The following is a 72,089-nucleotide window of genomic DNA, read 5'->3' on the forward strand; positions in this document are numbered from 1 at the left end:
AACCCCAGGGACATCTACTGATCCAGGAGCCCCCACCCCCTACCGGACAACAGATGGCAATCTGGACGGAAGACACTACCACCCACAACGGAGGCACCGATCCATTCCAAGACGTCCACCGTTGAGGTGAAATTCAAAGGGGAGCCAACACGCTTGGGGTTTTTCCTAACCCAAGTACTCAGCTACATGGAGGAATATGGGCAGGACATTCCCAGCGACAAAGCCCACATCCGGATCGTGCAATCTGCCCTGGATGGACCAGCTGCGGATTGGGTAGTGAACTTGCATGACTCCAATGCCCCAGAACTCAGTACCTTCAACCGTTTCATGTCCTCTTTGAGAAGACGATTTGAAGACCCCCTGGCTGATCGCAAAGCCCGTGAAAGAATAACAACGATGAGGCAAGGCAAACGCCCAGTGGCCGAGTATACACAAGAATTCCGGGCCATTGCCAGCAAACTGAATTGGCCAGAAGACATCCTCCTTGTCCATTTCAAACACGGACTAAACTATGATCTATATGATGCTTGCCTGCCCTGAGGGGACCCACATCGACTTGAGGAATGGTACGTCTTGGCAGAGGAAGCAGAGATCGACATATTGAAGAGGCACCGCCGAAGAAAACAATGGAGCCGCCCCCCGCCTGAGCTGACACACCAACCGGTGAAATCATCAGATACAGCCAAGAAGCAAATTGGGTGTTTCAAGTGCTGAAGAGAAGGGCATCGAATGCCGCTCAAGGGCCCCTCAGCACAACCCAGACAGATCCCCAATCAACAAACCCGGAAAGTTTTCAGCTAAGCCAAAAGAAACGGCCATGAGAATGATGTAAATTGCAGAAACCCCCACCTCATAGCGTCACAAAGGAGGAAGAAATCCAGCCTACACCACAGGGACGGTGGAAGTGCCTCAGATGACAGCTCGGCAGGGCGGAACCCCTGGTAAGTGGATGCATCACAGAACCCATGCTTCCAAAACAGTTACTATATTATCCCTCCCCATTGCCCGGTAGCTTGTAAGAGGTTGAGTAAGCCTTAATAGAACTCTGGCTGCACCCGCTGCCATTTGGGTCATTGTTAGCCCAACACTAGTGGGGGATTCTTGGCATCCCATCCAGGAGACTGGAACAACCAATCTCATTTGGCCAGCTAGATGGATCCATAGCAGGGGGGCTGCCAGCTACCCTAGCCACTCTGCCAATACACCTCTCCCTGGGCAACTATGAAGAGGACTTAACGTTTGTGGTGACCCCAGGTATGGAATACCCAATGATTCTAGGGATGGAATGGTTGAAAAAATGGAACCCCTGGGTAAATTGGAGGACGACAGAAATCAAATTCCCGAAGGGGGACCCTATGGACTTAAAACCCCAAGGGAGGCTACCAGAATCAAGAATAGAAAAAGCATCCATAGGAGAGGAAAAAAGATTAACAGAAATACCAGAGGAATATAGGGACCTTTCTGAAGTCATTCAGTGCGGAGGAGGGCGAATGAGCTCCCCCCACCGACCCACAGACTTGTACCATTGAATTCAAGCCTGGGGCAAAACTCCCGAAGCCCAGATTATACTCCATGAGCCCAAAGAAGAGGAAGGGAAATGGAAAGATTTATAAAAAAAAACCTGGAGAGAGGTTTCATTGAACCAGCTAAGCCTAAAGTGGCTGCCCCGGTCCTTTTTAGAGAGAAGAAGGATGGCTCTTTACGTTTATGCGTGGATTATAGGGCCCTGAACACAATCAGTGAAAGCAACCTATACCCGCTGCCCCTCATGAAAGACATGCTGTCACACCTATCGAAAGGGAAAATTTTTTCTAAACTAGACCTAAGGGAAGCTTACTATCGCGTGAGAATCAAGGAAGGGGACGAATGGAAGACTGCATTTAACTGCCCCATGGGGTGCTATCAATTCAAAGTCTTGCCATTTGGATTACAAGGGGGCCCTGCAGTCTTTATGCAATTAATCAATGACGTTCTAAGGGAGCACCTGTTTAAGGGGGTCCTTGTGACTTGGACGACATTCTTATCTTTACCGAAACAAAAGAAGAACACGTCAAACTTGTCAGAGCGGTTTTAAAGAAAGCTGCGAGCCGCTCACTATATGCCAAACTCTCAAAATGCGAATCCACCAGGAAAGGATAGACTACCTAGGCTATCGCATATCCCCACAGGGCATTGAAATGGACCCAGAGAAGGTCAGAGCAGTATTAGAATGGGCACCACCCCGCACAAGAAAGCAACTACAAAGTTTCCTGGGCTTTGCAAATTTTTACCGCCAATTCATCCCCTCATTTGCACAGATAGCCTTGCCCCTCACCAACTTACTAAAAACGAAGGGAACATCCTCAGTAAAACCTAGCCAGCCACTAACATGGACAATGGAGTGCCAAGCAGCGTTTGAGAGACTAAAGAGACTTTTTTCTGCCGAACCAGTACTAAGGCACCCAGATATGGACAAGCCCTTCATAATACAGGCAGATGCAAGTGATGTGGCAGTGGGGGCTGTGCTATTACAAGAAAATGATGATGCAGTATTGCAACCCTGTGCATATACATCTAAGAAACTCACGGAAACAGAACAGCGCTGGCCCGTATGGGAGAAGGAGGCTTATGGGATACGTTGGGCATTACTCACGTGGCGACAGTTCCTGGAAGGCAACAAAATCCCCTTCCAGGTATGGACTGATCACAAAAATTTAGAAGCCCTGAAAACTTCCAGGAAACTCAATCCCAAACAAGCCCGCTGGTCCCAGCATTTTCACCAATTCCAATTTAAGCTCAAACATTTACCAGGAAGAAAGAACTTCCTGGCAGATGCACTATCTCGCATGCCCCAATATAACAGCGCACGAACCACAGACTCTAGACCAATAATGGCAGAGTCACAACTGGCAGCGCCAGTAACCACAAGAACCCAAGCCAAAATAAAACCACAACTGGACAGCCAAACTGGGATTGAATTCAGAAAAAGTTTGGAAACAGATGATGGTTCCAGAAAAACAAACATGTGTGCACAATGAGAGACGGATTGCCTTGGGTAGGGGAAAAGTTATATATACCAACAACTCAAAGACTAACTTTCATGCAACTTTGCCATGACACAAAATCAGCAGGGCATTTTGGATTTGTAAAAACTTTACACTTAATTAAACGGCAATTTTGGTGGCCATCAATAAAAAAGGACATAGAAAGTTATGTTGCCAGCTGCCCAACCTGTGCATCAGCAAAGAGGTTGCAAGGGAAATCGCCAGGGCTATTACAACCAGTGGCAAGTCCCTCAGCCCCCTGGAGGGAAATAGCCATGGATTTTATAGTGGAATTGCCTGAAAGCAATGGGAATACTGTTATCTGGACAGTCACGGACCTATTTTCCAAACAGGTGCACTTTATCCCTTGCCAAAAAATTCCCACTGCAAAGGCCTTAGCAAAACTTTTTATCCAGCACATTTACAGATTGCACGGGGCACCCCAACGCATCATCTCTGATAGGGGAGTGCAATTTACGTCTACATTTTGGAAGGAATTTTTATCCCTCTTAGGGACCACTCAGGGACTGACATCTAGCCATCACCCTCAGACAGATGGACAAGCGGAACGCTGCAAGTCGGTACTTGAGCAATATTTGAGATGTTTTTTAAATTTCCAACAGAGTGATTGGACGGACTTACTTCCTTTTGCAGAAGTTGCCTACAATAATGCAGTCCAATCCAGCACAGGCTACACTCCTTTTCAAATAGCCAACGGCCAAAGTTTCAACCCTATGCCAGAGTTAACCCCAAAAGAACCAACGATCCCTTCACTGAAAGAATGGATGGAAAACCTACAAAACACCTGGCAAATAGTCAGAAAATCACTAGATGAAGCTAGGCGGGCATACAAAGCACAAGCCGATAAAAAAAGGGTTGAGCCTACACCATTCATTATAGGAGAAATGGTGTACTTATCTACAAAATACCTAAAGTCCCTACAGCCCTGTAAAAAACTTGGACCAAAATATATAGGACCTTTTCCAATTAAAAGGATCATAAATCCAGTAACAGTAGAATTAGAATTACCAAAAAACCTCAGGCAAATACACCCAATTTTTCATTGCAGCTTGCTGAAAAGAGAGCATCAGTCACCTCTACGGCCAAAAATCCCCCCCCCACCACCTCCAATCATGGTGGAGGGGGAACAACACTTCGAAATAAAAGAGATCCTTGACTCTAGGAGATATCGTGGAACAACTCAGTACCTAGTTGCCTGGAAACACCTCCCTGCCTCACAAAATGAGTGGGTCCATAAACGTCACGTCAGAGCCCCGAAGCTATTGAAGAAGTTTCACACAGAGTATCCTAACAAGCCTAACTAAATTTTTTACTTGTGTTTTCTTTCAGGTGGATCTCTCTTATTGTTAAGAGGGGCCGGATGTCAGAATCCAATTATATTTCATCTTTAATTATCAAACATAGAAACTCCCAATTCTGCCTTCTCTGGATTCTGCCATAAGAGGGAGAAAAGGGGGAGAGCAAAGGGGCTTTATGGCCCTCACTTCCTTCAGCACACTTCAAAGGACTGAATGTGTGTTTATTGTGGCCTCTAAGCTTTAACATATCAAAGAAGAGTAATTGCCTTTCATGTAGTTATCTGAAGTCTCCATCCAGACGGAAGAAGAAAGGGGATGGAATTGTGATACTTGAAACTATCACTGGAAGGGGGGTTGATTGGGTGGGACTACTGGGGAACCCCTTAAAACCTTGAATGGGAGAGCTTGAACCCCAAGTCCTGTCTAGCATGCCTGCAACCATTTTCTCTTAATAAAGGATTCCTGTTGGAAGAGCTATTCCAAGAGTTCTGTCTTCTTAAGATGCAAAGTGGGGTGGGTCCTTACATCCATGTAGGTTGCTGGTGAGGAGGGGGTCATGGGGGGAGGCAAGGTTGGGGCAACAGAATGTGTGCCCACAGAGAGGGCTCCGAGTACTGCCTCTGGCACCCGTGCCATAGGTTTGCCACCACTGGAATAGGGTTTCCTGCCTGAGCAGGGGGCTGGACTAGAAGACCTCCAAGGTCCCTTCCAGCTCTGTTATTCCCGATTAGGGAACCGAACGTGTTAATGTGAAAGACCCCTAACAATTCTCCCTTTTCTTCCTCCAGCTCAGTGCTCCATTGCCCTCTTCATCCTCCTCCTCTTCACACGCTTCTGGCTGATCAGCGCCCTCTATGCTGTCTGGTGGGCGTTCGACTGGGACACCCCGAGCAAAGGTGGGCGGCGCTCCCACCGGGTGCGGAATTCGGTCGTCTGGCGATACATGAAAGATTATTTCCCGATCACGGTACGTGTCCCCCTAGAGGGAAGGAGTATAATGGCATGGGAGAAAGACCTTGGGAGACGGGACGAAGAGATGCTGCTTAGGGAACGAGCGGATAAGAGGCAGCAGAGCCTCCAGCTGCATAATGGGTGGAGAAAGAGGCTGTCAAGGAGATGACGGGAGATTTATACAAGCCGTCCTTGACTTACAACCATTCAGTTAGTGACCGTTTGAGGTTACAGCGGACCTGAAAAAAGTGACTGATGAGCGCTTTTCACAGAGGTTGCAGCATCCCCGAGCTGATCAGATTGAAATTCAGATGCTTGGCAACTGGCATGTACTTAGGACGGTTGCAGTGTTTCCTTTTGCAACCTTCTGATAAGCAACGTCCACGGGGGAGCCAGATTCACTTAACAACCGCGTTACTAACTTAACAACTGCAGGGATTCACCTAAGCACTGTGGCAAGAAAGGTCACAAAATGGGGTAAAACTCACTGAATGACTGTCATTTAATGGATAAATGATGATTGTATTTTATGATTATGATCATGATTTATCACTTGTTGCTTGCATGTGCACTGAGAGATGATGCAGCAGAGACAAATTCCTTGTGTTTCCCATCACGCTTGGCCAATAAAGAATTCTCTTCTCTTCTCTTCTCTTCTCTTCTCGTCTTGTCTCTTCTCTTCTCCTTCTCCATCTCCTCTTCCCTTCCCTTTGCTCTCATGCCATGCTATGCCATTCCATTCCATTCTTTCCCATTATTCTGTATTCTATTCTCTTCCGTTCTGTTCTGTTCCAACACTGGAAGTTTTAAGAAGAGACTGGACAGCCATTTGTCTGAAATGGTATAGGGTTTCCTCCCTGAGCAGGGGGTTGGACTAGATGTCCCCCAAAGTTCCTTCCAGCTCTATTATTTTATTCTCTTTTGTTCTGTTTTATTCTATTCTGTTCTATTTCTATTCCATTCCATATTTTCTATTCTATTCCATTCCATTCCATATTTTCTATTCTATTCTATTCTATTCTATTCTATTCTATTCTATTCTATTCTATTCCTTATTCTTGCTTAGAATAAGGCTGAGGAATTCTGGGAGTTGAAGTCCACAAGTCATAAAAGGAAGTAGTTGGTGATAGCAGCCTTGACCTTAATTAGCTTTTCAGTACAGGCAAAGCAGCCAAGTGCTTCCCCCTGGTGGCACAGTATGAAAAAAGAATCAGGAGTCTGGATCAGGGGTAGGCAACCCAAAACGCTTAAAGAGCCACTTGGACCCGTTTCCCACCAAAAACAAAACACTGGGAGCCACAAAACCATTTTGATATCTAAAATGAAGATAACACTGCATATATCCTTTTTTACCTTTATTATAGGTGTGTGTGTGTGTGTGTTTGTGTGTGTATGTATGTGTGTGTGTATATATATATATGTATATGTATGTATGTATATATATATACACACACACACACACACACACACACACACACACATACACACAGGTAAAAAAGGATATATGCAGTGTTATCTTCATTTTAGATGTCAAAAGGGTCTCTCTCTCTCTCTCTCTCTCTCTCTCTCTCTCTATCTGCCCTTGGTCTGCCACTCCTCTTCCCCCACTCTCTTTCTTTCTCTCTCTCTCTCTTTCCTCTCTCTCTCTCTCTCTCTCTTTCTCTCTCTCTCTTTCTCCCCCCCCCCTCTCCTATCTGCTGCTCACCTGACAAGCTTCAGGCTGTTGTCCAACAAGCTCAGGGGTAGAAAACCTTGTCTCATTTATGACTCATGGACTTCAACTCCCAGAATTCCTGAGTCAGCCTAGCTGGGCTAGCTAGCTCTCTCCTGCCCTTCCTACTTCCTGCAGAGACGCAGCGAAGGGAGGAGTTCCGCCCAGTAAGCTTTTCAGCTCCTCGGAGAACACTGTGAGTGCACTCTCTTTTACACACACACACACACAGAGAGAGAGAGACACACACAGACACACACAAAAACACAAAAACACAAACACAAAAACACACACAGAGAGAGAGAGAGAGAGAGAGAGAAGCAGGGAAGCGCAATTCCTCTCTCTGTCTCTGTCTCTCTCTGCAAAGGCAGAGGAGGCTGGGAGCCGCAGGGAAAGGCTCAAAGAGCCGCATGCGGCTCCGGAGCCGCAGGTTGCCGACCTGTGGTCTGGATGTCGTTTTCCCAGACTAGGAAATTGTACAAATCAACAAAACAAGCAACAGCTGCAAGGACCAATCCAGGCAGTTGTGAAGAGCCGAGACTGACCTGGAGTGACAAATCAATAAACGGGAAAGTTATGCTCATGAAAAGTTTTGCTGTTGGATACAGTAAATCTTCAAACTTGGCAACTTCATGACTCGTGGACTTCAACTCCCAGAATTCCTCAGCCAGTATGGGGGAACTATGGCCCCTTCATGACTGGTGGACTTCAACTCCCAGAATTCCTCAGCCAGCATGCCTGGCTGAGGAATTCTGGGAGTTGAAGTCCACAAGTCTTAAAGTTGCCAAGTTTGACGACCCCTGCAGTAAATCTTTAATTTCTTATGCTTGCAATAGAGCTAGAGGTGGTACTTTGCTCAACAGTAGCAACTGTGAGAGGGATCTCAGAGTCCTAGTGGATAATCATTAACCAAAAAGAGAAGCAACCTAGAACTAAGAAGAAATTCCCTGACAGAACAATTAATCAATAGAAAATTTTTTTTCCAGAAGTTGTGAATGCTCCAACACTGAATGTTTTTAAGAAAAGACTGGACAGCCATTTGTCTGAAATGGTATCGGATTTCCTGCCTGAGCAGGGGGACTAGATGACCTCCAAGGTCCCTTCCAACTTCTTCTTCTTCTTCTTCTTCTTCTTCTTCTTCTTCTTCTTCTTCTTCTTCTTCTTCTTCTTCTTCTTCTTCTTCTTCTTCTTTCTCTTCTTCTTCTTCTTCTTCTTCTTCTTCTTCTTCTTCTTCTTCTTCTTCTTCTTCTTCTTCTTCTTCTTCTTCTTCTTCTTCTTCTTCTTCTTCTTCCTATGGATCATCGCACAGTCAGCCAGATGTTCAGACTGGATTTGGCATTTTGTCTACCTATCGAATCCTTACCCAGGACCGGGGATAGGCAGATGTGGATGTTTGATGATATTACAGATATCATTGCAGGATGGAAGCAGTTCCTAGTAAGGCCGCCTTTTGCAATTGACTAATGGCAAATTTGTCAATGCCGATGATGGTGTTCAAGTGGTGCTCCAGTTGTTTTGGGATTACACCCAAGGTGCCTATTACTATTGGTACTACCCTTGCTTGCTTTTGCCACAGTCTTTTTATTTCTATTTGTAGGTCTTTGTATTTTGTTATCTTCTCCAGTTCTTTCTCGTCTATTCTGCTGTCTCCAGGCACTGCCACGTCCACTATCCAGACTTTTTTGTCTTTCTTATCGACAATTGTTAAGTCCGGGGTGTTATGTTGCAGGTACTTGTCTGTTTGAATTCTAAAGTCCCAGAGCAGTTTAATTTTATCATTTTCTATGACTTTCTCTATTTTATGATCCCACCAATTCTTGCTTACAGGCAAATGATATTTCTTGCAGATCTTCCAATGCACCATTGTTGCTACTTTGTCATGCCGCTGCTTGTAGTCAGTCTGGGCGATCTTCTTGCAGCAGCTTACCAGGTGGTCCCCTGTTTCTTCAGTGTCTTTGCATAGGTGGCACTTACAGTCTGTTGCTGTCTTCTCAATTTTGACTTTATATGCATTTGTCCTTAAGGCTTGGTCTTGTGCAGCCAGAATTAGTCCCTCGGTCTCTTTCTTCAATTTTCCTGCTCTTAGCCATTGCCAGGTTTGTTATTATCTGCTTTCCCAGCTATTTTTTTAATGTATTGGCCATGTAGTGCTTTGTCTTCCCATGCCTCTATTCTGTTTTTCATTTGGTCTTTCTTGTAGGCCAGTTTGGTCTCTCCAGTAGTCAGTAAGCCTTCCTGATATACTAATTTCAGTGCATCTTCATCATTGTTCTTCAGATATTCTTTCAAAGCCATTTCTTCTTCTTCAACCATCTGATGTATTTGCAGCATTCCACGTTCACCTATTTGCCTTGGTAGATAAAGTCTGTCAATGTCACTGCATGGATGAAGGGCGTGATTCATTGTCATTATTTTCCTGGTCTTTCTATCCATTGCTTTTAGTTCTGCTTGAGTCCAGTCCACTATTCCAGCTGTGTATCTAATGACTGGAATTGCCCAGGTGTTGATTGCCTTTATGGTATTTCCTCCATTGAGTTTGGACTTTAAGATCTTCTTTACTCTCTTGATGTATTCACCTCTAATCTTTTTCTTGACTTCAGTGTGTTTGATGTTGTCAGCTTGAAGGATACCCAAGTATTTGTACCGTATATTCTGCTGTATAAGGTGACCCGGCGTATAAGACGACCCCTGTCTTCGGCGCTGAGTCGCATGCCTAGAAAGTCGTCTTATACGCCGGAAACTACCGTATAAGACGACCCTCGACTTCAGCGCTGATTTCAACGCTTTCAAAAGTTGTCTTATACACCGGAAAGTACGGTAGTAATCTTCCGCATCCAGACTCTTAATGTTATTTTTGTGGGGCATTTTGATTCCTTCAGTTTTCACTATTTTTCCTTTTTGGATAGTAAGTGTGGCACATCTGTCCAAGCCAAACTCCATTGCAATATCTTGGCTATATATACAGACAGTGTTGAGCAGCGATTCTATTTCAGATGATGTTTTTCCATACAGCTTCAGATCATCCATGTAAAGGAGGTGGGATAGTCTGGCAGATGTTTTTGATGTTTGATGTTTGTCCTGAGTTATTCAGTATTGTTGACAGAGGAAACAGTGCAATAACAAATGGTAATGGTGATAATGAATCTCCTTGAAATATTCCTCTCTTTTTTTATTAAAAAGTTTTACAAAAATTACAAAATATACTCCAACCCCCTACCCCCCTCCCCTGCCCCTCCCCCACTTTCCAGAGCTGAATACAGGGTAACAAATATAATAATCATAATCTAACTAACATTAACCAACTATATAGATAAACAAATATAATGCACTTTAACTCCCCTTTAACACAGAATAAACAATTTGCAAATAAACATGATCATATAAACAAATTAAAATCCTAATTCATAAACAATACAATAAAAATTTCACTATAATAAGCTATTAATAATAATAATAACAATAATAATATTCTAAAATTTATTCATAAAATAAATGGAACTTTTTAGTCCCATATTTATTCTGAATATAATCTATCCATCTTCTCCGAACCGAAATATATCTCTCTTGTGAATGATCCTTCAAATAAGCCAAAATTTTTGCCATTTCTGCTAAATTTGAGACCTTAAGGGTCCATCTTTCTTCCAATATTGCCCTACCAACAACCTTGCTGCTGTTATTAAATTCAACATCAAATTAGTTTCTTTAACATCAAAATCTACAATAATACCCAACAAAAATAGTTGAGGAGTAAACTTTATCTTTCTTTTAAAAATATTTTGAATGTTCCAAGCTTTTAGAAATATTCCTCTCTTTTTTTTTATTGAAAATTTTTAAAATTTTTACAAATAGGAAAAATAAAAAATAAAAAACAACCCTACCCAACCACCCCAACCCTCCCACTCCATCCCCCCAACCTTCCCAGAGCTGAATATAGGCTTAATTAAAATTTCTAAAAATCTTAGAAAGAAATTAAAAAAGTATAAACCATAAGTATATCTAAATACATTACATAAGCTTATAAGATAATTAACAATAATATATATGTAAAAAAGAAAAGCATAAATATTAAAAAAGAAAAATGCTTAAAAAAAGAAAAAGAATAAAAGAAAAAAGAAAGAAGAAAAGATATATATATATATATATATATATATATATATATATATATATATATATATAATATTAAAATTTATATATAGGTTGACTTCCGGTGGTTAAAGCGGCGATGATGGCGGCTACTTTGTAGCCGTCCTTCTGAGACAGTGTCAGATCCGCGGAGCACAGCGATCATCAGCTGGCTCGCGGTTCGAAATCCCCTTCCTGGGCGAAGGGAAGGGGTAGAGATTGCATGAATAGAGGTAGAACCTCTTAACCTTCCCTGGATTTTTTTTTTAGGGGGGTAGAAAGAGTGCTCCCTCGGAGTTCATTGCCTTCTCCGCCTCTCAGCTGTCTTTGTTTCTTCGGAAGCAAAGCGAAACACTGCTACCATCTCCGCACTTAAAGCTGCTTGGTGAGTGATTTTTTAAAGTGGACAGAACTGTTTAAAGGATTTTACTTAGAGTTAGAGATTTATTCCTTTTTAATTCTTTCTTTTTAGTACAAGTTGAATTTTCTTTTTTTTTTTTTTTACTTTCTTTTCTTTGGGCGGAAAGTGAGAGTGAAAGTAAAATGGCGTTTTGAAAGTTTTTTTTTCCTATCTCCGGAAAGAAAAGACGGACTGATTGAACTGTATATTTAACATTGCTTTTTTTTTAAGCCTTCTTTTTTAAAAAAAGTGCTTTGGAAGTTTTTATTTTTATTGTATCTTTTTTGGTTTTTTTATCTGTAAGGATTTAAGTATTTTTTCCCTTTTTTAAGAAGAAAGAAAGATAGATTAAAATGGCTTCAAAGAGACAACCAGCTCCTACAGCCTCTAAAGTGATTTCTTCTCCTGTTACTGCAACTGCTCAACAACAATTTAAAGTAATACCACCAGTGCAACAACCTAAGGCTATATCTCCACCTTCTCCTCCCCCATCAGGCACATCTGTACAAGATTTTAAGGATATAATGGGAAAGGCAGTGTCTCAATTCAGGGAGGAAGTGAAGCAACTTCTGGAACAGAGCAAATCTGAAACTAAGGAGGAATTGAAGAAGGAAATCAAGGAGCTTTTTGTACAGAATAATACCATTTTGAGGGAAGATATAGTCACAGCTTTATCTGGATTGGCTTCCGTGGTTGTGAAGCTGGACTCTAGAGTGGAAGAAGTTGAAGAAAAAGTAGAATTTCTGGATTATAAATTTCAAGATATGGAAAAAAAAGTGGAAACCTCACAAGATGATATTCTTATGTTTCAGTATAGACAGATGGAATATGCCTTGAGAATCAGAGGCCTTAAAGAAGATAAGAATCAAGATCTGATGGAAATGGTGATTAATGATTTGGCTGTTGTTCTGAATATAGACAGAGATGAATTACGTGGAGAAGTGGAAAAAATCTACAGTGTTAACTCTTGGATTGCGAAACAGAAGAATTTGCCTAGAGATGTGGTGATCTACTTTGCTAAGAAGTCTCTGCATAATCAGATTTTACAAGCTTTTTATAACAAAAGATTCCAGATTGCTGATCAAGATATTATTATCTTAAAGGAAATCCCATCCAAAATATTAAGAAGCAGAAAAGATTTTGCCTTTTTAGCAAATGAACTTAAAGCAAGATTGATTTCATTTAGATGGGAGATTCCGATAGGCATTGTTTTGAGCCATGCGGGGACACGTTACAGACTTAACACAGTTGCTAAAGCTAAAGAATTTTATAATACGGTCCTGGGTGCAGGCTCATCCTCATCTATGACTCAGAGAGCCTTGAGTGACAAAGAGGTGGAACAGCAGTCTGAAGGATCAGGCGTGATGGCTGCTGGGCAGGCGGAATGGATGCGTCAAGCAGAGGTTAAAGAACAGAGAATGACCCGTGCAGCACATAAACGTAAGGAAAAGGAGCAACAGAAGAAAGAAGCTAAAGAATCTGCTCATCAGATTGTCTCAATGCCGGTGGGAGGAGCAAGACCTAAAAGTTCTGCAACACATTCTTCAGTAGCAGATCTTGAGGGAATCTTCTCCAGGCTCCTGGTTGAGGGAGATGGCAAAGTTCCTGACCTGGAATGTTAATGGTTTAAACATCCCCCAGAAGAGAAAGAAAATCTTTCATTATCTGAAGCAACACAACAATGATATTATTTTTTTGCAGGAAACTCATATTTTACTTAAAGATCAAAAATACTTAGCCAATTCCCGCTTGGGATCTCATTTTATATCTCCTGCCCCTGGGAAAAAAGGGGGTGTGGTAATTTACGTTAAGCAAAATTTATCAGCTAGTTTGGTAGAATCAGATCCCCAAGGAAGATATGTTATGGTTGAACTTGGTTTATATGGTAAGAAAATACTTATTGTGGGATTGTATGCACCAAACCAGCAACAGGAACAATTTTATAAGTTGTTACATCAGAAGATAACTCTGTTGGATTACAGGTCCGTGATATTAATGGGAGACTGGAATGGTGTTTTAGATACACAAAAGGACAAAAAAGGTTCTTCTAATTTTTTTAAACAGGCTAAATTACCTAAAGCCTTTTTTGAATTGAAAGAAGATTGGGAATTGAGAGACTATTGGCGTGAACGTAATCAAGAGGAAAGGGATTTTACTTTTTTTTCAGACAGACACAAATCTTTTTCAAGGATTGACTTTTTTTTGATTACAACAGATTTATATAATAGGGTGAAGAATATTAAAATCTTTCCTAGGACATTGACAGATCATAGTCCAGTCTGGATGGAACTGGTTGCTGAGAAAGAAGAGAGGAGATCCTGGAGGTTGAATGAGAATCTATTTAAACAAGAAAAAAATGTTCAAAAACTAAAGGAATGTTTAAAGGAATATTTTGTTTTAAATACATCAATGTCAATGGTATGGGATGCAAGTAAAGCTTTTATGCGTGGGATTTTGATAAAAATGAACAATTTTTATAGACAGAAGCAGGCTCAGAAACGTAAAGAATTAGAAGATGAGATTAAATTAAAAGAGAAGCTTTTAATCTCAAATCCTTCAGATGAAAAGGTGAAAGGAGCTATAGAATTGTTAAAAACACAATTTAATATGTTGATGGCTGATCAAGCTGCAACCAACTTATTGTTCTTGAAACAAAATACATTTTGTAATGCTAATAAACCAGGGAGATGGTTGGCTTATCAGTTAAGAAAGAAACAGAGACAGAGAATTATAGACAAAATAAATTATAATGGCAAATTGGTTTATCAGAAAGAATTGATAAAGAAATCTTTTTTAGATTATTATCAAAAATTATATAAGAGTACTAATGTACAAACTACAGATATAAGTAATTATTTAAGTAAAGCTAATTTTCCTAAATTAACAGAAGATCAGAAAAAAGAGATTAATGGTTTAATTACCAATGAGGAAGTTGTGACAGCTATTAAGCAATTGAAATTAGGCAAGGCACCGGGTACGGATGGTTTGATGTCTATTTATTATAAAACTTTAGTAGAAGAGATGACCCAACCGTTATGTGAGCTTTTTAATAATATATTACAGGGCTTAGAGATCCCTCCGTCATGGCGTAATGCTTTTATATCTTTGATTCCAAAAGAGGACCAAGATCTTACCTTGCCTAAGAACTATAGGCCCATATCTCTTTTAAATGTGGATTATAAAATTTTTGCAAAAATTATAGCCAATAGGTTTATGGGGGTTTGGCAGCAGCTTATACATAAGGACCAATCGGGTTTTATAACTGGTAGGTATATGAAAAATAATGTTAGACAAATTATTAACTTATTAGAATATTTAGATAAAAACAACCAAGTCCCTGCAGGGCTGATATTTTTGGATGCTGAAAAAGCCTTTGACCAGTTGAATTGGCAGTTTATGTTATGTTTAATTAAGGAGATGAATTTTGGACAAAATATATTACAAGTTTTATCTAATATATATCAAAGACAGACTGCTCAACTTATCGTAAATGGGGGTTTATCAGAGGTTTTTACAATAGAAAAAGGCACAAGACAGGGATGTCCATTATCTCCGTTATTGTTTGTCTTAACATTGGAAATTTTGTTGATTAAAATTCGGGAATCTCAAGAAATAAAAGGAATAGAAATTAATAAAAAAGAATATAAGTTAAGAGCTTTTGCAGATGACTTGGTTGTTACTTTGTATCAACCTACTTATTCGGTAGTTAAATTATTACAATTGATTCAGCAATATGGGTGTGTTTCGGGTTTTAAAATTAATAATAATAAGACTAAAATATTACCAAAAATAAACAGATTTTGGTCAATTTAACACATTTTGAAGTTGTTGACAAGGTAAAATATTTGGGGATTACACTATCTGCGTCTAATGCAAAACTGTATAAAAATAATTATGAAAAGATGTGGATTGGGGTACAGAAGGATTTAATGAATTGGAATAATTTACAGTTATCTCTTATGGGTAGAATTGCAGTTATTAAAATGAATGTTCTGCCAAAGTTTCTTTTTTTGTTTCAAATGTTACCTATTTTAAAGAATGAACTTAACTTAAATGAATGGCAGAAAGGTATCAACAAATTTATTTGGGCAGGGAAAAAACCAAGGGTCAAACTTAAAATTATGCAAGATTTCCGTGAGAGAGGTGGACTCAAGGTACCAAATTTGAAATTGTATTATGATGCGGTGGTATTAACATTGATTAGTGATTGGGTGAATTTAACAAATGTAGAAATACTCCATTTGGAAGGCTGGGATTTACTTTTTGGATGGCATGCCTATTTAACTTTTAATAAAAAAAATGGACCGGGTATTTAAATCTCATATTATAAGAACTTCTTTGCTTAGGGTGTGGAGGAAATATTATAGAAGTGATTTTAAAATACCATTATGGGCCATACCTTGGCATGTGATAGAGGGAATAAAGAAAGGAGTCAAGATGGATACGGTTTCTTATATACAATTACTTAGATGGGATGGTCAAAATTGGCAGTTAAAATCTTTGGAAGATTTAACACATGAAAATTTTACTTATTCATGGTTTCAATATAGACAAATAGTGGATAGATGGAAGACGGATTGTAAGATGGGATGGCTTAGAGAAGATGAAAATCTTATCAAACAAGTAAGGGATCAAAGACCAACCCATATTAAGAGGGTTTATGGGGTTTTAGTGGAAATGGATTCAGAATCTGAATTAATCAAAGATTGCATGATTAAATGGGAACAAAATATCGGTGAATTAATATCATTGGATACTTGGGAACTTATTTGGGTCAGGAATGTTAAATTCACCCAAGCACAGAATTTAAGAGAGAATTTTTATAAAATGTTTTATAGATGGCACCTTGATCCAAAGAAAATGTCCATTATGTACCCTGATCTACAACCTAAATGTTGGAGATGTGGTTGTTTGGATGCTACTTATTATCATATTTGGTGGTCGTGTAAAAATATAAAAGCCTTTTGGATTAAGATATGGTGGAATATTCAAAGAATTTTTAGAAGGAGGGTAAAATTTACCCCGCAATTATTTTTATTAGGTATTATTACTGACTGTGATGCTAAGGAAGTTATACTGATGTTAAATTTGATTACAGCCGCTAGGCTGTTAGTTGGACAATATTGGAAGAAGGATTCTTTGCCTAGCTTACAAGAGTGGTTTTATAAAGTTTCGTACTTGGCAGAAATGGCAAAGATTTCGGCTTTCTTAAAGGAGCAATCTCAAGAGAAATTTTTTGTTGTATGGGAAAAATGGATAAATTTTATTCAACGTAATTTGAATATGGAAAAATATTATTTAGCTTTTTCATAGTGTGTATTGATTGTTTTTTTTCTTCTTCTTTTCTTTTCTTTCTTTTTTTTTGTTTTCGTCTTATGAACTTTCATTTTTTTCTTTTCCTTTTTCCTTCCTTTTCTCTCTCTCTTTCCCTTTTTTTTTCTTTTTTTTAAGTATTTTTTTTCTTAATGCTTATATCATATATATATTATTATTAATTGTTTTATAAGTTGTAAACTTTGTTTAAGTTTTTTTTTTCCTTAAAAATTTTTTAAATAAGCCTATATTCAGTTCTGGGAAGTTCGGGGAGGGGGGAGGGAGGGGTGGGTTTGGGAGGGATTGGGTGAGGGTTGTTGTTTATTTGTAAAACTTTTTTAAAAAATTTTAATAAAAAAAAATTATATATATAGGTTATTGAAAAACTAAGTAATATTTTTTATATCCAACTTATGTTGTATAAAATCTATCCATTTTTCCCATACCACAAAAAACTTCTCTTGCGATTGATCCTTTAAAAAAGCCGAAATCTTTGCCATTTCCGCCAAATAAGAAACTTTAAAAAACCATTCTTGCAAGGTAGGCAAAGATTCCTTCTTCCAGTATTGCCCTACTAACAACCTTGCGGCTGTGATTAAATTTAACATCAGTATAACCTCCTTAACATCACAATCAGTAACGATACCAACAAAAACAATTGTGGGGTAAATTTTACCCTCCTTCTAAAAATTCTTTGAATATTCCACCATATCTTAATCCAAAAAGCTTTTATATTTTTACACGACCACCAAATATGATAATAAGTAGCATCCAAACAACCACATCTCCAACATTTAGGCTGTAAGTCAGGATACATACGAGACATTTTTTGTGGATCAAGGTGCCATCTATAAAACATTTTGTAAAAATTCTCCCTTAAGTTCTGGGCTTGTGTAAATTTAACATTCCTCACCCAGATGGTTTCCCAAGTGTCTAGTAGAACTGGTTCACCAAAATTTTGTGCCCATTTAATCATACATTCTTTAATTAGTTCTGGTTCTGAATCCAGTTCTACTAGCACCCCATAGATTCTCTTAATATGAGTTCGCCTTTAGTCTTTTACTTGTTTAAAAAGATTTTCATCTTCTCTAAGCAAACCCATATTACGATCTATCTTCCATCTATCCACTATTTGTCTATACTGAAACCATGAATATGTAATATTTTCATGTGCTAAATCTTCCAAAGATTTTAACTGCCAATTTTTACCATCCCATCTGAGTAATTGTGCATAAGAAACACTATCCATCTTAACTCCTCTCCTTATCCCCTCTATCGCATGCCAAGGTATAGCCCATAATGGTATTTTAAAATCACTTTTATAATATTTCCTCCAAACCCAAAGTAAAGAAATCCTTATAATATGAGATTTAAAAACCCGGTCAACTTTTTTATTAAAAATTAAATAGGCATGCCATCCAAAAAGTAAATCCCAACCCTCCAAGTGGAGTATTTCTACGTTTGTTAAATTAACCCAGTCACTAAATAATGTTAAAGCCACAGCATCATAATACAATTTCAAATTCGGTACTTGCATAATTTTAAGCTTTACTCTTGGTTTTTTCCCTGCCCAAATAAATTTATTGATACCTTTCTGCCATTCATTTAAGTTAACCTCATTCTTTAAGATAGGTATCATTTGAAATAAAAAGAGAAACTTTGGCAGGACATTCATTTTAATCACCGCAATTCTTCCCATAAGGGATAATTGCAACTTCTCCCAATTTTTCAAATCTCTTTGTACCCTGACCCACAACCTTTCATAATTATTTTTATACAATTTTACATTAGAAACAGATAAAGTGACCCCCAAATATTTTATCTTATCAACAACTTCAAAGTCTGTCAAGTTAACCAGAGTCTGCTTGTCCAAATTAGTCATATTTTTGGGTAATATTTTAGTCTTATTATTATTAATTTTAAATCCCGAAACCCGTCCATATTGGTAAATCAGTTGTAACAACTCTACTACAGAATAGGTGGGTTGAGACAAAGTAACCACCAAGTCATCTGCAAAAGCTCTTAGTTTATATTCTTTTTTATTAACTTCTATTCCTTTTATTTCCTGGGATTCTCGAATTTTAATCAGCAGAATTTCCAAAGTTAAAACAAACAATAGTGGTGACAATGGACATCCCTATCTTGTCCCTTTTTCTATTGTGAAAACCTCTGACAAACCCCCGTTGACTATAAGTTGTGCCGTTTGTTTTTGATATATAGCACCAAGAGCTTGTAAAATTTTTTCTCCAAAATTCATATCCTCAATTAATCTTAACATAAACTGCCAATTCAATTGGTCAAAAGCTTTTTCAGCATCTAAAAATATCAGTCCTGCAGAAACTTGGTTATTCTTATCTAGATATTCTAGTAAGTTAATAATTTGTCTAACATTATTCTTCATATACCTACCAGTTATAAAACCCGTTTGGTCCTTATGTATAAGCTGGTGCAAAACCCTCATGAGCCTATTAGCTAAGATATTTGCAAAAATTTTATAATCTACATTTAAAAGAGATATAGGTCTATAATTCTTTGGTGAAGTAAGATCTTGGTCTTCTTTTGGAATTAAAGATATAAAGGCTCTGCCCCATGACGGAGGAATCTCTAAACCCTGTAATATATTATTAAAAAGCTCACATAAAGGTTGAATCATCTCTTCTAGCAAAGTTTTATAATAAATAGATGTCAGGCCATCCGTACCGGTGCTTTACCTAATTTTAATTCCTTAATCACTGTCACAATTTCCTCACTAGTAATTAAACCATTAATTTCTTGTTTCTGATCTTCTGTTAATTTGGGGAAATTGGCTTCACTTAAATAATTATTTATATCTAAAGTTTGTACGTTAGTACTCTTATATAGTTTTTGATAATAATCTAAAAAAGATTTCTTAATCAACTTCTTCTGATACACCAATTTACCATTATAATTTATTTTGTCTATAATTCTCTGTCTCTGTTTCTTTCTCAATTGATAAGCCAACCATCTCCCTGGTTTATTGGCATTACAAAATGTATTTTGTTTCATATACAATTAGTTGCGGTTTGATCAGCCATCAACATATTAAATTGTGTTTTGAGCAATTTTATAGATTCTTTAAACTTTTCGTCTGTGGGATTTAGAATCAGAGATTTTTCTTTTAATTTAATCTCGTCTTCCAAATCCTTACGTTTCTGAATCTGCTTTTGTCTCTGAGCACTATTCATTTGTATCAAAATCCCACGCATGAAGGCTTTACCTGCATCCCATACCATTGACATTGAAGTTCCTTTATGCATATTTAAAACAAAATAGTCCTTTAGATGTTCCTTTAATTTTTGAATATTCTTTTCTTGTCTAAATAAATTCTCATTCACCCTCCACGATCTCCTCTCCTCTTTTTCATCAACCAACTCCATCCAAACTGGACTGTGATCCGTCAACGTCCTAGGAAAAATTTTTACATTCTTTACCCTAAAATATAACTCAGTTGTAATCAGAAAAAAGTCAATTCTTGAAAAGGATTGATGTCTATCTGAAAAAAAAGTAAAGTCTCTCTCCTCCTGGTTACGTTCACGCCAGTAGTCTCGCAGCTCCCAGTCCTCCTTCAAGTCAAAAAAAGCTTTAGGTAGTTTAGCTTGTTTAAAAAAAGTGGAAGATCCTTTTTTATCTCTTTGTATATCTAACACACCATTCCAGTCTCCCATTAATATCACAGATCTATAATCCAACAAAGTTAATTTCTGATGCAACAATCTATAAAATTGTTCCTGTTGTTGGTATGGTGCGTACAGTCCCACTATAAGTATTTTCTTACCATATAAACCAACTTCAATCATAATATATCTCCCTTGAGGATCAGATTCTACCAAGCAGGCTGATAAGTTTTGCTTAACATAAATGACTACACCCCCTTTTTTCCCAGGAGTAGAAGATACAAAATGAGATCCCAAACGAGAATTGACTAAATGTTTTTGATCTTTAAGTAAAATATGTGTTTCCTGCAAACAAATAATATCATTATTATGTTGCTTTAAGTAGTGAAAGATTTTCTTTCTCTTTTGAGGGGAATTGAGGCCGTTAACATTCCAAGTCAGGAGCTTTACCATCTCCCTTAACCAGAAGCCTGGAGAAGACTGCCTGAAGGTCTGCCATTGAAGAATATGTTGCAGAACTCTTGGGTCTTGCTCCTCCCACCGGCAACGAAGCACTTTCTTGGAGAGATTCTTTAACTTCTTTCTTTTGTTGTTCCTTTTCCTTGCGTCTATGTGCTGCACGGGTCATTCTTTGCTCTTTGATCTCTGTTTGTCGCAACCATTCCGTCTGTAACTTTCCAGCAACCATCACACCTAATCCTTCAGACTGCTGTTCCGCCTCTTTAGCATCCGGAACTTTCTGCATCATGAGTGACGATGAGCCTGCTCCCAGGACCGAAGTATAAAACTCCTTTGCTTTAGTGACTGTGTTAAGTCTATAACGCATCCCCGCATGGCTCAAAACAATACCCATCGGGATCTCCCATCTGAATGGCATCATTCTTGTTTTAAGTTCATTAGCTAAAAAAGCAAAGTCTTTTCTATTTCTTAAAATTTTAGATGGGATCTCCTTTAAAATGATAACATCTTGAGCAGCAATCTGGAACCTCTTATTATAAAAAGCTTGTATGATTTCATTGCGCAGAGATCTCTTTGCAAAATAAATCACCACATCTCTTGGTAAGTTCTTCTGTTTTGCGACCCAGGAGTTAACTCTGTAAATTTTTTCCACTTCTCTACGTAATCCATCTTTCTCCCTATTCAAAACAGCGGCAAGGTCATTAACCACAATCTCTATCAAATCTTGATTCATATCCTCTTTCAAACCCCTGATTCTTAGGGCATATTCCATTTCCCTGTACTGAGACATAGCAATATCATCTTGTGAGATTTCCATCTTTTTTTCCATACTTTCAAATTTATCTTCCAGGATATCAACTTTGTCTGCAACCTCTTCCACTCTAGAATCAAGCTTCTCAACCACAGAGGCCAATCCTGATAGAGCCATAACTATATCTTGCCTCAAAATAGTGTTATTCTGTTCTAAAAGGTTCTTCATTTCTCCTCTAATTTGAGTTTTATTCTGATCTAAAAGCTCCTTCAATTCCCCTCTAATTTCAGATTTGTTCTGATCTAAAAGCTCCTTCATTTCCTCTCTGATTTGGGATACAGTATTTCCCATTATATCTTTCATATCTTGTACAGATAATACTGGCAAAGGAGGAGAAGATGGTGGTGTAGCTTTAGGTTGTTGTACTGGTAATATTGCAGGAGAAGAAGCCACCTTAGGAACTGTAGGAACTGCTTGCCTCTTTGAAGCCATTTTTTAACAGGATCTTGTTCCCTCTTTCTTCCTTCTTAAAAAAAATACTAAAATCCTCAAAAATTAAAAAAGAACAAAGGAGAAGAAACTTTAAAACCACAAAACCACTTTCAGAAAAAGGTTTAAAAAGTTTAAAAGAGAAAGAACTATATAGTCCATTACATTCCGTTTAACTCGCTTCTTTCCGAAAAAAAAAATATTCCTCTCTTGATATTAACCTCTCCCAGTCTCTCACCACTGATTTGCAACTGTGTCTTATTTATTTATTTATTTATTTATGAGACTTATATACCGCTTTAAGTGTAAGTACTCGCTAAGCGGTGTACACCAGTAAGCAATGTATGTATATATTTACATTGCCCCCAACAATCTGGGTCCTCATTTTACCTACCTCGGAAGGATGGAAGGCTGAGTCAACCTTGAGCCGGTGAGATTTGAACCGCTGACCTGTTGAACACAGTCAGCTAAAGTGGCCTGCAGTACTGCACTCTAACTGCTGCGCCACCTCGGCTCATTGTGCCATTGATCGTGCCATTGATCTTTGCACAAATTTTCTGATGTTTCTACTGACTCCTGTTATTTCTAGGCACTTGATTATCCAGTCATGTGGCAAAGAGTCAAATGCCTTTTTGTAGTCAATCCATGCCACATTCAGGTTGGTCTTCCTTTTTTTGCAGTTTTCCAAGATCATTTTGTCTATTAGGAGTTGATCTTTTGTTCCTTTGTTATTGGGGTGGTTTCCTTTCTGCTCAGGTGGAAAGAGATTGTTTTCAACTAGATGCTGTTGTACTGCATCAGCTACTACACCAGTTAGTAATTTGAAAGTTGTTGGTAAGCAGGTAATTGACCTGTAGTTGCCTGGTGTTGCCCCTTTTGCTGGATTTTTCATTATTAGGTAGATTTTCCCAGTTGTTAGCCACTTTTCAATTTCTCCTCCTTGTAGTATATTGTTGAACTGCTTGGCAATGAGTGGGTGTATAACAGTTAGATGTTTCAACCAAAACCTATGCAGTTCATCTTCACCTGGTGCTGACCAATTTTTTATTTACCTTGCTCTTTTTTCTACCATTTTTGTTGTTATTACTAGTTCTTTCATTTCAACTTCTGTTTTATTTGCATCCACCTCTTTTAACCAAGCCACATCCTTGTTGTATTTCTTTGGGTTATCCCATATCTGCTTCCAGAACTGCACTGTTTCTTCCTTATCAGGTACTGACTGATTCATTGCAGTTTCTCCATTGATGAATTGGTAGAAACATTTCTGATTGGATTGAAATTGGAGGTTCTGCCTATAATTTGTAATTTGAGCTTCGTATCTACTGATTTTTCTGGCTATAGCTGTTATTTGCTGCTTTATTATTTCCAGTGCTTCCTTGATCTTCCTTGTTTCTAAGTGGTATTTCTTGATTAGGTATTCTTTGGTCTTCTTGTTCTTCAGCTTCTTTTCTTTCGTCTGTTCTAGCTTGCTTGTTTTGGTCCAAACAAGATATCTGCTTTAATCCTGCTTTTCTCAAACAGATAAACTCCAAAGAACGGGATAATATTCAGATTATTTTATTCCTCAGGAATCTCAAACAATAACTTACAGTCAAGAAGAGTTCTTCTGATGAACATATCATAACCTTTCTCCGTTCTTCCGAGTGAGAAATTAATGGTAGACTCACCCCATGGCTCTTATGGGATACATCACCTCGTGTCTGTCTTTACAAAGGCTTCTTTCACAAGCTGGCACATAGCCAGGTTATCCTGTGATAAATTTAGTGGCCCCTCCCACTGACATGTTAAACATAGGATTCACTGAACAACTAAAACTACATTACCTATAGGCCATCTCTTAAGGAGACAGCGCTTAACCCTTTAAATGCCAAACATTCTAACATACAGTTCTCATAGCTAATATATGCGCTGGCCAGATGATTACATAACTGGTCCAGCATATTGCTTGCATGTGATCTTAACTTGCTGATCTTATTTTCTAGTCTAACCTTCCATTTCTGTGGTGCACTGTTTGTTTGTTTTTCTTCTTTGTTGATTTTGCATCCCAGGTATTCAGTTATAACTGCAGCTGTGCTGTATATTAGTTGGTTTGTTTCTTGTAGTGAATTGGTGCTTATACTTGATATTGCAGTATTTGCATCTTTTAAGGCTTGTGCTAGCTGTTTCTTTGGAACAAGCTTCAATGCAGCAGCCTTATTCTGTTGTTTTTGTGCTGTTCTAGATGCTCAGTTATTCTTTGTTTCAATTTTTTTATTTCTTTAGTTAGAGGGTTTTGTTCTTCCTGAGGAAGAGATGTCTGGTTTCCAAATGAGAACTGTTGTATATCTCTGCTGGATTCCTTCACTGCCAATTCCCCCTGGTCCCGAAGACAGGTTTGATTGTTGTATCTAATCAGTAATAAAAAGGCATTTAATTAATTTAAAATACCCTGGATAACTTCTTTAACTGGGGTAAATTGTGGCAAAGAGGAATGCTGCTATGTGAACAAAATGTGATAGATAGATAGATAGATAGATAGATAGATAGATAGATAGATAGACAGACACAGACAGACAGACAGACAGACAGAGATAGAGATAGAGAGATAGAGAGATGGATGAATGGATAAATATAAAGACCCAGACCCAGACAGAGGTACACAGACCCAGACAGAGATAGATAGATAGAAGATAGATAGATAGATGCATAGATAGATAGATAGATAGATAGATAGATAGATAGATAGATAGGAAGAGTGAGAGGGAGAGGGAGAGAGATAGAGATAGAAATTGATGGATGGAGAGAGAGGTAGAGAGATATAGAGATAGAGATAGATAGATAGATAGAAGATAGATAGATAGATGGATAGATAGATAGATAGGCAGAGTGAGAGGGAGAGGGAGAGGGATAGAGATAGAGATAGAGATTGATGGATGGATGGAGGGAGAGAGAGGTAGAGAGATATAGAGATAGAGATAGATAGATAGATAGATGAAAGAGAGAGAGAGGGAGAGAGAGAGAGAGGGAGAGAGAGGAGGGAGAGAGAAAGAGACATAGATGGAAGAGAGAGAGAGAAGAGAGTGAATGAGAAAGAGAGAGGTGGGAGAGAGAGAGAGCGATAACCCTATTTCTAAAGAATTAACTTTGTAAGGATAAATGGGGGGACACGATGTACCCAACCAGGCCAGTTCATAGGCATGAGCTCCATAACAGCCTCATTAATCAGAAGGAACTGGGAAAGAAGCCCATTGCGAGTGACTAGTAAACAGCTGGGATCTGCCTGTGCCTGATGCGCCTGGTGATAAATTGAATGCAGTGAGCAGAAGGAGCCTGGAAGTTCAGGAAGAGAAAAGCCGTTAGGTTATTTAACAGCTCAGATCAATGAGTGTGGCAGGGGGAAAAAAAATGGCAGGTTTGCTTTGAGAAACAAGGCGAAGGGTCATCTTAGCCTCACAGAATGTAAGAGTCAGAAGGGACCTCAGAGGTCATACAATCCAACCCAGTGTAACCCATCCCAGTGACGGTGAACCTTTTAGAGACTGAGTGCCCAAAAGCCACCCTACCCCCACCCTGCCCACCACCCTGTGTCCCGCCTGCCCGCAGGGCCACCCACCGCCTCCCTCCCTATCTCCCCTCCCTCTCTTTCTCCCTCCCTTCCTCCCTCCCTCTCTCTAACTCGCTCTCTCCCTCCCTCTCTCCCTCTCCCTCCCTCCCTCCTACCCTCCCTTTCTCTATCTCCCTCCCCCTCCCTCCCTCCCTCCCTCTCTCTCTCTCTCTCTCTCTCTCTCTCTCTTTGCTAAAAATAATGGAATTGGATTGGATTGGATTGAGCTGAATCCTTTATTTGGCCAAGTGTGATTAGACACACAAGGAAATTGTCCCCAGTGCAGAAGCACTCAGTGTACGTGCAAAGCAACAGACTCCTTATCATCATCATAACACCAGTAAAAGGGGGGGGAGTAATTAAGGCTGGATATAAATAAAATAAATAATTAAGAAATGGACAAGTATGCTAAATGCCTTTGGTCTTCCAGCTGGTGAAGACGGCCGATTTGGATCCATCCAAGAACTACGTCTTCGGCTGTCATCCTCACGGCATCTTGCCGGCTGGCGGCTTCATTAATTTGTGCACCGAAGCCGCCGGCTTTTCCAAACACTTCCCAGGCCTGAAGCCTCACCCGACGATGTTGAGTATGTTGTTCCGAGTCCCCCTTTTCCGGGATTACTTGATGAGTTTAGGTAAGCCGACTTGGAAGGGATTTCTGATTCATTGGGAAACTTTTGGAAGAGCAAAATCAATCAATCAGTCAATCAGAAAAGAGCTGGAAGGGACCTTGGAGGTCTTCTAGTCCAGCCCCCTGCTCAAGCAGGAGACCCTATAGCATTTCAGACAAATGACTGTCCAGTCCATTCTTAAAAACCTCCAATGATGGAGCACCCACAATTTCTGGAGGAAAGTCGTTCCACTGGTTGATTGTTCTCACTGTCAGGAAGTTTCTCCTTAATTCCAGGTTGTTTCTCTCCTGGATTAATTTCCATCCATTGCTTCTTGTCTTGTCTTCTGGTGCCTTGGAAAATAAGTTGACCCCCCCCCTCCTCCTTGTAGCAGCCCCTCAAATACTGGAATGCTGCTATCCTGTCCTTCTTTTCTTTAAACTAGCCATACCCAAGTCCTGCATCCGTTCTTCATATGTTTTTGTCTCTAGGCCTTTCATCATCTTAGGTCAGTGGTGGCGAACCTATGGCACGGGTGCCAGAGGCGGCACTCAGAGCCCTCTCTGTGGGCACGCACGCTGTCACCCCAGTCCTAGACCTTCAGCTGGGTTTTATAAAACCTTTTCGCTTTAGGCCTCCACCGCTGTGTGCAAAAAAAAAAAAAAAAAAAAAGGTTCAATCAATTAGTCAATTTCAACGTCTCCTGGGAAAAAAAGATCTTGCAAAGTTGGAATTGATTGATTGAACTTTTCAGTCCCACCCGGTCTGCCCTTACCGCCGCAGCCACGCCCAGCCAATGGGCCACCCCCCAATTGGCCACCCCCCAATTGGCCACACCCAGCAAATGGGCCACACCCACCCAGCACCCAACGATGCACAAGTGGGTGTTGGGTTGCAGTTTGGGCACTCGGTCTCTAAAAGGTTCGCCATCACTGTCCTAGTTGCTCTTCTCTGCACTTTTTCCCAAAGTCTCAACATCTTTTTTTTAATGTGGTGTCCAAAATTGGATGCAGTATTTCCAATGTGGCCTTACGAAGGCTTTATAAAGCAGTGCTAATAGTTCACCTGATTTTGATTCTATGCCTCCGTTTGCACAACCCAGGATTGTATTAGCTTTTTTGGCTGCCGTCGCGCACAAATGTGGCAAAAAGGTCATCAAATCACTTGACAACTGCCTGGCTTAGCAATGGAAATTTGGGGACTCAGTTATGGTCGTAAGTTGAGAACTCTCAAGATGAGACTGGACAGCCGTTTGTCTGAAATGGCATGGTCTCCCGCTTGAGCAGGGGGTTGGACTAAATGATCTCCAACGTCCCCTCCAGCTCTGTTATTCTCTGTTAAGGCTGTTTAATGTGTGTGTGTGTGTGTGTGTATTGTACGGCGCTTTAATGTTCTTCTTTTTCCTGCTTTGCGTCACCCAGGTGTAATTCCCTCGGACAAGGAATCTGTTTCCTATGTCTTGAGGAAGAAGGAAGGTGGGAATATCGTAATCATATCTGTGGGAGGGGCTAAGGAAGCCCTAGATGCCCATCCCGGAGCTTACACCCTGGTGTTACAGAACCGCAAGGGCTTTGTTCGGCTGGCCATAGAGAACGGGTAAGTAGGAACAGCTTCTGAGGGGGGTCCTGATCATCTTGTACAATGTACATCACACACAGTGGTGGGATTTAGCCGGTTCGCACCACTTTGGCAGAACCGGTCGCTAATTTGTTTGTTGCCCAGGCCCAGAACGGATTTCCGGAAGCGGCATCCATGTAGAGAACCGTTTGTTCACCTATTTGAATCCCACCACTGATCACGTGAAGTATTACCGTGTTTCCCTTCAACGTGCAGTGGTTGAGAAACAGTGCTTGAATCCGTTATTTGCAGACACCAAGCCTTCCTCGGTTATCTCAACCTGTTTGGTTCCATCTCTCCTTCTGGTTCCTCTCGGTTTCTAGCACGCCGCTCGTCCCCGTGTTCTCTTTCGGAGAGAATGAGCTGTATGATCAGGTCAAAAACCCCAAAGGATCCTGGGTGAGGTGGACACAAGACCGTTTGCAGACGATCATGGGATTCTCCCTGCCTCTCTTCTACGCCAGAGGGATCTTCCAGTACACCTTTGGGTTTCTTCCATACCGGAAGCCAATCTTGACCGTGGGTAAGTCCGTGTTTCTTCCGTGGCACCCAGATATGAGAAGCAGGTAAAACAAGGAAGGCGAATTGGCAAAGAAAGAAATAGACAAGATGTGTTCTTTGAATACTAGATTTTGTCATGAATTGAGATAAAGAAAACTTTGGTCATTTAAAACTTGGAAGTATCAATATTAAAAGTTAAATTTGAATATTGGTTTGCTTATAAAAGTAATTAAGATATATGTAAGCTAAAACTCTGTTGATAAATGTAATAAATATGTTTTTACTTAGCTGCTATAATGAAAATTACTAGCTTAAATATGAGATAGTAGACACCAAGATAAAAGAGAGGAAGTATTTAATGTTGACATAAGAGAAATTTTGGTTACTAAATTTAAGACATTTGGAAATTAATAGAAAATAAGAATGTTATACTGTATTATTAATTAGTTGATGTAAGATGGTGAGAAATAAAATATATTCAAATGGATAAGACGTGTATCCTGAACATTAGCTTTTGGGATGAATTGGGATAAAGGGAACTGTGGTTATTTAAAACTTGGAAAGTATAAACATTAAATGTTAAATTTAAATATTAATGGGAAACTAAAAATTGGGAAAAACTAATTAGGACATTGATAGTCTATAAAGATTGAATGTTAAAATAACTAGGATAGGTATAAACTAAAAATTATTGATAAATGTAAGAAAGTTATTTTTATTTACTTGATATAATAAGAATTGTATTAGTTTAAACATGAGACAGTAAACACAAAGGGAAAAAGAGAGGAAATATTTAATGTAATAGTTTGAGACGTGTACTAAAGATATTTGTGTGTTATTGAATTATCGATTAATTCAGCCGCCATGTTGCTTTTTAAATATTTAAATGCAAAACTAGAAAATCAATAAAACCTTTTTAAAAAACAAAAAAAACGAAGGATCTGCTGGACACGTTCTTCCTGCTTTGAGGATTGTTTGAGGTTTCTTCTTATTAGCCTTCCAAGAGAGGAAACACAGCCGGATATGCTAAGAAAGTCCTCGACTTATGACAATTGGGCCCGACATTTTTGTTGCTGGGACATTTGTTCAGTGAGCGTTGGCCCATTTTACGACATTTCTTACCACCCTCTTTAAGTGGATCACTGCAATTGTTAAGTTAAATCTCACGGTTGTTAAGTGGATCTGGCTTCCCCCTTGACTCTGTGTGTCAGAAGGTTGCAAAAAAAGGGATCACGTGTCACCCCGGAACGCTGCAACTGTCATAAGTACATGCCAGTTGCCAAGCCTCTGAAGTTTAACCACGTGACTGTGCGGAGGCTGCAATGGTCATAAGTGTGAAAATTGGGTTTAAGTCCCTTTTTTCAGTGCCGTTGTAATTTTGAACGGTCACTAAACGAACTGCTGCAAGTCAAGGACTATCTGTAGTGCATTTTAAACAATGTCTATAAAATGCCTATAGTCGCTTTTGGTTAAATGGGTGGCAACCAAGTTTAAATAAAATAAAATAATAAAATGAAGTAATAAAATAAAGTAAAGTAAGTCAAGTATAATAAAATAAAGAATAGAGTAGAATAGAATAGAATAAAATAAAATCAAGTCAAATAAAGGAATAGAATAGAATAATAATAGAATAATAGAATAATAATAGAATACAATAGAATAGAATAATAATAGAATAGAATAGATAAATTAAATTAAATTAAATTATTAAACTATTATTTCTCCTGTTTGATCCCTCCAGTGGGAAAACCCATTCAGGTGGAGAAGAAACACAATCCCAGCCAAGATGAACTTGATAAGCTCCATAAGAGATACCTGGAGGCGCTCTGCATGCTGTTTGAGGAGCATAAATTGAAGTACAACGTGCCAGAAGACACGCATCTCTCTTTCGTATGAGACACGAAAAACCACAAACTTTGACACCGGCGACAAAGATCTGAAAACATCTAAGCCGCAAGAGACAAGCGACTCTTCCATTAAGATATATTCCTTTTGGGGCCAATGGACAAATCGATGGAAAAAATAAAACCTCACAGGTTGAAACGAGGGTCTTTGGTGCTCTCTGAGCTTGGTGGTTTTCTTGCAAATATTTCATTACCCAACTAGGGAACATCGTCACTGCCAATAGTGGGTGGGGCTGATGATATTACCTTGTTTGGCAATGAAACGTCTGGAAGAAAACCACTAAGCTTTGAAAGCAGCAAGCAACCCACAATTTAAGCCTGAGCTATAGATATTCTCGTCTATCAGTTACCAATGCACACATAACAACACTGGACCCAACATGAGTAACAAGGTTATTGTAACCAGAGCTGATAAGGATTTGGTGTGCTGGAGAATGGGAGGGGAAGCCCGTGCTTCAAGCTAATTGGGGAATGTGATTTATGACAGCTAATTGGATGAGGGAATTGTGCTTGGATACTATGCCCTCAGGAGAGGGGAATTTAGGTTTTGGCTTCGATTATGTTAGTGCCGATGCTATGCTATTCATAATAAAGATTTGTTAAGGTAAACAATGCCTCGAAGTTCTTTGAAGAGTTTCATCTGTCGGAACCATGACAAAAAGATGGTGGAATCAATGGAATTGGCAGAGATGGCAATCATCATCATTGAAGAAAGAGACCGAAGAACTAATTCTGGCTGCACAAGACCAAGCCTTAAGGACAAATGCATATAAAGTCAAAATTGAGAAGACAGCAACAGACAGTAAGTGCGCCTATGCAAAGAAGCTGAAGAAACAGTGGACCACCTGGTAAGCTGTTGCAAGAAGATTGCACAGACTGACTACAAGCAGCGGCATGACAAAGTAGCAACAATGGTGCATTGGAAGATCTGCAAAAAATATCATTTGCCTGTAAGCAAAAACTGGTGGGATCATAAAATAGAGAAAGTCATAGAAAATGATAAAATTAAACTGCTCTGGGACTTCAGAATTCAAACAGACAAGCACCTGCAACATAACACCCTGGACTTAACAATTGTCGATAAGAAAGACAAAAAAGTCTGGATAGTGGACGTGGCAGTGCCTGGAGACAGCAAAATAGACGAGAAAGAACTGGAGAAGATAACAAAATACAAAGACCTACAAATAGAAATAGAAAGACTGTGGCAAAAGCAAGCAAGGGTAGTACCAATAGTCATAGGCTCCTTGGGTGCAATCCCAAAACAACTGGAGCACCACTTGAACACCATTGGCATTGACAAATTCGCTATTAGTCAATTGCAAAAGGCAGCCTTATTAGGAACTGCTTCCATCCTGCGACGATATCTGTAAGACCATCAAACATCCACATCTGCCTATCCCAGGTCCTGGGTAAGGACTCGATAGGTAGACAAAATGCCAAATCCAGTCTGAACACCTGACTGACTGTGTGATGATCCATTATAATAATAAAGTTGGAAGGGATATTAGAGGTCATCTAATCCAACCCCCTGCTGAGACAGGAAACCCTATAACAGTGATGGCGAACCTTTTAGAGACCGAGTGCCCCAAAACTTTTTTGGCAGCTGCTGGCTCATATTTAAGTGATTGTCCACTAGGACTCCTAGATCCCTCTCACAGTTGCTACTGTTGAGCAAGGTACCCCCTATACTATTCCCCTGCACATTTGGTTTTTCTTGCCTAAATATAGAACCTTGCTTTCTTCACCCTTAAATTTCATTTTGTTAGATAGCGCCCAGTGTTCAAGTCTGTCCAGATCCTCCTGTATCTTCAGCCTGTCTTCTGGAGTGTTGGCTATTCCTGCCAGTTTGGTGTCATCTGCAAATTTGATCTGTTCCCCATCTATCCCCTCATCCAAATCGTTGATGAAGATGTTGAAGAGCACTGGGCCCAGAACAGAGCCCTGGGGCACCCCACTACACACTTCCCTCCATGTAGATGCGGTGACCATGGGGATGATGCAGCTATTGTCATGTGTGAAAAATGGTCATAAGTCGCTTCAGTGCTGTTGTAATTTTGGACGGTCAGTAAATGAACTGTTGTAACTCAAGGACGTTAATTTTTCTAATCTTCTGGTTCTCTATCATTCTTCTGCAAGGTAAGGAAGGAAATAAACGTGGTTTTCATGTGGGTGGGTTCGTTTTTGTTTTTTTTTTTTTTAGGTAGGACTAAGGGCTGTCTGGGTGTGTAGAAGCCCCACCTCTCCTTGCACAATTCTCTCTCTGTAGAGTGCATGGAATGGCCTTTCACCCATCACTGCTGGATGTCTTCGGATTGGGAAACATTCTGGAACATTCCCTCGTGGCAGAAAGACACGCCGGATGGAAAAAATCGGCTTCAGAGTTTCTGCCGTCCCCCTAATAAGGCAGGCTCTCAAACCAGCATTGAAATATTTTAAATTATTTGAGGATTCTGACCATACGGTGGGAAGAAGCATTGGAAAAACGGGAGAGCCGACTCAGCAGAAGACTCTAACCCAGTGGTTCTCAATCTGTGGGTCGGAACCCCATTTGGGGTCAAACGACCATTTCACGGGGGTCACCAAACAACGCAGTCCGCCATTTTTTCCCCCCTTTTCCTTAGCTGTGCTACTCCCTTTTATTCTGTTGGCTTTTGAAAGCCAATAGACTAGACTCTCTTGAATAGAGTCTAATTCTATTGGCTTTCAAAAGCCAATAGGAATTGTCCAGGCTGTCTCTGCCCTGCTGAGCCCGCCAAAAGTTCCATTCTGCAAACGGTGCTGCACCAATTGAGTAGTCCTCGACTTATGACTGGTTGAGTAGTCCTCGACTTACGACCGATTGGGGGTCGCGGCGTTAAAAAGGTTGAGAACCACTGCTCTAATCCAAGGAGTGGCTCCTTAAATGGGTGACGCATCACACTAGGCCATAAGAGTCTGGACTCGAGGTTAAGGGGCTGGTCTAGAAATTGGGAGTCAGGGAGTTCTAGTCCTGCCTTAGGCATGGAAGCTGGCTGGGTGACTTTGGCCAGTCACCAGGAGACTGGGAGTTCTAGTCCTGCCTTAGGAGATATGAAAGCCAATTAGGAGACTTTGAGCTAGTCCTTCTGTCTCCCAGCCTATCCCACCTCACAGGGTCGTTGTTATTGGGGGGAAGGAAGAAGGAATATTATGCATGTTTGCCACTTTGTATTACTTATAAACTAATAAAGCCGGGTTTTAAAAAAATCTAATAAATCCATGAAGGCAGGTGGAACATGCTTTCCAATGCTCCATTGGCGTCTTTCCCAAGAGGAGAAGGTGCACCAGAAGGAAGATGGGTCCCTTCCAACTTCTCTTGAACGTTTCTGCTGCTTTTGGGTGAGGTGGCTGAGACGTAACAGAGAAGCAAGAATTTATGACCCAGCCCTACACACTGAACCGGTCCAGAGTGCCAAAAGGGGCTGAGTTTCCTCCAGATTTCCACATTAATTACTGTAATTGCACCCAGCACCGTGTTCCTCCTGGGCCGGCAGAGGCCACAGACTTTGCCCCTTCCTCCTGCAACCAGCACCACAACGTTGGGTCAGCATCTTCAGTCCGAAGAGGGTGGAAACGGGCTCGGCTGCTAGGATGAAGATTGAATTCGCTCCTCTCTACATCCCGTGGGAGAGACGGCTTCAGACGGCTTCGGTGCTTCAATGGGTCTTCACTTTTTTTTGCATGGGTAAAAATAAAAGATGGTTATTCCTAATGAAGGGGATGTTTTGAAGGATATGGAGGTCACTGGGGGGGGAGGAAGGGAGGGGGCTGTCTTTTAAGGAAGAGGTCCCCAACCTTTTGGGCACCAGGGACCGATTCCGTGGAGAGAGATTTTTCCGTGGAACAGAGGGTGTATGGTTTTGTGTGCTGCTTGTATCCCGCAGATGGGGCTTTTCTTGTTTGTGCGGACCTGTTGCTCGCATGCCATGGCCTGGTACCGGTCCACGGATTGGGGGTTGGGGACCCCTGTGTCATGTGATCCCCTTTCGCAACCATCTAACAAGCAATGGGGAAAGCCAGATTCATTTAACAACTGTGTGGCTAATTTGACTGCAGTGGTTCATTTGTGGCAAGGAAGGAGTAAAACAGGGCAAAATTCGCTTCATAGCACTCTCACTTAACGACAGGAATTTTGAGTCCCAAAGGGGCTGTAAGCCAAGGACTACCTTTATAACATATCCTAGATGAAACTAATCAAGGAGAGAAGCAATTTGGAACTAAGGAGAAATTTCCTGACAGTGAGAATAATTAATTAGCGGAATGACTTTTCTCCGGAAATTGGCCCCCTCATGACTTGTGGACTTCAACTCCCAGAATTCCTGAGCCAGCTTGGGGAACTATCGTCCCTTCATGATTCGTGGACTAACTCCCATAATTCTTGAGTCAGCATGGGGGAACTATGGCCCCTTCATGACTTGTGGACTAACTCCCAGAATTCTTGAGGCAGCATGAGGGAACTATGGCCCTTTCCTGACTCGTGGACTTCAACTCCCAGAATTCCTGAGCCAGCATGGGGGAACTATGGCCCCTTCATGACTCGTGGACTTCAACTCCCAGAATTCCTGAGCCAGCATGGGGGAACTATGGTCCCTTCATGACTTGTGGACTTCAACTTCATCTTAAACAATCCTAACGCAACACCTCCTCCCTCCCCCTTACTCTAATGGCAAGTTGGAACGAAGAGGCCTGTAGCTGCCAAAGTTTCATTCTTGACACACAGCTAAGGGGAAATCCTGTCCTTGGGAAAGTGGAGAAATTTCTCTTCCAGGAACACCGTGGAGAATTTTGATAGGTTACCATGCTGCTTTTATTTTGAAATAGAGCACTGAAATGTTTTTCCATCGGAAAATGAACAGGGGTCAGTTTGGAAGCGTAGATCAAGTGGGCACTTCTTGTGGAGGGAGATTCTCTGTCGTCCAGGTCATCACTGTCCCAAAGGTGCTTTTTCAAGAGGCAACTGGACTTTCTTGTTTTTCCTGTGAAGACGTTTCACTTCTCCTCCAAGAAGCTTCTTCAGTTCTGACTGGATGGTGGGGAATGGAAGGATTTATACTCCTTGCAGAAAAACTGGTCATTTGCATCCCTTTAGAAAGTCGTTGAGGCCACTTGGAGGTTTATCTGTGTCCTCAGGATCACCTGAGTGGTGCAAATGGGTGTGGAGCCTTCTTGGAACCGCTGAAAGGACTGTGCTATAGACTAGAGAGAGATAGAATCCCACCACTGGTTCCCCTGCTTGAGTAGGGGGCTGGACTAGAAGACCTCCAAGGTCCCTCCAGCTCCATTCTATTCAATTTCTCTCTCTCCAGAAGGGGTGCACACTGATCTGTTCTTCAGGTTGTATTTATATGGTGCCTGGCTTGTGTGGCTTTTAGTTGTTAATTAGGGTGTTGGTGGCCAGCTATTAAGTCGTTAATTGTCACACCCTTGGCTCCTAAGTACCTGGTAGGCGAGTAATAAATCAGCACTCCTATTGGCTGACAAGGGGCCTGTTTCTCAGCCTTCATAATTTCTCTGGCTATTTTTGTCCCTGCTTGGCTGACAATCTTAATAGATATGAAATTGAACGAATGTCCTTGTTCATTGCAGCGTGAGTGTTCTGTCCAGACGGAACACGTGACTCTGAATTCAATCTAAGCAGACAGATTACTCGATAGAAATGATTTAAAACAAACATTTATTGTCCAGGAATTCTAAGGAGAGACTTACTATGCTGAAGATCCTTCTGGTTTTTCTTGTTTGTTCATTCCTATAGGTAATTTAATATTGAATTTCCCCCTCTTCTTCTGCTGAGAGTCACATGTTGGCAAAACACATGTGGCTGGATGCTTAGGGTGTTGGTGACCAGCTATTAAGTCATTAATTGTCATACCCTTGGCTCCTAAGTACCTTGTAGGCGAGTAATAAATCAGCACTCCTATTGGCTGACAAGGGGCCTGTTTCTCAGCCTTCATAATTTCTCTGGCTATCTTTGTCCCTGCTTGGCTGACAATCTTAATAGATATGAAATTGAATGAATGTCCTTGTTCATTGCAGTGTGAGACTTCCAATCAGTTTGGGTCTCTTAATCATGGCTGGCTCAGGAATTCTGGGAGTTGAAGTCAATGTTGCCTACCTCTGGACTGGACAGTCACTTGTTTGAAATGGAATAGGGTTTCCTGCTTGAGAAGGGGGATGGACTAGAAGACCTCCAAGGTCCCTTCCAGCTCTCTTATTCCCGATTAGGGAAACGAACGCGTTAACGTGGAAGACCCCTAACAATTCTCCCTTTTCTTCCTCCAGCTCAGTGCTCCATTACCCTCTTCATCCTCCTCCTCTTCACACGCTTCTGGCTGATCAGCGCCCTCTATGCTGTCTGGTGGGCGTTCGACTGGGACACCCCGAGCAAAGATGGGCGGAGCTCCCACCGGATGCGGAATTTGGTCATCTGGTGATACATGAAAGATTATTTCCCGGTCTCGGTACGTGTCCCCTTAGAGGGAAGGAGTATAATGGCATGGGAGGAAGACCTTGGGAGACGGGGACGAAGAGATGCTGCTTAGGGAACGATTGGATAAGAGGCAGCAGAACCTCCAGCTGCATAATGGGTGGAGAAAGAGGCTGTCAAGGAGATGACAGGGGTTTTATACAAGCAGTCCTTGACTTACAACCATTCAGTTAGTGACCGTTTGAGGTTACAACAGACCTGAAAAAAGTGATTTTGGGGTAAAAAATCAGTGGGGTAAAACTCAATCACTGTCATTTAATGGATAAATGATGATTGTATTTTATGATTATGATCATGATTTATTGCTTGTTGCTTGCATGTGCACTGAGAGATGATGCAGTGGAGACAAATTCCTTGTGTGTCCCATCACTCTTGGCCAATAAAAAAATCTCTTCTCTTCTCTTCTCTTCTCTTCTCTTCTCTTCTCTTCTCTTCTCTTCTCTTCTCTTCTCCTCCTCCTTCTCCTCTTCCCTTCCCTTCCCTCCCATCCCATGCTATCCCATGCCATGCCATGCCATGCCATGCCATTCTATTCTGTTTCATTCTTTCCCATTATTCTGTATTCTGTTCTGTTCTGTTCCAACAATGGAAGTTTTTAAGAAGAGACTGGACAGCCATTTGTCTGAAATGGTACAGGGTTTCCTGCCTGAGCAGGGGGTTGGACTAGATGACCTCCAAGGTCCCTTCCAGCTCTATTATTCTATTGTGTTTTGCTCTGTTCTGTTCTATTTCTATTCCATTCCATATTTTCTATTCCATTCCATTCCATTCCATTCCATATTTTCTATTCTATTCTATTCTATTCTATTCTATTCTATTCTATTCTATTCTATTCTATTCTATTCTATTCTTTCCTTAGAATAAGGCTGAGGAATGTCCATGAGTCATAAAAGGGCCAAGTTTGAAGACCCCTAACATAATGTGAGGGGAAATAATGCTAACTCACAAAGAGCTAAACGGTGTTTCTCAACCTCGGCCATTTTAAGGTATGTGGACGTCAACTCCCAAAATTCCTCAGCCTGCTATGCTTTGTCCCCAATCTGCTCTTCTACCTTGTGGCATCACATAATGCAGGGGTGTTCAAACTTGGCCTGTTGTGTTTTCCGTTTGTTGGCAATTGACGAAGACACATGGTGAAGACAACAAGCTCTTTATTACTCTTCTCCTACAACCAACCTCTGGCTCTGAACCCAGACAATGTTAACCAATAGAAGCTGGCTGTTTTTGCGCCTTGCGCATGCGCGCAAGGCTGGCGACAGCCAGTCTGGTCCCGAGCAGCTTTTGTTCTGCCCGGGACCATTTGCAACATTTCTGAGCCTGTTGAATACTTCAGCAGGCTCAGGACACAACATGGCCCTTTTATGACTTGTGGACCTCAACTCTCAGAATTCCTCAGCCAGCCTGAGGAATTCTGGGAATTGAAGTCCACAAGTCATAAAAGTGCCGCGTTTGAAGACCCCTGATATAATGTGAGGGGGAAATAACGCTAACTCAGAAAGAGCTAAACCGGTGTCTCAACCTTGGCCATTTTAAGAGGTGTGGACTTCAACTCCCAGGAATTCTGGGAGTTGAAGTCCACAACTCATAAAAGGGCCAAGTTTGAAGACCCCTGACGTAAACAAAGCAGTAGTTGGTGATACCAGCCTTGGCCTTAATTAGCTTTTCAGTACAGGCGAAGCAGCCAGGTGCTGCCCCCTGGTGGCACAGTATGAAAAAAAAATCAGGAGTCTGATTGCATGGATCCCCACGGTCACGTGATCCAAATTCACATCCTTGGCAACTGACTCACAGTTATGACCACTGCAGTGTCCCAGGGATCCCCTGATCTTTTTTTGTGACCTTCTGACAGGGAAAGCCAATGGGGAAAATCAGATTTTTTTATTATATATATCAACTCTCCAAAACTGCTGTGGGAATCATATATCCAGTTAATATAACCACAAATGTTGCGTAAATGATCGGCCAAATTGTAGTTTTTTTTTCTTTACTTTTGCAATCAAATCTAGAAAGTGGCATCTTCCTGTCAACATAACCCAGGTTGTTCCCACTTGACCGGGTTCAAAAGCCTCTTTGTGGTGTGGGAAGAGGGCTAAAGAGGGATTTTTTTTAAAAAAGAGAGATTGCTGGGGGGTCGTTTTCTCATACAATTATCTTTCTTTGACGTGGTTCTTTGGCCTACAGCCAAACAGGTGTTGCAGGCATTTGAAATACAACAAAGAGCTTTCTTTTTGGCCTGGGGTTTAAGGAGGAAGATTGTACACACCAAAAAAAAAAAAAAAAAAAAAGCCCTATTTTTCTTTTTCATACTATCTGGGGAAAAGCAAAGTCTTACATTTTGGCAGGCAAAAACCAAAGGCACAAATACAGATTGGGCGAGACCTGGCTTAAAAACAGTAACTGTGAGAGGGACCTTGGAGTCCTAGTGGACGATCACCTGACCATGAGCCAGCAGTATGTAGCAGCGGCCCAAAAAATTAATACAATCCTGGGTTGTATAAACAAAGGCATAGAATCAAAATCATGCAAAGTATTATTCCCGCTTTATAAAAACCCTACTAAGATCACACCGAGAATACTGCAGCCATTTTTGGTCACCATATCACAAAAAAGATGTTGAGAGTTTGGAAAGAATTCAGAGAAGAGCAACTAAGATGATCAAAGGCCTGGAGACTAAAACATATGAAGAACGGCTGCGGGACTTGGGTTTGGCTAGTCTAAAGAAAAGAAGAAAGAGGGGAGACATGATAGCAGTGTTCCAGTATCTCAAGGGCTGCCACAAAGAAGAGGGAGTCAAGGTATTCTCCAAAGCACCTGAAGGCAGGACAAGAAGCAACGGGTGGAAACCGATCAAGGAGAGAAAAAACCTGGAATTAAGGAGAAACTTCCTGACAGTGAGGACAGACAATCAACCAGTGGAATAGCTTGCCTCCAGAAATCGTGGGCGCTCCATCACTGGAGGTTTTTAAGAAGAGATTGGATATTCACCTGTCTGAGACGGTATAGGTTCTCCTGCTTGAGCAGGGGGCTGGACTAGAAGACATCCAAGGTCTATTCTATTCTATTCTATTCTATTCTATTCTATTCTATTCTATTCTATTCTATTCTATTCTATTCTATTCTATTCTGCTTTCTATTCTGTTCTGTTCTGTTCTAAACAACCACAACAACAAAAGTCGTAACATCAGTGACCTCTGTATAACTTTACGACTTACGACGGCAATGGGCAGCTCCATTACAGTCATAAGTTGAGGATTTTGTATTATAGGTCAGGTTTTCATGTGATAAATATCACAGCACTATCACAGTGGAGCACCACTGGAACACCATCGGCATTGACAATATCCCCATCGGTCAATTGCAAAAGGCAGCTTGGTCTGGAACTGCTGACATCCTTCAACCAGACCTTTAACACCATTAAAGATCAACCTCTGCCTCTCTCAGGTCCTTGAGAAAGACCCAATGGGTAAATAAAATGCCATCTCTAATCTAAATACCTGGCCGTGTGGTCAATAATATAAATATCCTTTTTTGCTTCCTTCTAGTTTTATTTTGGCACGCGGCTTTCAAAAGCTTGTATTGTTATTCTTTTTATTAAAATGTCAAAATACGATGGGAAATGTTATGCAAGGCAACCCACAATGCTTTGCCAGCAGAAGATTTTCTGTGTGGGAATGAAATTAAGATGGGCAATTGGGCAATTTCGCTGATACGCCCACTGTCAAAATGTAAGCTCCATGAATCTTTTCCTTTGCCAAGTCACCCACTGCCTGTCATCGAACTACCTCTTCAAAATGAAAATCATACCATGATAAATCCTTGGGCCTTCAAACGTGTAAGAGGTTGATGGTGCTAAGTGGTTCTTGTTCTAGGTATCAGAGCAGAATTTGGGAGAAGTCCAGAATCAACATTTATTCTTTTAGGAAGGCAGATTCTCCTGATCCCAGAAGCAGGTTTGATGGTTGTATCTAATCAGTAATAAAAAGGCATTTAATTAAATTAAAATACCCTAGATCTTCTTTAACTGGGGTAAATTGTGCCAAAAAGGAATGCTACTATGTGAACAAAATGTGATAGATAGATAGATAGATAGATAGATAGATAGATAGATAGATAGATAGATAGATATGGATAGAGAGACAGAGAAATAAAAATAGATAGATGATAGATAGATATATGATAGATAGATAGATAGATATTTAGATAATAATAATAATAATAATAATAATAATAATAATAATAATAATAATAATAATAATAGTAAAGTTGGAAGGGACCTTGGAGGTCATCTAGTCCAACCCCCTGCTCGGGCAGGAAACCCTACACCATTTCGGACAAATGGCTGTCCAGTCTCTTCTTAAAAATTTCCAGATAGACACAGACAGATAGATATAGATAGAGATAGAGATAGAGATAGAGATAGAAGATGGTAGAGGACAGGAAGACCTGGAGGAACATTGTTCATGGGGTTGCAATGGGTCAGACACAACTTTGCAATTAACAACAATAGATAGATAGATAGATAGATAGATAGATAGATAGATAGATAGATAGATAGATAGATAGACAGACAGACTCAAACAGACAGATAGAGATAGATGGATAGATAGAAATAGATAGATAGATAGATAGATATATGATAAAGAAATAGAGATAGATAGAGAAATAAATGTGTGTGTATGTGTGTGTGTCTGTATGTGTGTGTGTGTGTGTGTGTGTGAGAGAGAGAGAGAGAGAGAGAGAGAGAGAGAGAGAGAGAGAGAAGAGAGGGAATGAGAGCGAGAGGGAGAAAGAGAGAGCGATAATCCTATTTCTAAAGAATTAACTTTGTGAGGATAAATGGGGGAACATGATGTACCCAACCAGGCCAGTTTGTAGCCATGAGCTCCATAACAGCCTCATTAATCAGAAGGAACTGGGAAAGAAGCCCATTGCGAGTGGCTAGTAAACAGCTGGGATCTGCCTGTGCCTGATGCGCCTGGTGATAAATTGAATGCAGTGAGCAGAAGGAGCCTGGAAGTTCAGGAGGGGAAAAGCCGTTAGGTTATTTAACAGTGTGCTCAGATCAATGAGTGTGGCAGGGGAAAAAAATGGCAGGTGTTGTTTTGAGAAACAAGGCAAGGGGTCATCTTAGCCTCATAGAATGTAAGAGTCAGAAGGGACCTCAGAGGTCATACAATCCAGCCCAGTATAACCCATCCTTTCACCGTCTTTCTTACAAAAGAGAGCCGAGACAGCATAAGAGAGCCAGTTTGGCCTAGTGGTTAAGGCATCAGGCTAGAAAGCAGGAGATCAGGACTTCTAGTCCCACCTTAGGCACGAAAGCCGGATAGGTACTTTGGGCCAATCACCAGGAGACGCTGAGTTCTAGTCCTGCCTTAGGCATTGTCGAAAGGAATATCTTCATCAGGGTCCTGTCCAAGACGGGAATAAATAAAATGGAGGCTGCCTTTGAAAGAAGGTTCTTGTTAATTGAAGAGCAGAAGTACAACAGCATGTGGCTCTGAGGCAGCTGACCACATATTGCTGGGAGTGGTGGGTTTTTATACCTACTTGGGCTTTTGTGTTTGGACTCGTTCTTGTTCCCGTGGCATGAACTTTGACCTGAGGATCAGAGGTGTCCTTTTGGTATCCTGATGGTGGTGGGTTAATCCTATTACGTCCTAACGGTCATGTCCTGCTTCCCTGGGGCTGTGGCTGATGGCTATGTCCTGTGTTGGATTTTTGGGTGAGGGGTTGCTGGTTCTAGGGGTCTTTTTCTAATCCCATCAGCTCCAAGCTTTCTGGCTCCAGTCTTTCTGAAAGGATTATCAAATCTGCATTTCTACAGAGCTGGTTTCTGCTTGGGGCAGAGAGACTTCGGGGGGGGGAGTTGTTTCTGCCTGAGACAGAAACTGGCCAAGCCCCCGTTCCACCCCCTGTCCTGCCAATGCTCCGCCCCCACACTGTCCCCGACCCCGCCTGCCTCCAGGGCCACTCACCGCCTCCAGGGCCCACCAGCAGCGCCATGGCGGCCACGCATCTGCCCGCGCCCCACAGCATCAACTGTGCGTGATGGGGCGTAAGGGCAGAGTCTTGTCTACACTGCCTGGCTGCCATGTCCTTGGCTGCGCTGCTCCGCGTGGGCCACGCTCAGGGGTGACTCCTCCAGGGGGGCTGCTGGTGACAGGGTCGTGGGGGGAGGCGAGGCTGGGGCAATGGCACGTATCCCCACAGAGAGGGCTCCGAGTGCTGCCTCTGGCACGCGTGCTATAGGTTCACCACCACTGGCCTAAAATTTTCTCCATTATCCCTTTGGGGAAATATAATATTCTGCCTTTTTAATATTCCCCAAAATATTTCTTTCTCTGGGGAGAAAGCTGGCTAAGTGCCTTGGCCCCTCCCCTCTCCTTTTCCCTCTCTCTTCCTCCCTCCCTCCTACCGTCCCTCTCTCCCTTCCTTCCTCCCTCCCTCCCTTCCTTTCCTCCCTTCCTCCTTCCCTCCCTCCCCTGCTCTCTCTCCCCTCCCTCCCTCTCTCTCTGTCCCTCTTTCTCTCTCTCTCTCCCTCCCTCTCTCGCTCTCTCTCCCTCCCTCTCTCTCCCTCCCTCCCTCAACCTCCCTCCCTTCCTCCCTTCTTCTCTCTCCCTCGCTCAGTCCTATCCTCCCCCCCTCTCTCTGTCAGGGTTGTTGTGAGGAAAATAAAAACAGGAAAGTGGGGTTGGATAAGTTCGCCACCTTGAGTTATTTGCTAAAAATAATGGACTTGGATTGGATTGGATTGAGCTGAATCCTTTATTTGGCCAAGACACACAAGGAAATTGTCCCCGGTGCAGAAGCACTCAGTGTACATGCAAAGCAACAGAATCCTTATCATCACCAGTAAAAAAGGGGGGAGTAATTAAGGTTGGATATAAATAAATAAATAAGTAAGTAAGAAATGGACAAGTATCCTAAATCCCTTTGACCTTCCAGCTGGTGAAGACGGCAGATTTGGATCCATCCAAGAACTACATCTTCGGCTTCCATCCTCACGCCATCTTCCCAGCTGGCGGCTTCATTAATTTGTGCACCGAAGCCAACGGCTTTTCCAAACACTTCCCAGGTCTGAAGCTTCACCCGATGATGTTGAGTATGTTGTTTCGAGTCCCCTTTTTCCGGGATTACTGGATGAGTTTAGGTAAGCCGACGTGGAAAGGATTTCTGATTCGTTGGGAAACTTTTGGAAGAGCAAAATCAATCGGTCAATCAGAAAAGAGCTGGAAGGGACCTTGGAGGTCTTCTAGTCCAGCCCCCTGCTCAAGCAGGAGACCTTATATACCATGTCAGATAGATGGCTGTCCAGTCCATTCTTAAAAACCTCCAGTGATGGAGCACCCACAATTTCTGGAGGAAAGTCGTTCCACTGGTTGATTGTTCTCACTGTCAGGAAGTTTCTCCTTAATTCCAGGTTGCTTCTCTCCTGGATTAGTTTCCATCCATTGTTTTTTGTCTTGTCTTCTGCTGCTTTGGAAAATAAATTGACCCCCTCCTCCTTGTAGCAGCCCCTCAAATACTGGAATGTTGCTATCCTGTCCGCCCCAGTCCTTCTTTTCTTTAAACTAGCCATACCCAAGTCCTGCATCCGTTCTTCATATGTTTTTTGTTTCTAGGCCTTTCATCATCCTAGCATGTGTGCCAGAGGCGGCACTCTGAGCCCTCTCTGTGGGCACGCGCGCCGTCGCCCCAGTCCTAGGCCTTCAGCTGGGTTTTATAAAACCTTTTTGCTCTAGGCCTCCGCTGCGGTATGCAAAAAAAAAAAAAAAAGGTTCAATCAATCAATCAATTTCAACTTTTGCGGGGAAAAAAAAAGATCTTGCAAAGTTGGAATTGATTGATTGAACTTTTTAGTCCCACCCAATCTGTCGTTACCACTACAGCCATGCCCAGCCAATGGGCCACCCCCCCAATTGGCCACACCCCCCAATTGGCCATATCCAGCCAATGGGCTACACCCAGCCAGCACCCAATGATGCATAAGTGGGTTGCAGTTTGGGCACTCGGTCTCTAAAAGGTTGGCCATCACTGTCCTAGTTGCTCTTCTCTGAACTTTTTCCCAAAGTCTCAACATTTTTTTTTGTAATGTGGTGTCCAAAACTGGATGCAGTATTCCCGGTGTGGCCTTACTAATGCTTTATAAAGCGGTGCTAATAGTTCACCTGATTTTGATTCTATGCCTCCGTTTGCACAACCCAGGATTGTATTAGCTTTTTCGGCTGCCGTCGCGTCGAAAGTGATTTAAGTGATTGTCCACTAGGACTGCAAGGACTCTGAGCATCTTGAAAGCTTTTTCCCATTTAGAGAATACTGGAGATCCTTTGGGAATTTGGCCGGATTTTGCTCTGGCGCAAAGGTGAATTGGTTTTCATGCCATTTACAGGTTGCTCTTGACTCCTTACGATTCACTCAACAAATGTGGCAAAAAGGTCATCAAATCACTTAACAACTGCCTGGCTTAGCCATGGAAAATTGGGGGCTCAGTTGTGGTCATAAGTTGAGGACTCTCAAGAAGAGACTGGACAGCCCTTTGTCTGAAATAGCATGGTCTCCCGCTTGAGCAGGGGGCTGGACTAAATGATCTCCAATGTCCCCTCCAGCTCTGTTATTCTCAGTTAAGGCTATTCAATGTGTGTGTGTGTGTGTGTGTGTGTGTGTGTGTGTGTGTGTGTGTTGTACGGCGCTTTAATGTTCTTCTTTTTCCTGCTTTGCGTCACCCAGGTTTAATTTCCTCGTCCAAGGAATCTGCTTCCTATGTCTTGAGGAAGAAGGAAGGTGGGAATATCGTAATGATAGGTGTGGGAGGGGCCAAGGAAGCCCTAGATGCCCATCCCGGAGCTTACAATCTCGTGTTACAGAACCGCAAGGGCTTCGTTCGGCTGGCCATAGAGAACGGGTAAGTGGGAACAGCTTCTGAGGGGGTCCTGATCGTCTTGTACAATGTACATCACACACAGTGGTGGGATTTAGCTAGTTCACACCACATTGGCAGAACCGGTCACTAATTTGTTTGTTGCCCAGGCCCAGAATGGACTTCCGGAAGCGGCATCCACGTAGATAACCGGTTGTTCACCTATTTGAATCCCACCACTGATCACATGAAGTATTCCCGTGTTTCCCTTCAACATGCAAAGCTTGAGAAAGAATGCTCGAATCCATTATTTGCAGCCACCCAGCCTTCCTCGGTTATCTCAACCTGTTTGATTCCATCTCTCCTTCTGGTTCCTCTCGGTTCCTAGCACGCCGCTCGTCCCCGTGTTCTCTTTCGGAGAGAATGAGCTGTATGATCAGGTCGAAAACCCCAAAGGATCCTGGCTGAGGTGGACACAAGACCGTTTGCAGAAGATCATGGGATTCTCCCTGCCTCTCTTCTACGCCAGAGGGATCTTCCAGTACACCTTTGGGTTTCTTCCATACCGGAAGCCAATCTTGACCGTGGGTAAGTCCGTGTTTCTTCCGTGGCACCCAGCAATGAGATGCAGGTAAAACAAGGAAGGCGACTTGGCAAAGATAGAAAGCTAGAATAAGGCTGAAGAAAATTGCGGTTTTGACTTATTAATGAGAATTAAAATAGAACACACTCAAATAGACAAGATGTGTACTTTGAATACTAGATTTTGTCATGAGCTGAGATAAAGAAAACTTTGATCATTTAAAACTTGGAAGTATAAATATTAAAAGTTAAATCTGAATATTGGTTTGCTTATGAAGGTTGAATATAAAAGTAATTAAGATATATGTAAGCTAAAACTCTGTTGATAAATGTAATAAATATGTTTTTACTTAGCTGCTATAATAAAAATTATTAGCAAATATGAGATTGTAGACACGAACAGAAAAAGAGAGGAAGTATTTAATGTTGACATAAGAGAAATTTTGGTTACTAAATTTAAGACATTTGGAAATTAATAGAACATTAGATTTTGTGATGAATTGGGATAAAGGGAACTGTGGTTATTTAAAACTTGGAAATTATAAATATTAAATGTTAAATTTAAATATTAATGGGAAACTAAAAATTGGGAAAAACTAATTAGGACATTGATAGTATAAAGATTGAATGTTAAATATTACTAGGATAGGTATAAACTAAAAATTATTGATAAATGTAAGAACGTTATTTTTATTTACTTGATATAATAAGAATTGTATTAGTTTAAACTTGAGACAGTAAACACAAAGGGGAAAAGAGAGGAAATATTTAATGTAATAGTTTGAGACTTGTACTAAAGATATTTGTGTGTTTTTGAATTATTGATTATCTCAGCCGCCACGTTGCTTTTTAAATATTTAAATGCAAAAGTAGAAAACAAAAACAAGGAAGGATCTATTGGACGCATTTTTCCTTCTTTGAGGATTGTTCGAGGTTTCCTTAGCCTTCCCAGGTAGGCGAGAGAGGAAACACAACTGGTATGCTAAGACACGGGTCGGCAACCTGCGGCACTTTGTGCCATCCCCTGCGGCTCCAGAGCCTCCTCCGCCATTTGCAGAGAGAGACAAGGAGAGAGAGAGAGAGAGAGGCACTTGCACTCCCCCCCTCTGTCTCTCATGCGGACTTGTCCCCTCGCAGGGCTCCTGATTGGCCCTGCGCCCAGGTGCCCTGCCCCCTGGGAGAAGGGCGGCCAGGAAGTTCCTTTCCCGGGCTGGCCCCGTCTGAGGCGCACATGGCTGTGGAGCCGTGTGGGGAATCCCCAAGGTCCACGCTGGGAGTGGCCCGCCCGACCATCTGCTGAGCGGGCAAACCCTCCCGCAAACTGCGGCCCTGAGGGAGAGCAGCCCCTCCGATGCCCAGCCAGGATGACCGTTGGCCAAGCAGCAGCAGAGCCGGAGACAGAGGGTCAGTGGCGGGGGGGAGGGAGGGGGCTCTGAGTCCGTGGAGCACTGCTGCGAAGCGGCCGCGGGGCAGGTGGCGTGCCCCCCGGCTTACTTGTACCAGGCGGCAGTCTCGGCTGGGGCATCGCTTCCTGGGCCGTCCCCGGGTTGCTCCCTGGGCAGCCGAGCCAGCCACGTCTCCCCCGGCCGGGCCGGGCGGCAGTCCCATCTGGGGTAGCAGCCAGCAGGGGCATCACTCCCTGGGAAGCCGAGCCAGCGAAGTGTCTCCCCGGGCCAGGCAGCAGTCCCGGCTGAGGCAGCCGGCGGGGGCATCGCTCCCTGGAAAACCAAGCAGGCCATGCGTCTCCCCGGGCCAGGCTGGGTGGCAGTCCTGGCTGGGCCGGTGGCCGGTGGGGGCATCGCTCCCTGGAAAGCCAAGCCGGCCATGCGTCTTCCCAGGTCAGACTGGGCGGCAGTCCCAGCTGGGCCGGCAGCCGTCGGAGGCATCACTCCCTCGAAAGCCGAGCCGGCCATGTGTCTCCCCGGGTCGGACCGGGCGGGAGTCCCGGTTGGGGCAGCAGCCGTCGGGGGCATCGCTCCCTGGAAAGCTGAGCAGGCCATGCGTCTCCCCGGGCCGGGCTTGGTGGCAGTCCCGGCTGGGCTGGCGGCCAGCAGGGGCATCACTCCTTGGGAAGCCGAGCTGGCCATGCGTCTCCCCCGGCCGGGCCGGGTGGCAGTCCTGGCTGGGCTGGTGGCCGGTGGGGGCATCGCTCCCTGGGAAATCGAGCCGGCCATGCGTCTTCCTGGGCCGGGCCGGGCAGCAGTCCCAGCTGGGCCGGCAGCCGGCAGGGGCATCGCTCCCTGGAAAGCCGAGCTGGCCATGTGTCTCCCCGGGTCGGACTGGGCGGCAGTCCCGGCTGGGACGGTGAACAAGCAGTCGTGTCCCTTCACCTTCCTCCAGAGGCAGAACTCCAGCCTCCCGCAGCAGGCTGAGATAGGCAAACCTGAGCAGCCGTCTACGGCCGTCTCGGAAGATTTGCTGCAGCAGCTCCTTCTCCCGGTCGGCCTCCTCCTCCGCTCCCTCGGAACCTTTGCGCCAAAAGGCGGAAAGAAGAAAGTCCCAGAGAGAGAGAGATTGCGGGGCGGAGGGAGAGCAGTCTTTTCTGAGGGGAGGAGAAGCCAGGATGGCAGAGCGTGCCCACACTTTAAAAATTTAACATGTATGGGAGAGGAGGATACACGGCAGCGCAAGGGCATTGTAGGGAAGGCGGGGGGGGGGAGGAAGGGAGAAGAGGGATAGGAAGGAAAGAAAACAAAGGAAGCTCTGTAGCCACCCAAGAAAAAGCAAATTTAAACACAGTAGATGCCAGGGAAGGAGGAGCGAGGGGAGGCTTGGCGACTCAGTGGAAGGGACCGATTCGGGGTTCGGGAAAGGCGCAAATCTTTCTGGATCAAGGCGGGGAAGGGCTTTGAGGGTTCCAGCCTCAGAGGGAAGAAAATGAAGCAGATCCAGCCTCTTCAATCAAGTGCCATGTTCCGCGCGCACGCACGCACACACGTTTTGCGACTCCCAGTTTTTTCTGTTGTGAGGGAAACGGGTCCAAGTGGCTCTTTCAGTGTTTCAGGTTGCCGACCCCTGGGCTAAGACTACGTTACAGAAAGTCCTCAACTTATGACAATTGGGCCCGACATTTCTGTTGCTGGGACATTTGTTCAGTGAGCGTTGGCCCATTTTACGACATTTCTTACCACCCTCTTTAAGTGGATCACTGCAATTGTTAAGTTAAATCTCACGGTTGTTAAGTGGATCTGGCTTCCCCCTTGACTCTGCGTGTCAGAAGGTCGCAAAAAAAAGGGATCACGTGTCATCCCGGGATGCTGCAACTGTCGTAAGTACATGCCAGTTGCTAAGCCTCTGAAGTTGGACCACGTGACCGTGCGGAGGCTGCAAACGGTCGTAAGTGTGAAAATTGGTCCTAAGTCCCTTTTTTCAGTGCCGTTGTAACTTTGAACAGTCACTAAACGAACTGTTGTAAGTCAAGGACTATCTGTAGTGCATTTTAAACAATGTCTATAAATTGTCTATAATTGCCTTTGTTGAAATGGGTGGCACACAAGTTTAAATAAAATAAAATAATAAAATGAAGTAATAAAATAAAATAAGTCAAGTCAAATAAAGAATAGAATAGAATAGAATAGAATAGAATAGAATAGAATATAGAATAGAATAGAATAGAATAGAATAGAATAGAATAGTAGAATAGAATAGAATAGAATAGAATAGAATAGAATAGAATAATAAAATAAAATAAAGTCAAATAAAGGAATAGAATAGAAGAGAAGAGAATAATAATAGAATAGAATAGATAAATTAAATTAAATTAAACTATTATTTCTCCTGTTTGATCCCTCCAGTGGGAAAACCCATTCAGGTGGAGAAGAAGCACAATCCCAGCCAAGACGAAGTTGATGAGCTCCATAAGAGATACCTGGAGGCGCTCTCCAAGCTGTTTGAGGAGCATAAATTGAAGTACAATGTGCCAGAAGACACGCATCTTTCTTTCATATGAGACACGAAAAACCACAAACTTTGGCACCGGCGACACCAGAGATATATTCCTTTTAGGGCCAAAGGACAAATCATTGGAAAAAATAAAACCTCATGCAGATTTTTTTTTTATTTAGGATAACTGTCGCGAGACATTTGTGGGCATAACAGTGAAAAGATGGAAGAAAGGTGTCAACGCTGCTAACATCGGATGTTTTTGCATTGACAACAGATGGAAAGGTAGCCATCTTTTACCTTTCGCTTTTAGAGTTAGACGACGCTGGGGGGGGGGGGATGTGAACGAGAGTCCAGCTAGACATAACAATACTCGACACAGTGTGAGAAACAAGGTTATTGTAACCAGAGCTGATAAGGATTTGATGGGCTGGAGAACAGGAGGGGAAGCCTGCACTTCAAGCTAATTGGGGAATGTGATTTATGACTGCTAATTGGCGGAGGGAATTGTGCTTGGATACTATGTGTTCAGGGGAAGGGAATTTAGTTTTTGGCTTGATTATGCAATGCCGATGCTATGCTACTCAAAATAAAGATTCTTTAAGGTAAACAATGCCTCGAAGTTCTTTGAAGAGTTTCATCTGTTGGAACCATGACAAAAGGATGGCAGAATCAATGGAACTGGCAGAGATGGAAAAAATTGGCAGCTTTGATTTTATCAGGGTGAGCAATGTGGCCCCTTTATTCTGGGAATTCTGGGAGCTGAAGTCTCCAAGTCATGAAGGGGCCAAAGTTTCCCCCATGATGGCTCAGGAATTCTGGGAGTTGAAGTCCACAGGTCATGAAGGGGCCACAGTTCCCCCATGCTGGCTCAGGAATTCTGGGAGTTGAAGTCCACAGGGCATGAAGGGGCCAAAGTTTCCCCCATGCTGGCTCAGGAATTCTGGGAGTTGAAGTCCACGAGTCATAAAGGGGCCATAGTTCCCCCATGCTGGCTGAGGAATTCTGGGAGTTGAAGTCCACGAGTCATAAAAGAGCCAAGGCTGCCTACCCCTGGTCTTGCTGAATGTCATTTATTTACGGGGCTCTTCGGAGGGGTCTCTGCCTTGAAATTTTAGCTGCAATTACTCTGGAGAGGGGGCTCAAAGGAGCAGCAGATTTTATGTGTGGCTGGAGAGGGTGGGGAAACCCCCCCCAGGGCTGATTGCTTGCTCCCTCAATTTTGATGCCTTTGAGGTCTGTCTTACAGACAGATTCTTTATGCTAATTCATCCTCATTTTGTAATCCTAACTTAATGAGTACTGATTCCCGAGGTCCCTTTTTTTCTCCCTCCTTGCGTGAAGAAGGGAAATTTGGCTGGAAACACAATTCCATCTTTCTATAGAAAGGGTCGACCTATTTTTCCAAAGCGTCTGAAGGCAGGACAAAAAGCAATGGATGGAAACTCATCAAGGAGAGAAGCTACCTGGAACTCAGGAGAAATTTCCTGACAGGGAGAAGAATTAACCAAAAGAGATTGGACAATGATATAATAATAATAATAATAATAACAACAACAACAATAATAAAAGTTGGAAGGGAGCTTGGAGATCTTCTAGTCCAACCCCCTGCTCAGGCAGGAAACCGTATACTAGTGGTTCTCAACCTTTTTAATGCCGCAACCCCTCCCCCAACCGGTCGTAAGTCGAGGAATACCCAACAGGTCGTAAGTCGAGGACTTTCCCAGCCCGGGAGCACCGCGCATGTGTGGTGCCGCCCCTTGCACCGGCCGAGGCGTAGCTGGCAAGGGGCAGCGACGGCACAGGGTGACCACTGGCTGGGCCACCAGCTGGCCCAGCCCAAGGGAGGTAAGGCACCCGCCGGGCCCCACGCACGCCAGCAACCTCCCTGCGCCCGCCGGCCTCCCACCTCCCAGCCCTGGCCCTCTTTTCCTTACATTTTTAGTAGTTGCTCAGCAGGGAGGGGTGGAAGCTTCCAGACAGCTCGCCTTCGCTGCAGACATCTTGCAGCACCGTTTGCAGAATGGCAGGCTCAGCAGGGCAGAGACAGCCTGGACAATTCCTATTGGCTTTTGAAAGCCAATAGAATTAGAGTCTATTCAAGAGAGTCTATTCTATTGGCTTTCAAAAGCCAATAGAATAAAAGGGAGTAGCACAGCTAAGAAAAAGGGGAAAACAATGGCGGACTGCATTGTTTGGCGGCCCCCGTGAAATGGCCGTTCGACCCCAAATGGGGTCCCGACCCACAGATTGAGAACGGCTGCCCTATACCATTTTGGACAAATGGCTGTCCACTCTCTTCTTAAAAACTTCCAGTGTTGGAGCATTCACAACTTCTGGAGGCAGGTAGTTCCACTGATTAATTGTTCCCACTGTCAGAAAATTCCTCCTTAATTCCAGGTTGCTTCTCTCTTTGATTCATTTCCATCTGTTGCTTCTTGTCCTGCCTTCAGGCACTTTGGAGAATAGCTTGACTCCCTCTTCTTTGTGGCCGCCCCTCAGATATTTGTCTGAAATGGAAGAGGGACTCCTCCTTGAGCAGGGGGTTGGACTAGAAGACCTCCAGGGTCCCTTCCAATCCTATGATTCTCTGTTCTGTGTTCTACCTGAGTGGACTCACGTCCTGCCTTACTAAGGTGACCAACTTGTTTACAATGAAAAGGAGGACACAAATAAATTGAAGAAAAACATATCGTAAATAAAAGAAACATTGTATTCATTGCAACAATAACACAGACGACTTGCATGTGCAAAGTTTGCCAGCCGGGTGTTTTGGCGCGCTCAGCAGCAATTCCTATTGGCTTTCGAACGCCAATAGCGGGAGTAGCACAACTCATGCAAAAGTTGAAAAAAAAAACATTAAAAAAAGGTGCCGGAACGCCGTTCTGAGCGTTCTATGAGAAAAAAAAACCCTGCAGATTAATCTTCAAATATCGAAAAGGAGGACATGAAGGAGGACACTTTTCGAGGGAGGACAGAACTCACAAAAGGAGGACTGTCCTCTCTAAAGGAGGACGGTTGGTCACCTTAGCCCAGTGTTTCTCAACCTTGACAATTTTAAGGCATGTGGACTTCAACTCCCAGAATTCCACAGCCAGCAATGCTGGCTGTGGAATTCTGGGAGTTGAAGTCCACATGCCTTAAAATTGTCAAGGTTGAGAAACACTGCCTTAGCCTTACATCGAGACCCCTGGGGTATTAATTAACGGCAAATATTGACCTCTGATGCCTGCTTCGGGGTGTATGTGTTCTAATACAGGAGCCATAAAAGCTGCAAAGGAATTCTCGTAGCTTGATAGCAAAGTGAGGAACAGATCCGCAGAGCTGAAGATAGGCCTGTGAGGTGTTTTTTTTTTCCATTCCCAAAGTCAACAAAGAACAAAGGTGACAGGAAAGTAACTGGCCTGGATAGTAAAGCTGATTAGACTGAGTTTAAAAAGAATTGTCCTGCCTCATTCTTGTCATCTCTTCAAAACATATTTTAAATCCTCCGAGTTCATACAACAAATTAGGCCAGGGGTAGGCAACCTTGGCTCTTTTATCACTCGTGGACTTCAACTCCCAGAATTCCTGAGCCAGCATGGGGGAACTATGGCTCCTTCATGACTTGTGAACTTCAACTCCCAGAATTCCTGAGTCAGCATGGGGGAACTTTGGTCCCTTTATGACTTGCAGACTTCAACTCACAGAATTCCTCAGCCAGCATGGGGGAACTATGGCTCCTTCATGATTTGTGGACTTCAACTCCCAGAATTCCTGAGCCAGCATGGGGGAAACTATGGCCCCCTCATGACTTGCGGACTTCAACTCCCAGAATTCCTCAGCCAGCATGGCTCGGCTTGGAAACTCTCCATTTCCCCTCAGCATGGCTGGCTCAGGAATTCTGGGAGTTGAAGTCCACGAGTCGTAAAAGAGCCAAGGTTGCCTATCCCTGGACTAGGCCCAAGGGGAGTGGTGGTGGTGTTTTAATCAATGTCACTGTATGTTATCTGACCCAGGTTGTTTCATGTATTGAATCCCAAAAGGCCCAAATGGTCTGGCATTATTGTTTGAAGCTTCAGTGTGATACACATTCGCTGTCAGTTGCCTAGAGAATGGGGAATTCTGTCAGTTGCCTTCTCTGGCTGGGGAATTCTGGGAGTTGAAGTCCTCACATGCTGGCCAGGGAATTGTGGGATTTAAAGTTTATGAGTGCTGGCCAGGGAATTCTGGGAATTGAAGGCCACACATTCTGGTCAGGGAATTGTGGGGTTTGAAGTCCAGACTTGCTGGCCAGAGACTATTGGGAGTTCAAGTCTATCTGTGCTGGCTATGGAATGCTGGGAGTTGAAGTCCAGGCATTCTGGCCAGAGAATTATGAAGTCCACATGTGTTAACCAGAGAATTTTGGGAATTGAAGTCTACGTGTGCTGGCCAGGAAATGCTGGGAGTTGAAGTCCACACATTTTAAAGTTCCCAAGGTTGAGAAACACTACAGTAGACCAAACTAGCTCTCATATTCTGTTGTTACACAATTTGGAACCCAGGTTCAGCACACACGTTCAGTGTTCATCAGAATCAAATCCACTCCAGGTTTCTAGCAGGGTTATGGAAACATCATCAGGACAGGTGGGATTTGCAGTTCATACTGATGATGTTACCTAGTCAGGTAATGTAACATCTGCAAGCAACAATCCAGTTCACAGAGATCAAGGACCCCACAATCCTCCTCCTCCTCCTCCCCCCCCCAAATCTTATTCTCTTCTAGCACTGAAGATGTTACCTAGTTGGGTAATGAAACATCTTCAAGGAAACAGTCAAGCTCAGAGAGCACCAAGGACCCCACAGTAGTCCTCCTCCTCCTCCTCCCCCTTCCCTTCTAGCACTGATGATGTTACCTAGTTGGGTCATGAAATGTCCGCAAGAAAACCACCCAGCTCAAAGAACACCAAGGACCTCACTTCTTCTTCTTCTTCTTCTTCTTCTTCTTCTTCTTCTTCTTCTTCTTCTTCTTCTTCTTCTTCTTCTTCTTCTTCTTCTTCTTCTTCTTCTTCTTCTTCTTCTTCTTCTTCTTCTTCGTCTTCTTCTTCTTCTTCTTCTTCTTCTTCTTCTTCTTCTTCTTCTTCTTCTTCTTCTTCTTCTTCTTCTTCTTCTTCTTCTTCTTCTTCTTCTCCTCCTCCTCCTCCTCCTCCTCCTCCTCCTCCTCCTCCTCCCCCCCTTCCCTTCTAGCACTGATGACCTTATCTAGTTGGGTCATGAAATGTCGGCAAGAAAACCACCCAGCTCAAAGAGCACCAAAGTGTTTTTCCTCCTCCTCTTCCTCCTCCTCCCCCCCACAAACCCCCTTCCCTTCTAGCACTGATGACGTTACCTAGTTGGGTCATGAAATGTCCGCAAGAAAAATACCCAGCTCAGAGAGCACCCAGGAACCCCCACAGTTCAACCCCATGCTACAAAAATTCTCTTCTCGTGTTTTTTTTTTTTTAGCTGCTTTCTTGCATACAACAAATACGGGAATCAGAGGACACAGTCCAACGGGTTGGGTGGGGTCCCATCCCACCCACCCTTACACAAAACCTGCCTTTTCTGCCTTCACTGTACAGCCGGGGAATCCAGACAGTCTGCAGGGAACACTGTTCGTGGCAAGACCTTTGTTACCCCATTGCAAACGTGACTTTAGAACAGTTGCAGCTGCCCTAGAATCTAGGTCTCTGCCCTCCTTCCCAGTCTAACCATTTAACCATCTTACTCTTAAGCCCTTTAATCTTCTGTATATAAAGGGAGGAATTTATGCACCACTTATTCAGATAAAACCCCTGGGAACAGATGGCCTGTGCTTTGCAGAGTTCCATAGGGTATGTTTACATGTCAGATCTGCACCAATTTCACCTTTCTATCTGTTGGGTTTATCGCTTCCCTTTACAGCAACCTGAGGTGGACTTTCGCCCCACTGCTGAGATTTTTTCCCAGCTAAGCCTGACCCCAAGAAATCTCAGCGGGCGGGCTAAATAACATGCAAGTAATCCCCGGCTTACGACTGCTACGGAGCCGCGGAACCTCTGTCGTTAAGCGTGAACATTTGTTAAATGAGTTTTGCCCCGTTTTACGACCTTTCTCGCCACGGTTGTTAAGTGACTCACTGCGGCTGGTCAGTTATGAACCCGGTTTGTTAAGTGAATCCAGCTTTTCCCCCATGTAGGGCTTTTCAACCTTTTCACCCATTGTCCCACTTTTAGGATATGGCAACATCCAAGTACCACCAGTCGCCTGGCAAGGTGTCAAAAACTTGATGACAAAAAAAAAGGGAAAAAGTGATAAAGTACATGTAGTCCTCGACTTACAATAGTTCGCTTAGTGACTGTTCGAAGTTACAATGACACTGAAAAAAGTGCCCCACAAGCCACAGCCGAGCAAGACACCTGCCTGCCCACCCGGCTGTACTCTTCCTCCTGTCTGAGGTTTTCATTGTTGTGAGCATTTCTGTTGAGGATTGGCAGTGGGGGGGTGGTTTGTATTCCCCCCCCCATCTGCTGGGTGGTTGCAGCAGGTTTTGGTCACTTCACATGACCCTGGGACACTGTGACCGTCATAAATATGAATCAGTTGCCAAGCATCTGAATGTAAATCACAAGACCCTGGAGATGCTGCAACAATCCAGCTGATCGGCGCTTCTTCTGGGCACAGCAGAAGCGCCAGGATCAGTGCTGAGCTCCAGCTGGAGCCTGGCGCTGATCCTGGCACTTCCGCTGAGCCCTGACAGCCCTGCACCTCCAGCCGTCTCTCGCTCAGGCTTGTGCGGTGTGGTCAGAAGGTCACAAAAGTGTATCGCGTGACCCCCGGTACACGGCAACGGTCTTACGTATGAACCAGCTGCCGAGCATCTGAAGTGGGATCACATAATCACGGGGGATGCTACAAAGGTCGTCAGGGTCAAAAATGGGCCGTAAGTCCCCTTTTCGGTGCCGTTGTAACTTTGACCGGTCACTAAATGAATTGTTGTAAATCGAGGACTGCCTGTAATCTTGAGCTTCCCCCCCCAAATCGTAACAACAACATGCTGAACCCCAATTCCTGGTTTTTCATTGGTGAGCTTGTCATTTATTTATTTTGGCCCCTCTTTCCCAACCTTCGCTACTTTAAGATGGGTGGACTTCAACTCCCAGAATTCCTTTAGCCAGCAGGCCTGAACTTCAGCTCCCAGAATTCCTATCCAAATTGAGCTTGGAAGAGGACCTTGCAGCCCAACTTTCATCCTGCTGAAGAGGATGTATGAGGGCTATGCATGCTGGCTGGGGAATTCTGGGAGTTGAAGTCCACCCATCTTCACGTGATTGAGAAACGCCAAATTAGGCAAATATGGGAATTGTCAGCCTGTTTGCTGTGGCTTTCCTTCCCAAGGGGCTCTTAATCCTTGACAGGTGTGTGCCATGCCGATTGTGGTATCCCCCAAATACAGCAATTTTGTCTATGCAGCTGGTCTTCAACTTAGAACCATTGATTTAGATCATTCGCAGTTACAACGGCACTGAAAAAGGTGACTTAATGGCCATTTTTCACACTTAACGACCATGGTAATATGCCTGTGGTCATGTGATCAAAATTTAATAATAATATTTACTTTTTCCTTTTCTTTTCTTTGTTTTCTTTTTAAAATAATTTTTTCTTTTTAAGGTTTATAATTCTTTATTTATATATATTTTGTTTTTAATTATCTTAATTATCTTATAATCTTGTTAATCTCTTTTAATTAAGCCTATATTCTGCTCTGGGAAGCTCGGGGGGGGAGGGAGGGGGTGAGGGGTTGGGGGAGGGTTGTTTTGTTTTGTTTTTTTTGTGTTGTTACTGTTTCTTTTTTTGTTTTTGTAAAAGTTTAAAAAATTTTCAATAAAAATAATATTAATAATAATAATGGTGGTGATGATAATGATGATGATGATGATATTGGAAGGGACCTTGGAGGTCATCTAGTCCAACTTTCTGCATGAGCTGTGCTACTCCCCCTATTGGCTTTTGAAAGCCAATAGGAATTGCTGCTGAGCGCGCCAAAACACCCAGCCGGCAAACTTTGCACATGTAAGTTGTCTGCAGCGAAGGCAAATTGACAGGAACTTTGCACCCCTCCCTGCTACCCAACTGCACCATCTCCTAGTTCAGACATGTCAAACACAAGGCCCAGGGGCCGGATGCGGCCCGTGAAGTGGTTTCATGTGGCCCACAAAGCCATCCTGGAAACAGTGAGGGAACGGCCTCCGCTGCCTTGGCCCTGGCCAGCCGGGAGCCAATGTACAATTTTATGGTGGCCATCTATGCTGAAACGCATTCAGTCTTAGCTCCATAAGCCCCCCCAGCCCCCGCATGGCCTGAGAGGAACAGTGAGGCTCCTCCAGTGGACCATGCCTTGGCACTTGCTCTGGTCCCACCCCCTTCTGCCAGAGACCCTCAGCGCCCACTCTACATGGCGGGGCAGCAGTGCTGGCAGGGCGGCTGTGGGCGGGGATGCGGCATGTAAGCATAATTACAATATAAAATGTTATTGTTACAAATGTTTTTGATTATGCATTTATCATATTATAGTGTATTCTGTATTATTGTTGCAATGAATAAAATGTTTCTTTTATTTACAATATTTTTTTTCTTCAATTTATTTGTGTCCTCCTTTTCATTGTAAAAAAGTCGGTCACCTTAGTGCTACTCACTTAACAGCTGCAACGATTCACTTAGCGACCGTGGCAAGAAAGGTCGTAAAATGGGGCGAAACATTACTCTAATTGTAAGAAAATTGTCTGGCATAGCGACAGAAATTTTGGGCGCCCATGTGGTCAAGATCTGTCTCTGAAGGGCTGCTTGATTCCTTCTTTTCCTGTTTCTCCTGCAGGTGTGTTGAAATTATTTTTTTCTCTTCGCATTGCGGCCTCTCGTGAACAACTATCCCAGCTTTGCTCACGCAGAAAGGAATCTGTTGAAGATTCTGTTTAGGATAACCTCATCCCAGCAGGATGTGGGATGAAGTTAGCATTTTGAAGCCCCCATGGGCAATCACTTAAATATGAGGCAGCCGTGTGCTGCAGCGGTCAAAAACCCCAATGCAATCCTATCTGCATTAACAGAGGGAGAGCATCAAGATCATGTGAAGTGTTAATACCACTTTACAAGGCCTTGGTGAGGCCACATTTGGAATACTGCATCCAGTTTTGGTCACCACGATGTAAAAAAGATGTTGAGACTCTAGAAAGAGTGCAGAGAAGAGCCACAAAGATGATCAGGAGGCTGGAGGCTAAAACATATCAGGAACGTTTGCTGGAATTGGGTATGTCTCATCTAATAATGAGAAGGACAAGGGGGGGACATGATAGCAATCTTCCAATCTCTCAAGGGCTGCCCCAAAGAAGAGGCAGTCAAGCTATTCTCCAAAGCGCCTGAAGGCAGGACAAGAAGCAACGGATGGAAACTCATCAAGGAGAGAAGCAACGTAGAAATAAGGAGACACTTCCTGACAGTTAGAACAATTAACCAGTGGAACCACCTGCCTCCAGACGCTGTGAATGCTCCAACACTGGAAGTTTTTAAGAAGAGACTGGATGGCCATTAGTCTGAAAGGGTAAGTCGTCAGTCGAGGACCACCTGTATACATTTTTAAAATGTCATGATAAAATGGATTTCAGTTCATATATTTGCCCCAGTGAGGATTTCATCAGGGTCTGAAATCCTGGCCATGGTTTGTCTCAAATTCACTCCCTTTCCCAAAAAACCAGAAATAGCTGCTCTGATGAAACTTCGGCAAGCCTTTAGCAATCGGTTAGCGTTTAGCAGATTCTGCGGAGGGGCCCTCAATGCTTCCAATAGTGAAGATATTCGCCAGGGTAAAAATAGCTACCGATTTCATTGCTAGGTCAGAGATGAAAGTCCAGCTGGGGACATGAAAATTAGGGCTGTCTGGTGTTTCTCCCTCGACCGTTTTTTGTGAAACCGGAGGCTGCCTCCACCCAATCCAAGTGGGGACCGTCCTTATTGTAAAAGATTCCCCCTCCCATTTTTCTTCTGCTGAGATTTAGGCATTTTGCAAAAGCGGGACGGCGGATCTCCAGGGCCCTTGGCTGAAGCAATCATTTGCAATGGCGTCTCCTGGGGACTCCTCTGAAACAGGAGAAGGTGGATTAGGACACAGTTGAAAAGCTCATTTCTGGATGACTTATGTTCGTAGTTTTGCTATGGCTTTCATTGTGGACTGCTGTGTGTGCAATCATTTAGAGCAGGGGTCTCCGGCTGGGCAACTTTAAGACTGGTGGACTTCAACTCCCAAAATTCCCTAGCTAGTATGGCTGGCTGGGGAATTAGAATAGAATAGAATAGGAACAGAACAGAACAGAACAGAATAGGAATAAAAGAGAAGAGAAGAGAAGAGAAGAGAAGAGAAGAGAAGAGAAAAATTAGATAAACGGTCGTAACTGTGAAAATTGGTCATAAGTCACTTTTTCCAGTGCCGTTGTAACTTTGAACGGTCACAAAACAAACTGTTGTAAGACAAGGACTATCTGTAGTGCATTTCAAACAATGTCTGTAAATTGCCTATAGTCGCCTTTGGTGAAATGGGTGGCACACAAGTTTAAATAAAATAAAATAATAAAATGAAGTGATAAAATAAAATAAGTCAAGTCAAATAAAGAATAGAATAGGATAGAACAGAACAGAACAGAACAGAATAGAATAGAATAGAATAGTAGAATAGAATAGAATAGAATAGAATAGAATAGAAGAGATTAAATTAAATTAAGTTAAATTAAATTAAATTAAACTAAACTATACTATTATTTGTCCTGTTTGATCCCTCCAGTGGGAAAACCCATTCAGGTGGAGAAGAAACACAATCCCAGCCAAGACGAAGTTGATGAGCTCCATAAGAGATACCTGGAGGCACTCTCCATGCTGTTTGAGGAGCATAAATTGAAGTACAATGTGCCAGAAGACATGCATTTCTCTTTCGTATGAGACACGAAAAACCACAAACTTTGGCACCGGCGACAAAGAACTGAAAACATCAAAGCCGTAAAGGACACGTGACTCTTCCATGGAGATATATTCCTTTTGGGGCCAATGGAAAAATCGTTGGAAAAAATAAAACCTCACAGGTTGAAACGAGGGTCTTTGGCACTCTCTGAGCTTGGTGGTTTTCTTGCAAATATTTCATTACCCAACTAGGGAACATCATCAGTGCCAATAGAGGGTGGGGCTAATGATATTACCTAGTTTGGTAATGAAATATCTGGAAGAAAACCACTAAGCTTTGAAAGCACCAAGCAACCCACAATTTAACCCTGAGCTATAGATATTCTCGTCTATCAATTACCAAATTATCCCAATGCACACACAAAGCCATAAACCACAGGTAGTTCTCAACGTGTGACCACAATTGAGTGAGGGGTTTGCACTCTGATTAAAATATATAGAACACGCAACTCAATAGAAACAATAATAGTAGCAACTGTGAGAGGGACCTCAGAGTCCTAGTAGACAATCACCTAAATATGAGCCAGCCATGTGCTGCAGCTGCCAAAAAAGCCAACTCAGTGCTGAGCTGCATTAACAGAGGGACAGAATCAAGATCATGTGAAGTGTTAATACCACTTTACAAGGCCTTGGTAAGGCCACACTTGGAATTCTACATCCAGTTTTGGTCACTGCGATGTAAAAAAGATGTTGAGACTCTAGAAAGAGCACAGAGAAGAGCAACAAAGATGATTAGTGTTATGTCCCGAGCCTTGCAAATGGCTCGGGCGTTTGCAGGCAGTCCCGGGCAGGTGCAAAGCTGCCCGGGACCAGACAGGCTGTCGCCAGCGCCGTGCGCATGCGCGGGTGCTGGCGCGGGAAAAGTAACCCATTTACCCGGGAGTTGCCTATATAAGAGGCTGCGAGGCGTTTGGGCGAGGCTGAAGCCATCTTCCTGTAAGCTGAACGCTGAATAAAAGAAACTGAGAACTCCAGCTGCTTCTCGTGTCTGTTTTCCCGCCACGGACTCAACACTGGCGACGAAGGTGGGATGCCTTGCACTACCTGGAAAGGAAGAAGTGTAAGCTTACCCAAGGAGTCCTGAGCGGCGGAAGAGGAACGGCGTCGACTCGGCAGCTGCCCGCCAATCCGGTGCGCATTCGGGGGTAGGCTGGCTGATAGACCCGTCTCCTGAAGATCCGAAGATGGCGAAAATCGGAAGGCTTTCGGAATTCGACGTCTCACATCCAGAGCGGTGGGAGTCCTACGTATCCAGAATGGAGAACTACTTCAAGGCAAACCAAGTGAGGGAAGATAGCTTGAAGGCCGCCACCCTGCTTTGCGTTTGCGGCCAAGACGCCTTCGAAATCGCAGAAAATCTTGTAGCACCTGTTCCAGTAGAGTCTGTAAGCTACGCAGACCTGAAGAAGCTGCTGAAAGAGCACTTCCACCCCAAGGTGTCCGTTATCTCATGGCGCCACACCTTCGAGCAGAGGGATCAACGGTCCGGTGAAACAGCCAAGGAATACATCGCCGCGCTACGGAAGGCCGCCAAGCCCTGCGAGTTCAAGGACCTCGAGGAACGACTGAGGGACCGATTCGTGTGCGGGCTAAGGCATCGAGAGCTACAACAGAGACTTTTTGCCAAGGAAGAATTATCCTTCCAAGACGCCTTAAGGGAAGTCACCGCAGAAGAAGCAGCAGGCGGCGCCATCAAAAACATGCGGCCGATCAGAAACAGTGCAGAGGGTGCGTCCGTGCACCAGGAAGACGTCCGACGAAACTCCGAGGAGGATCCGGACGAGGAAGTCGACCGTCTACACCCCGCGAAGGAAGAGAACCAGAAGGGAAGCTCTTCGGCTCTGCTCAAGTGCATCGGCTGTGGAGGTCGCCACAGGAGAACCGACTGCAAGTTCCGCTCCGCTACCTGCCGGGCATGCGGCAAACAAGGGCATATTGCAGCTGTGTGTCTGAGCCGACGAAAGGCACAACCCCAAGAAGAACGCCTGAAAGGTACCAGATTCCCCAGCCAGAATAGGGTAGGGTTTTGCGCTTCGCGAAGAAGCATCTGTAGAACAGGCACACACAAGCCCATGAAGAAAAAGCTGTCACTCAACGTGAAGCTACAAGGGGTTCCATTATCTATGGAACTAGACACAGGGTCTGCCCTGTCCATCATTTCATTGCATACATTTAGGAAGATTTGTTCCAGTAGTGGGTCTAAGGCCAAGTTAAGGCCTTCTGATATTGTATTAACAGATTTTCAGAACTCAAGAGTGTGTGTTAAGGGGGAGGCCACCCTTAACGTGCAATACAAGAGCTTTGAAGGTCCACTAGACTTATTAGTAGTAGGGGGTGAACGAACGAGTCTCATAGGACTCGATTGGTTTGAGGCCCTGGGGATACACGTCACAGGACTCAACAGCTTACAAACACTCGACCTACAGGAAGTCTGCAAAGAATTTGCAGATGTTTTCAGCCCCCAGCTGGGCACATTCAAAGGACCACCTGTGTCCTTAAAGCTAGACCCCACTGTCACTCCCATTAGATTAAAGCAAGAAGGGTCCCTTTTGCTTTAAAAAGTAAGATTGACACTGAATTAGACAAACTAATCCAACAGGGAATCCTAGAACCTGTTGATTCCAGCCCGTGGGAGACCCCCATTGTCACGCCTCTAAAGGCAAATGGGGACATTCGCATTTGTGCTGATTACAAATGCACACTCAATAAGGCATTGCAGCAACATGCCTATCCTGTTCCTGTGGTCAGTCACATCCTGGCCTCTCTCAAGGGGGGGCGTGTTTTTGCAAAGCTTGACCTAGCTCAAGCATATCAACAGCTGCCTGTTGATGATGATGCTGCCATAGCTCAGACCATTGTGACCCACAGGGGAGCCTTTAAAGTAAAAAGGCTACAGTTTGGAGTAAATGTCGCTCCTGGGATTTTCCAAAGCGTAATGGAAAACACACTACGAGGTATACCAGGGGTCTGCCCCTACTTTGACGATGTCTTGATTGCAGGAGACTCCACACACATTCTAGCTGAAAGACTTAGGGCTGTCCTGTTAAGATTCAGGGAATCAGGCCTCAAGCTCAGAAAAGACAAATGCAAGATCGGGGTGCCTTCTACTGAATTTCTGGGATTCAAAATTGATGCTGCTGGGATTCATCCTGCTGAATCCAAACTAACTGCTATTTTACAAGCACCCAGGCCAAAGTCTAAGGCCGAACTTCAGGCCTTCCTAGGCCTCCTGAATTTCTACAATTCTTTTCTTCCACATAAAGCTAGTGTAGCTGAGCCTCTTCACAGGCTACTAGACAAACAAGCTGTGTGGCTGTGGTCACAAGCACATGAGGCTTGCTTTAAAGAAGTCAAGGCCTTGCTCACTTCTAACAGTGTTCTTGCACATTTCAACGAGTCTCTTCCTGTGTGCATCGCTTGTGATGCATCCCCCTACGGGGTTGGAGCTGTCCTGAGTCACCTCAGGTCTGATGGAACTCAGGTTCCTATTGCATACTACTCCAGAACACTGTCTTCTGCCGAGCGCAACTACGCTCAGATAGACAGGGAGGCTCTGGCTGTTGTTGCTGGAATTAAAAAATTCCACGATTTTCTATATGGCAGGCATTTCACGGTCTTCACTGACCATAAGCCTCTGCTGGGACTGTTTACCACACGTAAGCAGACTCCCCAAATCATTTCCCCTAGAATGCTTAGGTGGTCTATTTTTTTGTCTGCATATGATTTTTCATTACTCCACAAGCCTGGAAAAGAAATGGGCCATGCTGATGGCCTCAGTAGGTTGCCTCTGCCAGTAGTAGAAGCTGACCCCGCGCCAGCTGTCAACATTCTATCAATCCAAGCCTTGCCCGAGCTCCCTCTTAGTGCCAGGGATGTTACCGCTGAAACAGGTACAGATCACACACTTTCACGTGTCCGCTCCTGGGTCCTGTCCGGGTGGCCTGAGCACTGCCCTAGTCCTGAGTTTCAGAGTTTCTGGTCCAAAAGAAACGAACTGTCCCTTTCTCAGGGTTGTCTGCTTTGGGGAAACAGAGTTGTCATTCCCACCTCAATGAGGACTATGGTCTTAGAATCCCTCCACGAGGGTCATCCTGGCATTGTCCGTATGAAGGCTCTTGCACGAAGCCACTTGTGGTGGCCTGCTTTAGATAAAGATATTGAGGCTAAGGTGCACGCATGCCACCTCTGCCAACGATCTCGCCCAGAGATGCCCCAAGCTCCTGTGCATAGATGGGAGGAAACACAGTCCCCATGGTCTAGGGTGCACATTGACTACGCTGGGCCCTTTCAGGGCCAGTTCTTCTTGGTCCTTGTTGACAGCCATTCAAAATGGCTTGAGGTTGTGCCTGTCTCATCCACCACCACTGCAAAGACTATTCAGGTACTGAGGGGGATTTTTGCTGCACACGGGCTGCCAGATGTCATTGTGTCCGACAACGGCCCTCAATTCACCTCCTCCGAATTCCAAGCTTTCTTACAGGCAAACCTGATTCGTCATGCCACGTCTGCGCCTTTTCACCCGTCCACCAACGGTATGGCGGAACGCATGGTGCGCATCGCAAAGGACGCCTTGAAGAGACTCACCTACGGGGACTGGCATCACAGGTTGGCTGACTTTCTCCTTTCTTATCGCACCACACCGTCCACTTCTACAGGGAGAAGTCCAGCTGAACTTCGTTGGGGGCGCCAACTTACTACTAGACTTGACCGGTTGCATCCGGACAGACTGCCTTCATCTACCTCACATCCTAGGGCACCTAGACAACTACTTGTGGGTGCCCCGGTTTGGGCTCGCAATTACGGGCCTGGTCATACATGGGTCCCCGCTTCTGTGTCCAGGATCACAGGTCCTCTCTCCTACGAGGGTGCCCTGGACAACGGTCGTGTCCTACGTCGGCACATCGACCAACTTCGCTCTAGGCGAGACTTTTCTGCTGAGACTCCTGGGTCTTTTCCAGGGGGGGAGGGGGACCCTTTGGAGCAAAGGGAAGGGCAAGAGTTACGGCCCATCTCCACTGAGGGAGCCACAAACGGCCCGTCCCCAGATTCCGCAATTGCTCCGAAAAGGAAGTCATGGAGCTTACCCACACAACAGGCACTCACGCCTACTCCAGCCAGGGAGTCACCCCGGGGGCATACTCACGTTCCACACACGTCACACAGCACTCCAGTCACGGAGGATACCCGGGGGCATCCAAACAAATCATTCCCCGCAAGAGAGCTGGCACACAATCCCCAAAGTTGGCCTGACCTTACCCCAAATCCTACAGGGGGTCAAACATAAACAGAGCTAGTCGAGGAACCAAGTCCCGACTACAACAACCCTAGCACAAATCAGGGAACACCTGAGTTTTGGGAAAGTACAGAAACCCACACGAGCCCGAGCACAGAATGGGGTTCAGGGAATGGACAGCCTCCTGACGGGTCTTGGACTGACCTAGGAGGTTCTACAGAGACACCCAGCAGTGGCTATCACTTCAAGGGGCCTGAGGGTCTACAGCTAGGTAGGTCAACCAGGTCACAAAGTAACAGAAGCCCTGGCCTGACGAGCCCGGTGGGCAAGCAAGCAGGCAAGGCATCGGGGCACAGTCCTTGGAAGACACCAGGACACAATAGAGAGAACAGGCTCACGCCTCCCTCCAGTCAGGGGACTTATGCCAGTAACCCACAGCTAAGAAGGTCACAGAGAGCAAAGAAATCTCCTAAGTACCTAGAAGACTACATAACCTTGCTGGCAAGGCAAAGGCCAGTAAACAGTGGGAGCACTGGGGAGCAAAATGTCATATAAAAAAAATGTTGTATGTTGGTAGTAGTTTTAGCCCGGGGGAAAGGGGTGTTATGTCCCGAGCCTTTGCAAACGGCTCGGGCGTTTGCAGGCAGTCCCGGGCAGGTGCAAAGCTGCCCGGGACCAGACAGGCTGTCGCCAGCGCCGTGCGCATGCGCGGGTGCTGGCGCGGGAAAAGTAACCCATTTACCCGGGAGTTGCCTATATAAGAGGCTGCGAGGCATTTGGGCGAGGCTGAAGCCATCTTCCTGTAAGCTGAACGCTGAATAAAAGAAACTGAGAACTCCAGCTGCTTCTCGTGTCTGTTTTCCCGCCAAGGACGCAACAATTAGGGGACTGGAGGCTAAAACATATAAGGAACGGTTGCTGGAATTGGGTATGTCTAGTTTAACGAAGAGAAGGACAAGGGGGGACATGATAGCCATGTTCCAATATCTCAGGGGCTGCCCCAAAGAAGAGGGAGTCAAGCTATTCTCCAAAGCACCTGAAGGCAGGACAAGAAGCAACAGATGAAAACTCATCAAGGAGAGAAGCAACCTAGAACTAAGGAGAAACTTCCTGACAGTGAGAACAATTAACCAGTGGAACTACCTGCCTCCAGAAGCGGTGAATGCTCCAACACTGGAGGTTTTTAAGAAGAGACTGGACAGCCATTTGTCCGAAATGGTATAGGGTTTCCTGCCTGAGCAGGAGGTTGGACTAGATGACCTCCAAGGTTGTTGTTGTTATTAATAATAATAATAATAATAATAATAATAATAATAATAATAATAATAATATAAAACAAGCCGGCCAGTCAGAATACAAGGCCATAAATGATAAATGGGGAAAAAAAGCCCTTTTGAAGAGAATCATCTTCAGAGTTTTGTAAGAAAAGCTGAAGGAGCCAGACCAAGTTCCAAGGCAGTCTTTCTCACTCCACCTTAAACACTTTAACATTCGTGGGATTGCAATTCCCAGAATTCTCTAGCCAGCCTGCGATTGAAGTCTATCCATTTTTCAAGCTGGCAAGGCTGAGACACAGGGCATTAAATGTGCAGGTTTTCACTCCCACAATTCCCCCGGCCCAGCCCGTGGGGCTGGACTTCAACTCCTGGAGCTGAAGAAACCTCTTGGATGAAAAGTGAAACGTCTTCAAAGAAAAAACAAGAAACTTCAGTTGCCCTTTGAAAAAAGCACCTTTGGGGCCTGGAGGACGAAGAATCTCCATTGACATTTAGCGACGTATTTTGGGTTGAACACCCTCCGAGGGATGCGGGAGGATGAACAGGTTTCCAGAAAACGTTGCAGACCGCAGGAACCATTTGCGCTTCAGTTGGAGATGCAGGCAACACGGACTCATCCCCAGCAGCCAGTGCCTGTCTTCAAGGGATGCAGGGCAGAAAACATCCTGAAATTATCCTCCAAATAATAATGATAATAATAATAAAGTTGGAAGGGACCTCGGAGGTCATCTAGTCCAACCCCCTGCTCAGGCAGGAAACCCTGTACCATTTCAGGCAAATGGCTGTCCAGTCTCTTCTTAAAAGCTTCCAGTGTTGGAGCATTCCCCGCTTCTGGAGGCAGGTGGTTCCACTGGTTAATTCTCCTGTCAGGAAGTTTCTCCTTAGTTCTAGGTTGCCTCTCTCCTTGATGAGTTTCCATCCGTTGCTTCTTGTCCAGCCTTCAGGTGCTTTGGAGAATAGCTTGACTCCCTCTTCTTTGGGGCAGCCCCTGAGATATTGGAACACGGCTATCATGTCCCCTCTGGTCCTTCTCTTCGTTAAACTAGACATACTCAATTCCAGCAACCGTTCTTCGTGCGTTTTAGCCTCCAGTCCCCTGATCATCTTTGTCACTCTTCTCTGCACTCTTTCTAGAGTCTCAGCATCTTTTTTACATCGTGGGGACCAAAACTGGATGCAGGATTCCAGGTGTGGCCTTACCAAGGCCTTGCAAAGTGGCCTCAGTGACTCTCGAAAAGGCTGCAAATGACCAGCTGTCTGCAAGGAGTCTAAATCCTTCCCTTCCCCACCATCCAATCAGAGCGGAAGAAGCTTCTTGGGATGAGAAGAGAAATGTCTTCAAAGGAAAACAAGGGATCGTTTTGACCTGGAGGACTGCGAATTTATTTATTTTATTTATTTTATGAGACTTATATACTTATGAGACTTATATACCCCTTTAAGTGCAAGCACTCTCTAAACGGTGTACACCAGTAAGCACTGTGTGTGTGTATATATATATATATTATATATATATATATATATATATATATATATATATAGATATATGTTTTCTGAGGTTTTCGCGGGTATTTGTATATAGGTCTTTGGTTGTTCGGGTTTTCTCCCGCGTAAAATTGGAAGTGTCTTGGCGACGTTTCGACGAAGTCACATTCGTCATCTTCAGGCTGGTGTTTTTAGCTTCTTGCTTCGAGCAGCAAGGGTGCTCGAAGGGATGCTGCTCGAAGCACGAAGCTGAAAACACCAGCCTGAAGATGACGAATGGGACTTCGTCGAAACGTCGCCAAGACACTTCCAATTTTACGCGGGAGAAAACCCGAACAACCAAAGACCTACATACAACACCCGCGAAAACCTCAGAAAACATATATATATATATATATATATATATATATATATATATATATATATATATATATATATACATACATACATTGCTTACTGGTGTATATATATATATATTTACATTGCCCCCAACAATCTGGGTCCTCATTTTACCTACCCCGGAAGGATGGAAGGCTGAATCTCCATTGACACTTACCTGTGTATAAAACATTGCTGGTAGGTGAATGTTAAGTTCTTGCAGGAAAGACCGATCCTGTCCTTCCTATCCTGAGCTGACCTTTCAGTCTTTGGGCCCTGCAGGGTGTCATAGACCTTGGGTTCCCCCCCCCTCCTCCACCCACCCACTCACCCACCCAACTAGGCTGATTTCACCCCCAGCATCCATCCAGCATGACGACACACTGTACATAACCAGTTTTCACATCGCTCTTTTGCCCAGAGCCGCAATGGCATGGATCCTGGAGGGGACCAGACGCCAACTGGGAGGTAGCCATCAGCCCTGAATTGCCCCACCATGAAAGAGGCAGACGATGGACACAGGCCCTGAGGACTCTCTGCCAGCCGCGCATGCAAGCCAACAAACTATTTCGCAAAAAACTTCAGAACGGTTTCCACACTTCAGAAACTGTTATCTCCTGGTTTGAATCAGATCCAAGCCTTTTATCATCTCCCGAGTCTCTTGATGTCTTGGCCTCAGCAAAGAGATTTCCCAGAGGTGGAAGGGAACCCGGAGGTCATCCAGCCAAACCCCCTTCTCGGAGACGGAAGGCGCCCCTGAGGTCATCCAGCCAAGCCCTCTTCTCGGAGACGGAAGGCGCCCCTGATGTCATCCAGCCAAACCCCCTTCTCGGAGATGGAAGACGCCCCTGAGGTCATCCAGCCAAACCCCCTTCTTGGAGATGGAAGGCGTCCCTGAGGTCATCCAGCCAAACCCTCTTCTCGGAGACGGAAGGCGTCCCTGAGGTCATCCAGCCCAACCCCCTTTTCAGAGATGGAAGTCACCCTGAGGTCATCCAGCCAAACCCTCTTGTCAGAAACGGAAGGCACCCCTGAGGTCAGCCAGCCAAACCCTCGGAGACAGAAGGCGCCCCTGAGGTCATCCAGCCCAACCCCCTTTTCAGAGATGGAAGTCACCCTGAGGTCATCCAGCCAAACCCTCGGAGACGGAAGGCGCCCCTGAGGTCATCCAGCAAACCCACTTTTCAGAGATGGAAGTCACCCTGAGGTCAGCCAAACCCCTTTTTCAGAGATGGAAGGTGCCCCTGAGGTCATCCAGCCCAACCCCCTTCTCGGTGTGGGCATCCACGATAAAGCATGGCTGCCAAGCTATCATGGGAAGGCATCAAACGAAGCAAAGCCGTCATCTCTCTGGGTCGTTGCTTTCAATGCTGGGAAGCTTTTAACTATCAGAAAAGTTTTCAGATGTTCTCCCTCTACCCACATATATTATATGACACAGAGAAAAAACACAGGCTAGTTCGGATTATGTGTACATGTGCATGGTGAGAAAAACGAATCTTGCGCGTTACGGTACCTTAACTACTACACCAGACTGGCTTTCAATTTTGGCCAATTATTATTTTTTTCCCCTTTTCTTTCCCTCCTGCTTTTTCTCTTTCCAGTCTCAAATTTCCCTTTTTTTCCCAATGCGTTTTGCATTACCAGGAGCCACCAACTTTATCTGCCCGTGTGTATGTGTATGTGTGGGTCAGGGGTCCCTTCCAGGCCTCATGCTATCAAACGTGCATCCTGTCATTCATGCCGTAAGATCCCCTGTTGCAAATCTTGGATTCGTGACACGACATTGCAATATTGTATATTTCATCATTTTTACATCAGCGTGCTTTGTGCCAGCTCTTTCGCTTTTTTCTCCCCTTTTCTTTAAAAAAATAAATAAATAAAATAAACCACTGCCAGGTTTCCAAATGATGGAGGTCAAAGGACAACTTGACTTGATTTTTCTCAAAAAAATAAAAATAAAATTAGCCAGCACTTAATTTGTGATCCCCTCCAAATTGTAGTTTGCAGCACCATATCTAGTGGTCTATCCTGGGTGGCATCAAATCAAATTATTTTTTGAGGGGTGTAAATTCAATATCTCAGGGGCTGCTCCTCCCAGGGCAGAAGTAAGTGACTTGCCAGATATTTAATAATCAGCTAATTTATATTTTCCATTACAGGTGGTCCTTAACATACAACCACAATTCAGCCAAAAATTTCTGTTGTTAAACAAGATACTTGTTAAGTGAGTTTTGCCCCATTTTATGACATTCTTGCCACAATTGTTAAGTGAATGACTGCAGTTGTTAAATTAGTAACACGGTTGTTAAATGAATCTAGTTTCCCCATTGGCTTTGCTTGTCGGAAGGTTCGCAAAAGGGGATCACGTGACTGTGGGACACTGCGGCCGTCCTAGATGTGAACTCAGTTGCCAAGTGTCCGAATTTTGATCACGTGACCAGGGGGATGCTGCAAAGTTTGTCAGTGTGAAAAACGGTCGTAAGTCACATTTTTCATTGCCGTTGTAACTTCGAAC

At 43.6% G+C, this 72,089-nt stretch overlaps 1 protein-coding gene and 1 pseudogene across 1 annotated transcript; both read left to right on the forward strand.

Annotated features, from left to right (window-relative positions):
* Positions 1-2,204: 2,204 nt before the first annotated feature.
* LOC120318286 (2-acylglycerol O-acyltransferase 2-A-like) lies at positions 2,205-30,934 on the forward strand (the record flags this gene model as incomplete). Its single annotated transcript, XM_039365704.1, has 6 exons — positions 2,205-2,215; positions 5,111-5,309; positions 26,187-26,391; positions 27,789-27,963; positions 28,308-28,507; positions 30,227-30,934. Coding segments are annotated over 6 exons (945 nt in total), but the record flags the coding sequence as incomplete, so codon positions are not given.
* A 3,064-nt stretch (positions 30,935-33,998) lies between these two features.
* Positions 33,999-50,282, forward strand: LOC120318287 (annotated as a pseudogene).
* The last annotated feature ends 21,807 nt before the right edge of the window (positions 50,283-72,089 follow it).

This window comes from Crotalus tigris, unplaced genomic scaffold, assembly GCF_016545835.1.
Source record: "Crotalus tigris isolate CLP2741 ecotype Arizona unplaced genomic scaffold, ASM1654583v1 scf7180000020156.337934, whole genome shotgun sequence".
Lineage (NCBI taxonomy): Eukaryota > Metazoa > Chordata > Lepidosauria > Squamata > Viperidae > Crotalus > Crotalus tigris.